The following is a 72,089-nucleotide window of genomic DNA, read 5'->3' as shown; positions in this document are numbered from 1 at the left end:
ATTAACCATTCTGTGGAAGGTGACTCAGCCACTGTGAAAGGTAATTGGTCCAATTTTTCAATGTGCAACATGGTTTAATTTGCATCTTCGTGTGCCATAACCATCTGTCTTTCTGTAAGATTGTATACTGAGAACAGAGTCGTGCTACTGATGTAACGCCAGGGCACATGGCCAGAACGCAATGGTTGTAGGTTACAACTTAATAATATAATGGACCGCAATTGCGAGTGTCCATGCTGTAGAATAGACAAATCCTGTTCCATGATGTCTATTGCAGAAGACACAATGTTGCCTAGTGAATAAATTCTAGATGATAGTGTGGTCATACCATTGTCGACCACAGCCAAGGCCTTTTCAAGGATAACCCTGCCTATTTCACGTATTCTCTCAGCAGCCTCCTGTTGAGAGATTTTACATAGCTCATTGTAAATAGCATACACGAAGCACTTCTGATGTGACTTCTGGGGACCTAATAAAAAATCCCTAAGAATCATGAATTGTAAGAACCATTGTGTAGTATGGCATCTATTGTATCCTCATTGTGTAGTGTATAGTTATGCCAACCCTCAAAGTGTGTAAGCGAGGAAATCCAAGGTGTTTTCAAGTCCTTGATTTTGGCTAGCCGAAGATAGGAAATCTGTTGCACTGTCTCATTCAGGAAAATCATTTGATGTGGTATGAGGCATGCTCTAAATAAGTCTTCACTTCCCTGAACATGCCATTCTTTAGTCTCCCAGACAGATTTAGTGTCTATATTGTCTTTCCAAAAGTCGAAACCATGTACAGACAGCTGGGCAATAAAGGAAGCAGAGTATATCAGCTTAGTGCTAGTGAGCATATTTTTCTTTGCAGGTGTACATGCAAGCTTATAGTAATAAGAGGTCGGCTCTGAAGTGTTAAAGCCAGAATTTTTTTTATTTTTTTTTATTTAATTTATATGGCGCAACAGCTACCCAATAAGGGTTTCACGGCGCCTAGACACGAAAACTGAAAAGGGAAGTAATTATTGATTAAAAAGCCAAGTCTTCAGTGAACAACGAAAGTGGGGATACAAAGGTTCCCTACGTATGGCAAGAGGAGTTGAGTTCCAAAGAGAGGGCCCCAAGACAGAAAAGGATCTACCTCCCATTCTAGAGAGTCTGAACCTAGGAATGTGAAATTTTTCAAGTAAGGCAGAGCGAAGATGACGAGTTGGAACATAAGGACAGACAAGAGTCTGTAAATAGTCCGGTGCTAAGCCCCATTTGATTTTAAACATAAAGGTCAGAGCTTTGAACTCGATCCGCTTTTCGATTCGAAGCCAATTCAGGTCACGGAGATGATGGGAGATAGAAGAACATTTAGGAACCCCACACAGGAGTCGGGCAGCAGAGTTTTGTACAAGTTGCAGCCTACGGGACACCGCCTTATTTGCACCCAAAAACAGAACGTTACCGTAGTCCAGCCGTGAAGCAATAAGAGCATGGACTACGGTTTTTTGGGTGTCTTTGGGCAGCATCCAGATAATTTTGCGCAACCATTTCAAGATGGTAAAGCAGGTGCCTGCAACTTTGATTGCTTGATGATGCATTTTCAAGGAGTCATCAATATAGAAGCCCAGGTTACGGACATGGTCGACAAGACGAGGAAGAGTACCCAACTCGTTTGGCCAGTGACAAGAGCCCCAAAGATCCTTCTGCTTGCCTAGAATAAGGACCTCAGTTTTATTTGCATTTAGCTTTAGATAGTTGTTGTTCATCCAGACAGCGATTTGGCGTAGGCCCAACTGGAGAGCAGAGAAGGAAGAAAAAGAGTCTGATTTAGAAAGCGAGAAAATGATTTGAGAGTCGTCAGCGTATGTAAAAAGAGACAGTCCTGCGTTAACAGCAATGTCAGCAAGAGGCCTGACATACAGATTAAAGAGCAAGGGGCTCAAAATGGAGCCCTGAGGAACTCCAAAAGGTGAAGGAAAGACGTTGGAACTGTCCGACGCAGAAAAGACTTGAAAAGTGCGGTCAGTAAGGAAGGTGGATAGCCAGTCCAAAGCAGAACCGCAAATGCCAAAAGATTTCAGAGTGATAATCAGGATGGGGTGAGAGATGGTATCGAAAGCCGCGCTCAGATCTAATAGTATGAGCGCGACTGTATCACCAGAATCCAATAGATAGCGCAGCCTTTCTGTGACGCCTAGGAGTGTGATCTCAGTCGAGAAACCAGCACGAAAACCAGACTGTGAAGAGTGGAGTATTTTATTGGTATCCACAAACTTGGCGAGGTGATTATGGATATGTCTTTCCAAAAACTTAGAAAAGACAGGTAAGAGAGAGATAGGTCGAAAATTAGACAGAACTTTGGGATCAGCAGCAGGCTTTTTTAACAGAGGGACAACCATGGAATGCTTCCAGACCGGCGGAACAGTAGATGATTGCAAGGAAGAATTGAGAACTTCCATAATAACCTGAAGATGGATGGGATCCAGTTGTTTAATAATGGAAATAGGTAAAGGGTCATTTGGAGAACCAGATTTTATTGTACCAAGAATAGAAACAAAAGACTCCAGTTCCAAAAGATGACAAAAGGCCAATTGGGAGAGGACATTTGAATGTTCCTGAAAAGTGTTAGCCAGAATTGAGGGTGACATCAAGCAAGCAAAAATAAGCAAACGTCTTTGCAAATCTTTCGGCGGTGTTGCGAAATGTTCCCATTGATGGTAAGTGAAAACATTACTTAGGATACTTGCTTTGTGCAAAAAATGGTGACCATAGTGTTGGTAACAAAACTTGGTGTCAAAATTTGATGGACCATCATTCGATTCATCTTTTGAAAATGCAGCGGATTGTTCTAAATGAGACAGCATAGTATGCACAGTGCCAATGTCCCAATCATCAAAGAGAGTACTAGAGGTGATGATATCACTAAGAGAAAGTTTGAGTAAATGAGGTCTTTTTAAAAGTTCAGTAGGACCATACACTTCATAGGAAACTCTGTCCAAAACTATTTCTTCAGGAACTGGAACTGCTGTAATGTTCACTGAGGCCAGGTCCCTCTTTTCATGGTGTGATGATGCGTGCAGTTTCAGGACGAAGTACACATGTTGTACTGCAGAGTGTTCTGAGAAGTATTGTCCATTTGGGAGCAAGAAGAAGACACTCACTGTACCAATACAAAGGACTAGGAACAGTAGACCAATTGTAATCTTGAGCTGTAGCCAGGAAAAAACAAAGTAGGTCTTTTTCAGCCAAAGTTTGTTTGTGGGGAACAGGCACTGGCGGTAACGCTGGTTCACTTGGATCCAATGAGAAATTGTCAAAATCGATAAAGTAGCCAGACGCCGTTGGATGTATCTTTGGCAGCTCAGCAGGTTTTGTGGAACTGGCAGATGCCTCTGTTTAAGATATATTCACATAGACCTCAGTATTAGGCCGAATTGAGATCTGTTTGTCATTTGTAGTTTGATGTTGTTCAGTTTCAACAGGTACAAGTTGTAATCCATTGCTGGCAACTCCCTCACTTTGCAGAGTGGAGTCTTCAACAGTTATTAATCTTTCCATCTGAACTTCCAGTATGGTAGCGAGAGGAGATGGGTGGCTACCTAGGAGCCAACGCGGCCTACTGTTGAGTATCGGCCACATAGTGTGCTTTTATCAGATCAATTGAGACGAATCTCTTGTCTTTGCAGCCGGCAAGGGGCAGAAGAAGTACTGTTATTGCTCCGTCGACAGTCAGGACAGGTTCAGGCACGCTGTAAGATGGCCCAAATTCTTTTGTGTCTTTTCTCTGACCAGGTCCCCAATCTACAGGACCCAAGTAGGTGTTGACGGAACAGCTTTCATTTGTCCAGTGGCGGTGCATTTTACTTGGATGCAGTTTTGTAATCCCTGGAATTCATTGAGGTCCTGTAAAACAGCCAAACAATAATTGATGTCAAATTGTTTTTCATTTGCCACTGTGCTGCCACAGTAGAGGTCTGGTGCCCACATTCTTATCCCGAACAGGACTTCATATGAAATATGGCCCCCCAGAGATTTTCTTGGCATGATGTTGAGTGCGCTCTGGACCCCATATAGGTGATTGACCCAACTGCCACTGAGCCTAATACTCTAGCTGATAAGGATTGCTTTAAGTCTTGGTTCTTCCTCTCCACAATCAAATTTCCCTCTGGATGATACGGGGAGGAGTACTGCAATGCTACACCCAAACTTCCCATGGCTTCTATGTAAGCCCGTGAGCTAAACGCAGGGTCACGGTCATAATGTAATGTGCCTGTTGCGTATGTCCCCATGAAGACTCGCAAATCCTTTATAACAGTTTAGGCATCTGCCGAGCGTTGAGGCCAAGCCCACAGGAATCTAGAGCATGAATCCACTTTTGCAAAGATGTAGTTGTAAGACCCGCAAAATTATAAGGGGCCGCAGTGGTCCTAATAGACACATTCAAGGGGTCTGCCTGATATCAGTAGTGGTGTTTGAGGTAAATGTGCTACGGTGGAACCTTTCATCTGCTGACAGATGTCTCACTTGAAGACAAAGCCCTTTGTTTATTTATCAAGGCCTGGCCACCAATAACGCTGCTATAGTAGTGAAACAGTTGCAGTGATACCTGCGAGTGCTGAACCCAGACCCTTGTCTGCAGCTAGAATTAATCCTAATCTGCGATATGTGTTTGGCATTACTCTATCCCCCACTCTTGGAATTTGAGCATGCAGAATGTTTTGCGCATCCAACTTGTAGGAGTACTGTAGGACTTGGCCTTTTTTGCTAAAGTTCCCTAAACTTTTTGCTTTCCCCCTAGATCATTTTCCTGATATAGAGATGCCAATTTGGATGCTTTGGGTAATTTGCCACTGCTGATCAGTGTCAAAGTACCAGTGTTCTCTATGTAAAATGTAATGGTGATTGGTTGGCCATGATTGGTATGTTTGCCTTACTAGTAAAAGTCCCTAGTGATGTGCACTGTGTGTGCAAGGGCTAGTAATGCAAAGGCGCACAGAGAAGAGAACTCAGGCCTGCAGAGTAGGGCCTGCACACAGAATGCTTAGTTAGCATGTTGTCCTGACAAGTGCAACCACTTGTCAGGCCTGACTTTCCCTTTCACATACACATTGGCCACCCCTGTGGTAGGTCCCAGGTAAGCCCTGGGCAGGGTGCAGTGTAGGTAAAAGGCAGAACATATACTTGTTCTGTGCTATGTTCTGACAGTGAAAAACTTTTCATTTCATTTTTCACTGCTGAAAGGCCGTCCTGCCCCAAGGACAGTATGGGGGAGGCTGGGTGTTGTGTTTGTTATCCTAGTTTCCTGTCAGTTTATAATGGAAAGGTGAAGTCTAGTATGTATGAACTCACCGTGTCATAACACATCTTTCTGTGAAGGTGGTTTTGTCACTGTGTGTTCATAAACCACTCTTTTAGAAAGTGGCTGAGTTTTGGGCTTTACGCATTTCTGTGTGTCTCTGTGAAATGTGGATTGACTGTCTGGATCTTTGTGGTGAGATGAGCTGGGAGAGGTCTTGACCCAAGGAGGGGTTGAGATGGCACCAGGCTGCCCTGCATCTGAAGAGTAGGGGGAGGAGACGCCCGGGAGGTGAAAAGGCCTGGGCTGGTGCTATAAACCAATTGACCCATCTCCTGCTGAGTGATTAAGGATCCAGAACCCCAGTATCAAAGGGAGAGAGGTGACACTGGGAGGGAGACACCCAGAACTGATTTAGGGAGGGGTGAGGGACCCCTGAGCACATCGAACTTAAAAGACATTAAGGGGTATAACTGGGAGAGTTGAAAGCCCTGAACGCTGAAATGAAACAGATATGGATTGAGATTGTAAAGGCTTGGACCCATTCTGTGGTCAAGAGGAACCTCTGCTAAAGAAGGAGCAACTGAAGAGACTGCTGTGGAAAGACCAATCCTTGCTTCGTGATCTGGGGCTGGTCTGCAGTTTGCTGTTTTAACTAAGGGAGAGGCTGTTGGGACTGTGCTTGGAGGCGCTGGGTCCCCCTGCTTGAAGAAGACTGTGCTTTGTGCTGTGTCTTGTAATCCCAAGGGCCCGAGGTGAGATGGATCCCTGTTTGGAAATACAGGATCATAAAAGTTTCTGGAGAAGCCCCAAGCAATGCGGAGTGCGCGTGATTTTGCAGCTTGAGACCCTCAGAAGTTGTGCCTTGTGATCGTGGGCACGCAGGATTAAACTAAGTCTCAGATGTGCTGGTTGAGTGTTGTGGTGCAGGCCAAGGTGTTGGTGAGGACCGCCTGGTCGTTGTGTGCATGTGGAGATGAGGTGAGGCTCGGACGTGCAGTGTGCGTGTCGTGATGCAGCAGCCCGGGTGTTGGTGAAGAGCACCTGGGCCTCGTGTGCACCGAAAGGAAGAAACGAGACTCAGACGCGCTGGGTGCGTGTTGTGGTACAGCCAGGGCATTGGTGAGTACATACAGTGGTCTGCATAATATCAGACAGTTTTACATTTTGAATAAGTGCACAAGTGAAGAATAAAATAGGTGATTGTGCTACTTATCTCAATTTTATATTCACAGGGTTTGTCTTTAAAGAAATTTTGGGCAGTAAAGTGGCGGGACACTACCTCTGACGAAAGTGAGGAGTGGCAAGAAAAAGAGTGATGGAATCCCTGCCTCCACTTATATGAAAATCCTTGAAAAAAGGAGCCCTATATGAACAGGTCGTGATATTTATATTGCGTTGGTGAAGAGAGCCTGGGCATCGTGTGCACCAAAGGAAGAAGTGAGTCTTGGACGTGCTGGGTGCGTGTCATGGTGCAGGCAAGGCGTTGGTGATGAGCGCCAGGGCCTCGTGTGCACCAAAAGAAGAAGTGAGACTCAGATGCGCCGAGTGTGTGTCATGGTGTAGCCAGGGCATTGGTGAAGAGCACCTGGACATCGTGTGCACCAGGAGAAGAGGAGAGACTCAGACGCGCAAGGTGCGTGTCGAGGTGCAAGCGGGGCATTGGTGAAGAGCGCTGGATCGTCGTGAGCACCAGAGAAGAGGCGAGTCTTGGATGCGCGGGGTGCGTGTCGAAGTGCAACCTGAGGCGCTGGTGAAGAGTGCCTGGGTAGGGTGTACACCCAATTGAAGTAAAGTCTCCACAGTGCTGAGGGTGGCTCTCGGTATTGACTGAGACCGCCGGAAGGAGGGTCAAGTCATTCGGCCCTCGGAGTAAGCCAGCAGCGGCCCGGACTGGCAGCCCCAGAGGAGCCGAGTCGCCGGCCCGAGCCTGCTGCAACCTGTGACGGAGTTCTGGATCGGGGCCCAAGTCGCTGACATCGGGGAGAAGAGTGGAGTGGCACCCCCTCGGGTAACGTGGATCAATACCTGGGGTGGGGTGCGGGCACGGAGGGACACACTCGCGGCCTCCCGCTTCAGTCACCTTGCCAAGCCGTTGTTTCGGCTCGGATCCCGGCCCATTCTGACCCAAGGAGGGGCAGTGCTGGGGCCGGAGTGGGAAGCAGCACTTTTGTGTCATCAATTGATCCACAACAGGGGCACTGTTAACGGAGCATCTAAAACTGTCGCATTACACTTTGTATTATTGCTGCTAATGAACTATCGAACTGTCGTATGACGCCTGACCTCATTTGTGCCGGATGAACTACATGCTTGGTGCGCTACGCACTGCATTATTTTTCCCTTGCATACTACCTGATTGTAACGTGGCGCATTGCATTATTTCTTCAGTGCACAGTATCTGATCATAATGTGGCGCAGGGTATTATTTCTTCATTGCACCGTACAGGATTGCAGCGTGATGCATTGCTTTGTTTCTTCCTGGTACAGGGCATGCTGGTGGTGATGTGCATTGCATTATTCCTTCAATTGCGAAGTACATGACTGTGGCGCTACGTAGGGCATTGTTTCTCTGTTGCATAGTATAAGAGAATATAGTTACGCATTGCAGTATTTGTTTCCTTTTGCAACGTGTGTGATTCTAGCAATACGACTTGCCTAACCTTTTGGAAACGGTTAGAAGTGAGCTTAACTGTTGGTTAGAAGCAGTGGTTGGGATTAGAACCTACCAACCCACCGGAAAGAATACTACCCATTCTTATAAGTTGACTTTGTATTGTGTGGTCATATCGCATAATTGCTTATATAAAGATTATACTCATTTTATCAAAACTCGTGTGGAGTCTATTTGTGGTGACATCATGAGGTTAATGTGAGCGTGGATGCACATACTGAACACTCGTGCCTTGTAGATAAGCCTGGCTGCTCATGCCAAGCTACTAAGGGGGTGAGCAGTGCTATCTCAGACGGTGTCCTTACTTAGACTAACTTTGAAGCGAGGGGTCGTGGACGCCCGCCTCCAGCATTTGGTGGCGGTGGTAAGCGATAAGGACCCCCACTTCCAACAAGTACTTTAGTTGAAAACCTTTTTGACAAGGCTGAGCAGTTGCACGTACCATTTACTGCTATCATTACTTGCCCATGTATCCTCGTGCTTGAACTGGTGATTTCAGCAACAGCAACAGATCTCACTGTCGCCTTGGCAGCTTCATCAGCCAATAAATTCACTTTAACATACACGTCAACATGCCGATGACTCAATGTGTGAATTACATGAACCCGTGGCAAGCATTTTTATCAGCTTTGCCACCTGTTCCAAAAGAAGCTTGTGCTTTATTGTGCAACCTTTGGAATCTCTATACCCATTCTGGCCCCAATAGTGAAGATATTCATTGTATGGCTGGACACAATAAAATGAATCACACACAATGAGTATGGGGAATTCCCGATCCATATTTTGTAGTGCCAGTATCAAGGCTTTTAGTTCTCCCAGCTGTGTTGTGCATCCCAGAGACTGCGTCTGTGTATTTCTAGGACGGAAATTGCAGTTCTGCAGATGTCCCTTCACAATTGCACATGCTGCACTGTATTGCTATTTACTTCCTACGGCAGGCTGGGCAGACCCGTCAGTATAAATGATGTATTCATATTGGTCGAGAGGCAGGATTTCATTTGGGAGAGGATATTCTTGTTTGTACTGAAAAATGCTTGTGTCTTCAATGTATGATCATATCTGTAATCTACATATGTTGCAGTGAGAGAGTTAGACCATTGTATCCACCACGGATGCAGTGCTTTGACGTTTGGAACGCTTGCTTTGGTAACAGCCTCTAAGGTTGGTAGTGGAGTCACGACAATTATTCATTTCCCCTGTGCTAGTGCTCTTTCTCTCACTAGAGCAGTTTGTACTCCTGTCAGTATCTTTTCCATGGATGCAAAACGCATTCCAGCATTTGTGTACAAATGTGATTTGTATGCTATGGGTACTATTTTGCATTCATTGAAAGTGATGTAAGCGCACCCTGATTGATTCACGACTACACAGATCACCAAATTAGTGATATTTATACGTGTGTGTAAGTGTTTGGAAGCTATCATGTCAGCTTGTGTAGAAAGGAAAATTTCTGTGTGCTCCTGTGTCCAATGTTGGACTGAAAAATCAGGTCTGATTAGGTCGTAGAAAGGTTTAACCCTTTTAGCGTATTCCAAAATGCATGTTCTGCCAAAATTTAGGAATCCTGGAATGGATTGTAAACCTTTCAGAGTCTTTGGAAGTTGGAGCAGCCTCTCCGCTACAATCAGGTAGGATTGCTCCTTTCTTAACCAACAGCATCAGGATAGGAACTATGTGCTGGTGTTGTTATTTGCTGTTTTTGTTATTTTGCATTTTGAAAGAAAGTTGCATATCACGCTGAAGCGCTCTTTGAGCATTTACATATTTGGTGATTTTGGCACTGTTGTACATCGCGCTGAAGCGTTCTTTGATCATTTACATGTTTGGTGATTTTGGCATTTTTGTATATCGGGCTGAAGTGCTCTTTGGTCATTTTGATGTTTGGTGACTTTGGCAACTTGGCACATCGTGCTGAGGCGTTCTTTGGGCATTTACATATTGGTGACTCTGGCCTTTTGGGCACATCGCACTGAAGCGCTCTTGGGGGATTTGCATACCTGATGACTTTGGCATTGTGCCACATCGCACTGAAGCGCTCTTTGAACATTTGCATTTTTGGACTCAGTGCATTGCGCTGATGTGCTTCCTGGACATTTGCATATTTGAACTCTGATACATAGCGTTGAAGCTCTCCCTTGGGCATTTGAATATTAATCTGCCTCATTAGCATATGTAATGTGTTGTGTATTGCAAAAAGGTTGTTGGAAGTACCGCTGTGTTATTTAGCAGTGGTTAAAGCACATCGGAAACATTGGGGCTTAATACACATGGCGGTGGCGATCTGCCCGACATTTCCCTCCTCCTGCCACCCATTTCCCCCCACCATATTAGTATGGCGGTGGAGACCCCGGCGGACGGAAAGACCGTCCACCGGTTTTCTGCCAGTCGACCAGTCGACTGGGCGGAAAAGGGGCTGGATATGGTGGCGGTGTCTTCTAGACACCGCCATCCATATTAGAATGGGCAGCGGTGCAGGACTTTCCATAGCAGAGACCCTGCCATTGAAAGCCAGGCGGATTTTGCTCTTGGGGCCCATTGCGGGCCCCCTCGGTATTGGGGGGTGCATATGGGGGGTACACTCCTGTGCGTATCAATGTTCAAGTGACTCTGGAACGAGGTTGGAGAAAGCTGGTAAAATTATATCTTCTCCCTTATTTACCTTCTTCTTTTTAATTTGAGGTTTAGTTTTGGGTTTATATTCTTGTTTGACAACGTAGTCTGAAGTGTGACTTGTCCCCCCTTTGGCTTGTGCACTACCAATTCCAAGGGGTATTGGCACAGCCTGCATAGCCCATGACCTAGGGGAAGGTTCCTCCAGTGAGACCTATATTCCCAATATGGGTAGTGTTAGGAGCCTTGTTAGCAGAATGTTCTTTAGAGCTTGTCTTCCCAAGGCTGCTTTCAGATATGGCTGGCAACAGGTGGCTTCATATGATGTATTAAGCCCCTCTGCTACCAGAACGTTTACGATTTTAGGGTCCTCTCTAAGGGGCCGATTACGATGGCGGGCGGATCGCCCCTCCGGGCGGCCGGCCTGGTGGGGGCGATCCGCCCGCCATCCAGACAGCAAAGACCCCCCACCATATTATGTCCGCCGCTTTTCCGCTGGTCGACTCGTCGACCGGCGGAAAACGTGTTTCATATGGTGGCGGTGTCTGGAAGACACGGCAATCCATATTACGATGCAGGCTGAGAGCAGCCTTTCCATGGCTGCATTGCCGCCATGGAAAGGCTGGTGGTTCCTGCTGTTGGGGGCCCCCCAGGGTGTTGGGGGTTGGGGGTGCACATGGGGGGTACCTATGGTACTCCCCCTGCATTTGCATGTACAATGTGGCAGGCACCGCACTGTGCCTGTCATGTTGTGCATGTAAAAGCACGACATGTATATTTTACAGTGCGGCGGGTGCTGCTTGCAGCACCTCCCGCCGCAATGTAAAATATACGGGATGCACCCGCCAGTTTGGCGGGCGCATCACAATTCGTATGGAATGACCGCCGCACCTATGGCGGGCGGTATCTTTTACAGCTGCGATGGCCATCGTAATCAGCCCCAAAGTGCTGTGTTTTTATGGGTACCTCAGTTAAACACGCAGAGGCCAAGGTCCTTGACTAGCTGCTCTTTTTATCCTGAAATATCACACAAAAGGCATCTTTCATTGAGTCTGGATCTGCCCTGGCCATGTGATGGTGATATATGATTAAATTCTTTTTGCAACCAATATCCATTTTTAATAGGCTAAACTCTAGGCAGATCAATGTATGCCAGGTTGTTTTGGAAATGTTGAATATTTTCCTGTATGCAGCTGTATGACAGTGCTCTAACGGCTTAGTAAGCGTATGAGGAAAAATTAGGTGTCCATAGCTTACAGTGGGTAATAGTTTCACCCGCTTTACTCTTCGGATCCCTTCCACTGAATGACTTTGTAAGTTGTGATATAATTTAGATAATGCATACATGGTTTTGACTGCTTTCTCTACCGGCGCCTTGGCAAGCAAGAAGGATTTGCTGGTATCTGACAACCAAACGCTGAGGTAGTTATATTTGCAAGTTGTGCTTATCTTTAATTGGCCCAATTACCTTTCCAGCTAATGTTCCTTGGCTCTTTGGCCAAAGACCATGACTTGGTTTTTGCAGCGTTTGCATGTAATGCGCTCTTTGTATTGTATGAGTGGGGTATGACCAGGGCCCTTTTCACCCTCTTCATCTCTATTCATGCTTGATTGAATAGCACCAGGTCATCCACATACTGTATAATGGGTAATTTTATGTGGCCTAATTTAGGTGGGAAGATATTTCCTTTCAGTAGCTCCGCGCCTAAGTCTGCTATGTATAAATTTAACAAGGTGGGAGCAATGACACATCCCTGCATCAGTACTATGGGGGTCACCGTAATCACGCGGCCAAATCGTTATGATTGCCTGTCAGACCGCAGCACATCAGTAGAACAGTGGCGGTGCCTGGCAGGCACCGCCCGCCATATTACGATGCTGCATCCCTGCCAGTGTTTCCATGAAAGGCTGGCAGGGATGTACTTTGGGGGCCTGTTGTGGGCCCCCCTTTTCCCAGGGGACTTCTGTTTTGCACTAGGGGGCACCTATGCTACCCCCCCTACATTTCCCTGCACCAGGTAGCAGGCACCGCGTGGTGCCTGCCACAAAGTGCAAGGAAATGCAAACAGTGCATTTTGAACATTGCGGCGGGTGCTGCAGAAAGCAGTATCTGCCGCAATGTTAGATATACAGGATGTGACTGCTACGGTGGCGTTCACATCGTCATTTCATGTGTGGGATGGCCGCCATACAGGCAGCCGGTCCCAAGCCCTGCAACAATGGTGGAATCATAATGAGCCCCTATGTTTGTAAATATTTTTGCTGTGGCATGGGTTGGAGTTATTTTGGTCCAGACACATCCAGGAGTTGCCTTTGTAATCCCCACTTGGTAAGTTTGGTCCTGAGGCTGTTCCGATCAATTTCATCAAATGGGGCACTGCAATTGATTAAACAAGTGTAAATCAGGGACGAGGATCCTTCAAAGGCATTGGCTCCCAGGTAGGAAAGGGCAATCACATTGTCCATTGGGTTCACTGACAAAACATCGACACCCAAAACATCCCCATACCACAATATCAAGTCATAAATATAGATGTAAAAAATATTGACATCCTATATTTATAAAGGTAAGTAGAAAAATATAGAAAAAAACTATCGATGACATAACTATAGATGTAAAAAATATAATTTCTTATATATATATATATATATATATATATATATATATATATATCCAAGTCAAAAAGCACCCCATTTAGAAGAGCCAGCTTACAGGTAGACAATCTTCGTGTTTATTATGCAGGAAAAACAGCGCAGTGCAATGCCAACAAAGTCCAAATGAAATAATATGCCTGACGCGTTTCATGCTCCTCGAGCATTTCTTCAGAGGCTTCATTTAACACTGCAGGGAGCACCGGCTTCATTTAAATCGTTAACACCTGCCCCAGTGGGCGTTGGCTCACCCAGAGCCTGCTGGTATTAGTAGTGCCAAATAACGCTACAGTGAGCTGCTCCTGTGCAATGTCAGTATTAAAAAGATTAAACACCCCAGTGGGTCTGGAAACTGTCACAAAGCTTTTGCGCTGCATTTTTCAAACCTGCATCACGATCTTCCTGCCCTTGACGCTGCTAGCCAAATAACTGCAGCTCGGTCCACTTCCATTACCAGCAGGCTCTGGGTGAGCCAACGCCCACTGGGGCAGGTGTTAACGATTTAAATGAAGCCGGTGCTCCCTGCAGTGTTAAATGAAGCCTCTGAAGAAATGCTCGAGGAGCATGAAACGCGTCAGGCATATTATTTCATTTGGACTTTGTTGGCATTGCACTGCGCTGTTTTTCCTGCATAATAAACACAAAGATTGTCTACCTGTAAGCTGGCTCTTCTAAATGGGGTGCTTTTTGACTTGGATTATTTACGGCAGAATCCCGGTCGGGGAAGAGCCCTGCCACAGAGAAGTGGACCGAGCTGCAGTTATTTGGCTAGCAGCGTCAAGGGCAGGAAGATCGTGATGCAGGTTTGAAAAATGCAGCGCAAAAGCTTTGTGACAGTTTCCAGACCCACTGGGGTGTTTAATCTTTTTAATACTGACATTGCACAGGAGCAGCTCACTGTAGCGTTATTTGGCACTACTAATACCAGCAGGCTCTGGGTGAGCCAACGCCCACTGGGGCAGGTGTTAACGATTTAAATGAAGCCGGTGCTCCCTGCAGTGTTAAATGAAGCCTCTGAAGAAATGCTCGAGGAGCATGAAACGCGTCAGGCATATTATTTCATTTGGACTTTGTTGGCATTGCACTGCGCTGTTTTTCCTGCATAATAAACACGAAGATTGTCTACCTGTAAGCTGGCTCTTCTAAATTGGGTGCTTTTTTACTTGGATATATATATATATATATATATATATATATATATATATATATATAATAAAATAATAAATATTAAATACAGGGGTCGATTCCGATCCGGGTTGGACAGCTCTCCGAGAGCTGTTCGTAGCCTTACCATGCGACCGACACGTACCCGTAGCCGGACTGTCCTGTAGATGAAGTACGATGCGCATAACTGCCAAAAACCCGACCGACACGTAGGCTGTGATTCAAGCTCCATTCTCCGTCCGAGCCGTAACTCCTAACACCGAAACCGAGTCGCCCGGGAGCAGTATCCATAGCAGTTTACGCCCTGACAAGTACGATGCGTACTTCCTACGCGCCGGACAGGTCGCCACATACGGCACATCACAGCATCCGGAAAAGAAGCATATCAGCTACAATTCACGCCACAACCCAATCTACGGCTACGAGACGGACCAGCATGCAACGTGTACGAGACGGAGCAACAAACAGCGTGTACGAGAAGAACATATCATGAACCCCATCGCGTAGGTCATACCAGTACTCTGCATCTATGACCGGATCAGGAACAGACGCGGACGGCGCAGACGGTAAGTCAGACACCTATCACACAAACAAACGACACGTACCCAAAAAATGACACACACACACAGGGGATCCATATCCTGGCCACTAACAACAGGCCACCATAGGGGTTGTATGGCCAGCACCACTACCACTCCCACCCATAGGGCTTGAGTTGCCTATCACCCCTGCCACCCCCACTCATAGGGCTTATGTTGCCCATCACCCCTGCCACACCCACTCATAGGGGACCTGTTGCCCATCACCACTGCCACCCGCACTCATAGGGGACCTGTTGCCCATCACCCCTGCCACCCCCACCCGTGGGAGACCTTTTGCCCATCACCCCTGCCACCCCCACTCATAGGGGGCTTATGTTGCACATCAACCCTGGCACCCACACTCATAGGGGAACTGTTGCCCATCACCCCTGCCACCCCCACTCATAGGGCTTATGTTGCCCATCACCCCTGCCACCCCCACTCATAGGGGACCTGTTGCCCATCACCCCTGCCACCCCCACTCATAGGGGACCTGTTGCCCATCACCCCTGCCACCCCCACTCATAGGGCTTATGTTGCACATAACCCCTGTCACCCCCACTCATAGGGGACCTGTTGCCCATCACCCCTGCCACCCCCACTCATAGGGGACCTGTTGCCCATCACCCCTGCCACCCCCACTCACAGGGCTTATGTTGCCCGGCACTACTGCCACCCCCACCCATAGGATGGGTGATGCGCCACACATCCATCATACTCCAACATTAGGTCTGTCAGCAAAATACATCCCCCTAACATCATGACAACAGTGTGTAGTCTGTGACAAATGCCCACAACAGTGATTATGACTTTGAACATACAATGTAACTACCATCACATGTGTGACCAAAAACTGAGTGTGGCCTACACAAGGCAAGCATCACTAGCACTGTGTCAATGTAAAATAAATAACACCCCCTTACTGTGTAGAACAAAAGTTAAGTGTGGGGTTCCAAACTGCAGCAAATGTCGAGCATTGTGGTGATGGGGTCTAAACCCCCCCTCATCACAGTGACCAAAAGGTAAGTGTCATCATGGTCAAAGCTGCAAATGCCAAACAGCATGTATGATTCCTGGTCCCAACACATTAAACACTTTTGGGGCAAACTAGTGGTTGTGTCCCATACCCACAGAGTAGTGGTGAGGCTAATAGTGCTGTGAAAACAAAACCTACTCTCGGCCATGTGCAGACAAGCACCATACATGGGGGCTGACAATGCATACAGTGTACAATGACACAAGAGCAGAAGTGACCATCACAAAGCATACACACATCTCGAAAATAGACACACTAATCAAAACAACCTGTGTAGACTGTAGGTGTGAGGTCACAAACTCCCATTCCGTGCCAGCAATGGCACCAAACAACCAGGATGAATGTGCATACTGATGTGATATGACTCACACGGACAGCAGGGCAATCACAGAAACAGCATCCAGACAATGGCCCACAACAGCAATACCAATGCACTGATGCAGATGCACAAACACAAACAGGCAACCTCGCACTGCACATCTGACACAACACGTGTGTGTGTGTGTGTCTCAGTATCCCAGTATCCCCAGGCAACTACACAACACATGAGGGGGACTGAACCACAGTGACACGGATGTGGACACAGTGCCACACAAAAGTAACCCATCATTGGGACCCCCTTAGTGGGCAATCAGGCATTGTGAGATTAGAGGGAGCACAAAAGACACATGTGACACAAGCTGGAATGAACACAAACGAACACAGCAAGAGACTGACACACAACAGCACTACCCCCAGAACCAGACATTGGGTTGACACAAGCATGCATGACACCTCCACTGTGATGACAAAGGTAGATGTCTTACAAACTGTGGAAACCAGACATGTGTTGTGTGCCACAAATGTACATCACATCTACACAAACACAAATCACTCAGCATTACCCGTCATCCATGGACAAACAGGAGCTAGGGGCCCATCCATGCAAACATTTACATCAGTCCACCCTCAACACCCCACACCCTGAACTGCAACAATGTGCATCTGTGAAGCCCACATGGACAGGTGACATTGCACATGCACCCATCACAAACACAGGAATGTTGGGAGGAACTAAGGTGCACAGACGCATCACACAAGGACAGTTTACAACCCTGGTGAATGACAGACATACTGCACAGTATGCGGTAAATGGCCATGATGGCAAAGCTCACGTAACCTTCAGAATACCTCCCACAGTCCCAGGACAATGCAGAACCCAAGGAGAACCACAAGGCACACATGCTGACACCTGCAAACATTGCAGCCCTGAACCGGACAAGTGGGAGCAGTCACACACACATATACGTCTCAATCACTGAAAGGTATCACATAGGGACAACTACATGATATTGCGAACTAACAAGTGCCTTGGGGACCCCTGACTGTGTCCCATCTGCGTCTGACAACATCATCACAACTCAGAACTGAAAAATCCCAATGATGAAACACCAATTAACAGTAGTGTGTCATGCACCCACACATCTGGTAATCCATGGCAAAGTTGTGGGATGAACACAGTAGCACTCAGCAAGCATCAACAACAGGAACATATCAAGGGAACACTGCCTGTGTATGAAAAGGGATGTGGACACACACACATGCTCACACAGCAAACACCATGGGCCCAGGCTATGTCATGGAACAACACACTTACTTGAGGGGGCCCAGCTCCTGTGGAAGCCCAGCTGTGCCAAACATAGTCACAGCACGTCTCAGTCATGTCAGCAGAACACTTGGTCAGTCAGCCATCAGTTACCACACAATGAAGGCTCTGGTCATAACAGCCTGGGTACGTGAGTCTCCCCTAAGTCATCTGCACATACTCAACACATATGTACAGCAAGTTGCACAGAGGACCCAGTTGCTCCTATACCAATGATGCCCACACCTGTAGGTCCAGTGGTGATGTGCACAAAGTCAGGGAAATAGACAAATTGGACAATGGGAAGCACATCATATGTGCATGGGTGCAAGCCACAGATGTGACCATGCAAATTAAATGTACACAGAGATGTCCACAAATTGTTGATCATGACACACCCAGTTAGCTGCAAAGGATGACATGGATACCGACCAGAATAGGATACATATCTCATGGACCACATGGAGTACCTCACATCAACACCTCAGTATTCAACATTGGAAACCAAGCATTACGGTGCAAGGGCATGCTAAACATCATCAACCTAATGTACAGTTAAATCAAGTTCACAAGGATAAAGAAAAAAGCTTTATTCAGTATATGAAAATGTAAACGTCCATTCAAACAAAAGGCCAATGGCCAGTCCATTATCAAATGACAAGGAGTGAACTTGAGTGACAACTGTCACACGTTGCTTGCCTGCACTGGTAAGGACAGGGAACATCCCCTCGGAGGGGCATACATGGGGGCAGGCCAGGCACTGCAGGGACAGGATCAGGGCGCAGCAGAAGGAGGCAGTGAAGGAGTGGTGGATGCAGGAGTGTCACTTGCAACTGCAGTGAAGCTGACTGAAGTGGTGGGTACAGTCACAACTGTGGGGCACAAGTCAGATGGGGTGGGTGCCAGCACAACAGCAGTGGGCAGGTTAGATGGAGTGGATTGGGTCCCCACTAAATCCATGTGAGCGGAATGGGGTGCAGGTGAGATCGGCAGGACAGAGGGGGGGACATGGTCCCCACATAAGTGGCACTAACTGTCTGACCGGGAGTGGAGGAGCAAGTGGTACGGGGGAGGGCCTCAGCATTTTGGGGATGGTGTATCTGTGGGTGGGGAAACCCGGGGCAGGGTGTGGTGGGGGAACCACTGGAGTGGTGGCCTGGGGGATGGAGGACGGAGACTTCGCCTTGGAGCTGCATGGCGGCGGTGGGGTCTTGCTCTTCCGGCTCCAGGGGGACTTGTGGGTGGGGGCCTCAGTCTCACTGCGCCTGGGGGAGGGTGTCCGGGTGTGAGGGGCACTCCCCTCTGTGTGTGGGGACTTCCTCTTACCCTTGTAATCTGGATCTGCTGGGTCGGTAGGGAAGAGGCCAAGGTCATAGAGGGAGAGCTTCTGTGGAGATGGGGTTGCAGGTGAGGCAAGGGAAGGGGGCTGGGAGGGAGAGGTTTCAGAGGACTGCGGAGTGGTTGTGGATGACTGTGTGTGTGTCTGCAAACCATCCCCTGTGAATGTGGTATCAGTCCCCTGCGCTTGCTTGTGTGCATGTCTAGCCGTTGGTTTGGGTGTTTGTGTGCTGCCCATGTCTGTGGCTTTGTGAGAATGTGCAGGTGTGTGTGTGCTTGGGACAGGTAGGCTGCTAGGATTCGTGGGTGGTGGAGGGGTAGGAGGGGTGCGGGACTGTTGGAGGAGGGACACTACTGCCATGAGGGAGGAGGCCACGGACTGATTGGTCCTCTGTAGGGCAGAGATGCCCGATGAAATGCCCTCCATGAACGACACCAGTTGTGTCAACAGCCTGCTGTGTGCATGGAGGACACTCAGCATCGATGTCTGCCCTACATGGATCTGTCTAAGTAAGTCCACAGACTCTTCACTCAGGGCAGCAGGGGACACAGGGGCAGGGGGTGCGGAGCCTGGCACAAAGGAGACATGCTCCCGAACACGGGAGCCTCCACAGACCTCTGGGATGGGAGCCGATGGGAGGATGCTGATGGTGGGGGGTGCTGGCGGGGACAGCCTCACTAGCTGGGGTTTGGTGGCTGCTGACACCTGCCTCCACAACGGAGTCATCCTCAGAGCTGCTGTGGCCCTCGGCTAGGGTGGATGGTGCTGTTGACTCCTCGATGTGGCTCCAATCGCCCTCCGTGCCACTGGGTCCCCCGACTCCTCTCCTTCTGTCCCTGTCAGGCTCTGTGGCTCCTCCTGGTCCGTGGAGCTGTCCCCTCCTGTGGCCGTGGATGTATCTGGATAGGAATAGGAAGAAAGAGAACAACATCAGTCACCTGCACTGACTGCACACACCACAGTGAGTACATCACATCACAGGGCAAGCCCTGGCATCATCAGCCATGGCACACATATGCCTCCTTGACTTGCACCCATATGTCTGTTGCATGTTGGATGCTAATACCCCAGTGTCCCGACATGCACCACCCACACATTAGTTGGACATGCAAGTGAACATGTAGGAGTATGTCACTATACACACAGCACATCTCTTGCCACTGACTCAGTACAGGTGTCCGGATGAAGGGATGGGCAGAGACTCATTTCACATGCTTGTGATGCATGCCAGCAACACACACTGTCAATGCCACAATGGGGTGCATGGTGCACTCTTGAACACAATGCAGGATCACTCATAGCAAGTTAAATGCCATGGCACTGGCATGCCTGGAAAGTCAGTCAACACTGTCTCCTGTCACAGGGGCAGGGCATCCAGACAACAACAGTATGCACTGTGTCACAATCATAGCTCAGGGGTAAAGCGAATTCTGCAGATGACAAGTGCACTTGCCCATCCCCTGCAAACAACATATCCAGGACCCAGAAGACCCCACATCATGCAAATCAGACATATGAGTCTCTGCAAACACAACTCCCTGTGCATTAGCACATCACGGTCTGCTGTGCATGTAACCCAGCTGCCTGAAGTACACAGTTGCATACACCATTGTGCGCTGTCAGATGATCACATACCTATATGTCACACAGGTCTTGTCTCTCACAGTCACATCTCAGTTGTCCTGCTGACCCTTAAAATCATGGACACCCCAGTTGTACGTAACAGAAAGCCACACCATAATGACACAGAGGCAGACACCTGAAGGCACATGTCACTAAGCACAACCTGTAAGTTGATACACAAGAGTGGGATTACAGAGTGTTTCTAAATGCCCTTGAGGAGGCATGACTGGCCAGGTCTACGTGAAACAGTGTTTTGCCCTGGACAGTAGTCATGTGGCTAAGCAAGTGTGACATACTTTATATACATACTCCTGAGTCCCCTGCTGCATGGATTTGTTTGAAATACCCCAGCCACATGTGGCGAGTCAGACCAGCAATTGTAAAACATATCAAGGGCACACACAGATCACATGTCAGATCCCAGGCATTGGGTAAACAATTGAACCACCCATGAAACACACAATAGAGTCACGGGAACAGATGCTGTCCGGAAGCTGAAGCATAGCTGACTACAGGGACACAGTGCCCTAGTGACACAAGCAACAGATTGTAGGGGCCACAGCTGTGGAACAGATGAGGAGGGTGCATCACACAATTGAGGGACCTGAGTATTGGACTACAAGATCAACGTAATGTGGAAGTGTGACCAGGCCAAAAGACTGCAATTAGCATGGCACACATAGTACACAGATTAGGCATGGACTTACCCCCTCCTTGCTGCTGTCTGGCCTTCAGCTGTCTATCCAGGTCCGGGAAGACCCCACCGAACGAACTGCCCGGGCAATGGTCAGCCATATCTCCTGCTTCTGGTGGGATTCAACCTGTGAGGATGACAAAGTTAAAAGTACATTAACACACATGCCTCATATTTGTGCTGCACACATTTGGATATACATGTCATCATCACAAAGGAAAATGAGTTACACAGGTAGTGCAACCATGGGAAAGGACAAATAACCTGCATGTCTGACATGTTAACAATGCCTGGGAAGTTTTAGCTTGCACAAATGCACTTTAGCAGCAGAACACCTGTTCATTACATGTACCTACACACTTTGGGGGATGAAAGTCAGACAACATGCCTAATTAGGAAGGCAGTGGACTGCACACTCACCTGCTACCCTGGTTTCCCATACAGCTTGCTGTACTGTGGAAGGAGCCCGTCACCCTCAGTGAAGGCTGGGGCCCTCTCCAGAGTACGTGCCATAGCAGGAGCCAGAGGATGTAGAGACAGCAGCAGTGGTAGCAGGGATGTGGTCCAGTAGCATGTAGTGCAGGCAAGTGAGCTCCCTGGAGGCCAGCCAGCCTTATATTTGTGCTGCAGAGGCAGACTCTGTGCCATGTGTCCCCAGTGATAGGTCCAACACGGTTGCATTCTATGAATCTGGCCAATCCGTGGAAATGTACGACTCGTACACGTCTTTGGCATTGTTCAAATCTTCACCTTCATGAAACCCTAGGAATTGCAACATTGTTGTAGGCATCCAACAGAATTTCCAGCGCACAACTCGTACAATTTTTGAATCCGCATTCGTCTCCATGACAGTCCAGAGCCAATTGGTGCGCCTGGCTCGGTCAACTGACTGTACTATGCGTATTTTGAAAATACACATGCACCCGTCTCAATATGATTCAATGGCCAAGGCATACGCCTGTCTCGGACCAAGCCTGCCCGATGTGCATGCATGATAGTCACCCGCGTCGTACCTCATTGCAGTCAATGGCAAAGCATACGCACGGCTCGGTCATGAACCGTGCAGTGCGTACGCATTGTCACCCACGTCAGACCTCATTGCAGTAAATGGCAAAATGTACGCACGGCTCGGTCATGAACCGTGCAGTGCGTACGCATTGTCACCCGCGTCGGACCTCATTACAGTCAATGGCAAAGTGTACGCACGGCTCGGTCATGCATATGCATTGTCACCCACGTCGGACTTCATTGGTGTGACTATTTGACGGATTCAACACACAATTACTTGCCAGGGACACATGTGCACACCTACCACACTACAGCATTGGCCACACAGTGTCCCATGGCATGTAAGGCTGCATTCCCTGTGGGGGAGGGCAACATTTGGTTTATTGTGTGGCACTTTTGTTCAGCTACTCCCAGGCTGTGCACGTGTTCATGGGGGCAGAATCCTTTGTGTGTTGTGCACATTACCACTGTGATGTGCAAATGTACAGTAATGGGCATGAGTCACGGACACAGTTGCAGGTTGGATATGTTTAGGACATGTCACATAAACCCTAAGTTCTGGGGTGATGGCATGTACGTCACAGTGAGACCTGTAGCCACAATTCAGATGTGCACCCACAGTCTGTGTGCATTTTGTGTCTCAGATGTGGATGATCAAATGTGCCCAAGGGGAGACAGCTTCCACATCCATCTGGTATATGCAGCAACAGTGATGGTGTGTGTGTGTCTAAGAGACATACATGTAGGGCCTGCAGGGATAACAGTGGCCACTACCTGTGGGACTCACGCTTGCCTTGTGGTGTGTACGTGATATGCCATGTCCATGCCAGTGTCGATGTGGCAGTACAGGGACCCTGGGTATCTGCATGGCAAAGATCTGTGATGCCTGGGAGACATCAGGCCTCACTTGTCACTGTGGTGTGTGTTTGTAACGTCACAGCAGTACATAGGTCCGGTGACACAGCCCAATGATTGGCCATTGCACTACATGGGACTTATGTGGACATGTGGAATTGAGATGTGAAGTGATGGTCATGTAGGTGACATATGTGTCCATGCCCAACAGCACACACCTCAGTACATTGTGTAATGTCATGATGTATCATGTGATATTGAGCCTGGTCATGGCCACATGGGTGGATGAACCGACAATCTTCCTTTGTTCATCTCTATTCTGCAGGGTACCAGCTGTCCATCGACTGTTCCCAGACCTTCAAACCATGCAGGAACGCGACTGCATCTGACAGTACCGCTTCACCAGGCCACTGATTGAGGAGTTGGTGGAGCAGTTGGCGTCACATCTGCTACCTGGTCGGACATACCCTACAGCACTGATCCCAGAGGTGAAGGTGATGGCAGCGTTGCACTTCTTTGCTACTGGTACCTTCCAGTACACTGTGGCTACAGCAGGTGGGATGTCGCAAACTATGTTTAGTCGTGTGCTATGCGATGTCTTGGAGGGGATGTTGCATTTCCTTGACCTGTACATCAAGTTGCCTAGCCCAGCTGAACTCCCTGAAATAAAGGATGCCTTTAATACACTGGGGAGGATGCTGAACGTCATTGGATCTATTGATGGTACACATGTGGCCCTGATACCACCACAGGCACATGAGCAGGCATACCGGAACAGGAAACATTTCCACTCAATCAATGCTCTGGTGGTATGTCTTGCAGACATGTGTATCACACATGTGTTTGCACGGTTCCCTGGTTCTGCGCACAATACCTACATAATGAGGAGTAGTCGCATTCAACGCTGATGTCACAGATGCCAGATCAGCGTGCCTGGCTTGTCGGTGTGTACTGACTGTTTATCATTGTGTGTGTTTGGCAATGTTGTATTCCGCACTCCTACAAAACTCAGCTGCTTGTTCATTTTTTTGTGTGTAGGTGACTCCGGAAACTCCAACATGCCGTGGTTGCTGACACCCCTCAGGAACCCTTTGACACTAGCTGAGATGCGCTACAATGAGGCACATGGTCGGAGCAGGAGAGTGATTGAGCGGACATTCGGCCTCCTGAAAAGCCGCTTCCGCTGCCTGGACAAGACCGGAGGGGCCCTCCCATATGAGCCTGCAAAGGTGTGCAAAATTATCCTTGTATGCTGCATGCTACACAACATGGCAGTGCGGAAGAAGGTGCCTCTCATCCAGGATGACGATGACCAACCTCTGCCACTTGTGGAGGATCCCGGCCTGGGCCATGATGCCAGTGATGATGAGGATGAGGGTGACGTCCGCTCACAGCTCATCAACAACTTCTTCACCTGAATGTGAGTTTCCATGGTTGTTATGTCAATGTATGAAGTTAGCCTGGAATGTGTTGTGGCTGCTCTGTTGCTGTCTGAGTGTGTCTGTGTGCCACTTGACTGGATGCATGCAGTGATGTGTCCATTCAGGTGGTGTGCACTCCACAATAGGGTAGTACTGCTAACTTGTTTCTGTGTAGGTTTCTTGTGACATGTTTTGTGCATGAGTATTGCATTTCTCTCCTGTTCTGCTGTGCTTTTGACTGTGTCTTGTGTCTGTCCTTCACAGGGTAATTTGCCTGTTGTTTGGTCAACACTGACCCCCAACACCCAAAATCCGACACCAGTGTGGGAGTAGTAAATTGACATCAAGTGATGTGCCACATGTGGCCGTGTGTCCACCGTAACGTACAATTGCCTTGCAACTATTTTTGAATAAACATGTTGCTGATGTGTAATGAACCTGTGCTATGCTGTGTTAGGTGCGTTGTCTGTCTTCCCACATCTGAGTGACATTTGCTTACCTCACCTGTGAACTTGTTACCAATGACTGTGGATAGGTGTTGTGTTTGTGCATACCTATGTGTTTCAGGTCAACATCATTGTGTGGGATGAGTAACATGGCCATGGTGAGTATATGTTGTGTTGCCATAGTGGTGTGTCTCCCTCACATGTGTCACATCACCATGACTCACCTAACGTTGGTCACATTGTTGCAGTATTTGGCATGCACTGTGCTGTGTAGCAGATCGACATCTCCATGACACATGACAAGTTGGAATCACAACAGAGGCAAGTATGGTGTACTGGTGAGTTTATTTTCGAACATGTGTGAGGAAAGTGCACAGGATGGTGGGTGCTGTACATTGGGTTTGGAATCCAAAGTTCACTTTAAAGTTGGAAGTGCTGGTAGATGAAATGTCCAGAGTAAAGTCCACAGTCATCTGCTACATTGGACCAACATGAACCCTCCATATCATGTGGGCGAGTTGTGTGCGATTGAACAAGGTGAACGGGTTGCGCACAAAGAACATTGTCCAGAACAGGTTTAGAGGCCCTTGGGGATGTGCGGGGACATCTGCCTCCCACATGTCCTTCTTCGGAAGACCCCTCTTCTTTTTGCGGGGGGGGGATCCTCAGGTGCAGGCCTCTGCGGTGCAGGGGACTCTCCGCCAGAGTCTTCCTCCCTCCCTGTGGCACTGTGGCAGATGGTGTTGCAACAGATGTGGCCACACAGGGAGGTGTGGACAGGTTTGTGTTGATCTGGCGGGGGCATTGGAGTATGTCCCGATGCACCACAGTAAGGGCATCACACTTTGCCTCCATGTGGGCATGGTGGGCAGAATGCTCCTGTTGTATGTCCTTGAGAATCCCCACTACCTGGCCAAATCCTCCGGTGCTATCCTGGTACGCATCTATGATGCGTGCCAGTTGGGGGTCATCATGCAGTCCAGATCCCTCAGCAAGGCGCGCCCTCTGCCTCCCACCCCTCCCAGCACCCCTACCCACACGGGCAGGACCAGCAGCGGGACGCACAGGTGACACTGGGACCCCTTGGGTGGTGTTGCTGGTGGTGTTTGCTGTAGCTTCCGGGGGGTCCTGTGTCCCTCTGCTGTGGGTGTTCAGTGGCCTTGGTCTGTCCGTGTTGGAGGGGTGCCCTGTCAGTTTCCAGATGCTGGAGGCGTGGGTACAGGCGGTGCAGATGTTGATGTTGCTGGTGCTGCATGATGACTCACACCAGTGGGGCCAGGTTGGTCGTCGTCATCCGAAGAGGACAGAGACAGAGTCAAACCTGAGAGCTCAGTGTCCACCAGAGTGTGGGACTGGAAATCCTCTTCATTTGGTGCTGGGTCCCCAGCACCACCTGTGTTTAGAAGAGACACACAATGTAAGTTATGTTTCTATAGGCATCAATGGTTCACAAACATGACATATTCTACTGTACGAACGGATGCCTGCTTGTACACTGCTTTTTTCCGGCTTGTCACGGACAGAGTTTGATATTGTTGTTGCACATTGCCCAGCCATGAAGAAACATTTCAATGTGCATGTCGAAGTGTGTGCATGCCCAGCTCATGGATAGATTTGACTGTACATGACCATTGCTACTCAAGGGCCATCACGTGTCATCCCTGTACACATGTGAGCTTTAACAAGGACATACGTGCTTTTCCACTGGGGATATGTTGTACTATTGGGACATGTGTGGTAGCAGATATTGCTAGTCTTTGTGTGCCACATTGGTGTATTGGTACAACATGGTCACAGTCCGGTATGCCTGTGATCTCTTTGGAGGAAGTGTTTTCTTCCAGTGTTCCTAGTTCCCATCTCATTTCATACAAGTGATGATGTCACCATCGTAAATGATTCTAGTGCTGAGTTTTGTACATGCATATGTGATTTGACTTATCAATGTTCCACATGTTGACATGGATTGGGCAAGGTAGCACTCTGGCTTTTCAATGTTCATGAAAGTGAGGGCCGTTGGTGTGTGTGTTGCAGTTTGGCTGCTGTGAGTAGCATGTCTCCTCCAATGCTGTCCATGTTTGACCTTGTGTCTACAGTGTCTTTGTCAGTGAGTGGCGTGTTGTGTGAAGGATGCCTATGTTTCAGCACGATGTAGGGGTGGAATGCAGCACACAACAGCACCGAGTGTGAATGTGACCATGCTATGGAGTCGGCTATATTGGTGTGTCCATTCCATTCACTGTCAGATGTCCCCTGTCAATGATGAATATGTGAATTCCTGTGTGTTTTGCACAGTGTACCATATATATGGCTCTCCACATTGGTCATCTGTAAGACACACCTCCCCTGCACGGCCAGGGGGCACCCCTGGACACTGCATCCCCAGACAATGATTTAGAACATATGGTTGCAATGGCTGTGTGTGCAATCGGGTTTTGTTTGGTCAGTGCATATGTGTGATTGTTAGCCACATCATTTCTCAGGACCAGTGTCAGACAACTTGTCAGTCCCTTCCCACTCCCTCTGAGGCGAGCATGGTTCAGTGTGAGCTTGCTGGGCCATGTGGGTGAGTGTGGATTGTCTGTGACTGCAACTCCCATCGTGGTCTTGGCTACACCCCCATCCCAGCATGCCTATACTTCCTCCCTCTTGACTCTGCTTCCCTATGAGGTGGTGTGACAGCTATGGCAAGATGGCTGACTGTGAAGTCCTGGTGTTTGTTGTTGCCCAGTTCCCAGCAGGGCCTTTTGCTCCCCACAACAGAGCCCAGTGCCAGACATCATGTCAGTCCCTTCCCACTCCCTGTGAGGCGAGCAGGGTTCAGTGTGAGCTTGCTGGGCCATGTGGGTGGGTGTGGATTGTCTGTGACTGCAACTCCCATCATGGTCTTGGCTACGACCCCCTTCCCAGCATGCCCATACTTCCTCCCTTTTGACTCTGCTTCCCTGTGAAGGGGTGTGACAGCAATGGCAAGATGGCTGACTGTGAAGTCCTGGTGTTTGTTGTTGCCCAGTTCCCAGCAGGGCCTTGTGCTCCCCACAACAGAGCCCAGTGTCAGTCTTTTTGTCAGTCCCTTTCCACTCCCTGTGAGGCGAGCATGGTTCAGTGTGAGCTTGCTGGGCCATGTGGGTGGGTGTGGATTGTCTGTGACTACAACTCCCATCATGCTCTTGGATACACCCCCCTTCCCAGCATGCCCATACTTCCTCCCTCTTGACTCTGCTTCCCTGTGAGGGGGTGTGACAGCAATGGCAAGATGGCTGACTGTGAAGTCCTGGTGTTTATTTGGCTACAAGTCCAAAGAGCCCCTGTGCTTTACACAGCAGCACCCAGTACAGGGTATCTTTTGCTGATATTTCACTGAGGTGTGGGTCAATGCATTCTACCCGGTGAGTTGTGTGGAGTTTGTGTTGAGGGGGTGTATCTGTCTCCACATGCTGGTAAGTATGGTCAGAGCTGTCAGACCTCCTTCCCACCCGGCCAGACACCCCACCATGAAACATGCTTCCATTAGAGGGCATGCAGGTTGTCTTTCAGGATGTCAGTCAGTGGTGTCCTGCTTCTGATTTGCACACAACCCCTACCCGGGCCTTGCACTCCCCACAGCAGGACCCAGTGTCAGACATCTTGTCAGTCATTTTCCACTCCCTGTGATGTGGGCATGGTTCAGAGAGGTCTTGATGTGCCAATCAGAAGGGGGAGCATTATCTTTGACTACAACCCCCATCATGCTTTTCGATACACTCACTTCACCTGCATCCCCACTATTCCTTCCTGTCAGTCAGCTGCACTGTGAGGTAGTGTGTTTGTGATGGCAAACTGTCTGGCAGTGTTTATTTAGCTTTGTGCCACTGCCTTGCTCTATTTGATTGTAGGTTGGTACATGTCATGACACATTTCCAAGTCACTATGAGATGGCAGGTATTGTGTTTGTCTGACTAGCATACACATCTTGGGATGATTATCTATTGGTTACTGTGGGTTTGCTTGCGGTGCATAGTTTCACTGTCCCCTTGCCACACAATATTGGGTATGTTGTCTGTGTACTCACTAGGCTCTGGTATGTCTGTTAGACCATGGACGCTCTCTGGTGGTAGGATGTCCCGCACCTTCTCCTCCCAGGTCCTGAAGTAGACTGGTTTAACAAGAGGGCCACAGCCGGTGCACTGACTCAGGGCGTGATATTTTTCAATTAGTTTCTTGACCCTCCTGCGCACCTCATACCACCTGTTCTGGATATTGTCCTTTGTGTGCCTTGCTGGTGCTTGTGCATTCACCTTGTCCACAATCCCCGCCCACATCTTTGTTTTCTGTGACATGGGGGTCCTTTGGACCAATGTACCAAACACGTGTGGCTCTACTCTCATGATCTCATCTACCAGCACTTCTAACTCACTATCTGTGAACTTTGGATTCTTCTTTGGGGGCATGGTGATGGGTGGTGGTGGTGAGTGATGTGTGTGTGAGGGTGAGAGTGAGGGTGGGTTAGTGTTGGTTTTGCTAGCTGTATGTGTGAGTGCTTTTGATGAGGTGCTGATGGTGTGTGAGTTGTGATGGGTGAGTTGTGAGTGTGTCTGTGTTTGCTGTGTGATGGTGTTTGCTGCTGGCTGTGTCTCCTATTTGCAAGGGCTCATGGTAGTGATTGCAGTCCTTTATATGGTTGGAGTTGTGGGTGTGTCTTTGTCCCAGGTTTTTTTTATTTTATATTTATTGGCTTCGTCATTGCTTGTTTGGTCCTTTTTTTGTCTTTTTTCCTTTGGGTTTTGTAGGCATGAAGGAGACGTTCTTCTGACGAAAACGGACGCTGATGTTCACTCGTGCGGGCTTCTTCGCCTCGTTCATGCTGACTATCTTCTGTGTTTCATACGCGTCGGTCGCGGACATCTCTTTTACTTGTGGGCCCGGTTTTCTGTGTGTGTCCGTCGTGTGGCTTGGTCTCCATTCGAGTCGGTCTGGTTTTACACGCATTGCATCGTACTGCACGGGTCGGACATCGCGGGTACGTGTCGGTCAGGTTCATTCCGGGTTTGTGTTGGTCGGTGAAACTCGCGCCGGTTTTCCGGCCGGATCACTATTTTCCCTATGGCTCGGTCGTACGGCTTGTATTCCGTACGTGTCAGTTGTAATTCACATACGTTGCATCGTACTGCACGGGTCGTACGGCGCTGGTCTGTGTCGGCGGTCTCCGGTCCGGGTCCATGTCGGACGGTACGATTTGCGGCCGGAATCGGCCCCTAAAAATTAAACTTAATAAAAATAGATTTAATATAAATTTTAACAAAAATAACAAACAAGCTTAAATTAAAAAGTTAAACATACATATATAATTATTATCATATATATTTACTTTAAAACAATTAATAAACTATTAATTTAAATGTATTTTATCATTTTAAAAATAAATAAAAATGTGACAAATAAATATATATATATATTCACTGAAAAAACCATAGGTTTCAGGGGCGTTATAGTTAGCTGGACTTTTCACTCGTACAAAACCATTGAAATTCCCCCATTATAGTTAGTTCAGCTAACTATAACTCGCGCGCCCGCAATGCACTGCTGATGACGTCACATATTACATCACTCATGACATGGTCAGTGACATCACTGATGACATCACTGATGACATCTCAAATGACATCACTGATGACATCATCCAGTGAATGTGTTTTTCTGAAAATTACATATGTTTTATATATGTATATCTCAAGGTCGATGGAAGAATAAATGGGTATATAAGTGTCTAAACGGATGATTTTTTGGGGGGAAAAATTGATTGTATAACTGACTTATTAAGTGTATCTTAGTGAATACATGGCTTAGTGAGTAATGTTTAAATATGTAAATATCTGTATCAGTCTCTCACTTTGTGTATAAGTGGCTGCATGGGTTGGTGAGTAGCTACATGAGTGTCTACATAGGTTGTTAGTTGGTTTTTTGAGTATCAGTATGAGTGTCTGAGTGTCTGTATGGTTCGTTGGGGGGTATTACGTAGTGCATAGGTACACGAATGAGTGACTCACTGTTTGTATGTGTTGCAGACAGCATGTGTGCAGGACTGTATGGGTGGATGAGTGTGTGCATGGGTGTGTTAGTGAGTGAATGACTGTCTCAATAGTGTCTTTATGAGTAACTACATATGTTTTAAACTAGTATATGTGACTATTTGTGTATATAAGTGAGTATATGTGAGAGTGAGAGATTGAAAGAGTTCCTGTATGAATAAATATGTGTTTCTATAAGTGATTGTTTAAAAGACTTAGTATGTGTAAGTTTCTGTAGAAGTAAGTGTGGTGGTGTGTGAATAACTGTATATGCAAGTAAATGGATGTTTGATTCTTTATTAGCATGAGTGACTATGTGTGTGAGTAACTCTATGGATGAGTGGCGCTGTGTAACAGGATGTATAGGTGTATGAGTACATATGATGAGTGAGTACATGTATGAGGGACTGTATAGGACTGTTGGTGAATGAGTGGATGTGTATGTGGATCTTAGAATTACTGAATAGGTTGTTGTAACTGAAATTGGTATGTCCATTGTTTTGAAAATTTCAGTTTCTATATTTGAATGTGTGTATCAAAGGTTATATTAGGGGGAGAGGAGGTCTGCCACTCTATCACAAGGATGATGTCATCAGTGATGTCATTTAAGATGTCATCAGTGATGTCATGAGTGATGTCACTGACCATGTCATGAGTGATGTAATATGTGACGTCATCAGCAGTGCATTGCGGGCGCGCGAGTTATAGTTAGCTGAACTAACTATAACGGGGAAATTTCAATGGTTTTGTACGAGTGACAATTCCAGCTAACTATAACGCCCCTGAAACCTATGGTTTTTTCAGTGAATTTCTAAGGTTTTTTAAATGCTAATTCCTAACTATAACGTGCCTGAAACCTATTGTTTTTTCAGTGAATTTCAAAGGTTTTTTAAATGCTAATTTCTAACTATGTCTACAGAGATAGGACATGTGAAGAAAGAAGAAAAAACGCACAGAAAGAAAAAAAAGAAATGCAGAAAGAAGCAACAGAAGTCCTAAGAGACGAAGAAAAGTGCAGGAAGAAGAATAACGTGCAGAAAGAACAAACAGAAGAGCAGAAAGAAGTCTTGTTGCAAAATCATCCTGTACCCTCAACTTTTTCAGACGGATACTGGTGGTAACTGAGTCTGACTAACCAGTCCTAGAGCCAGTGCTATGTTAAAAGACACTCAGAATACAGTGAAAACACCTACATACACTAGGGAACACTATGCGTTGGGGTCCCCCTGTGATCAGCATGACCTCCTCTGTAAGCCCCTAGTATATAATAGGGCAGGGGATTAAAACTACCTCTTAAAACGTGCCACAGGGCGTGTTTGCACACGTCACCTCAGGCCCCGTCCCCTCACTTCCCCACTGTGTAAAAACGCCCTGTGGCCGTTTCAAGTTGGGTGATTAAGTCCCCTTGAATACTGAGGGTCCCTAGGGTCCAACTAGACCACTATTAACCTCCAGTAAGCGCCACAGAGCTGCGTTGCAGAGAGATGTAAAAAGGGGCATGGCCTAGATCACCTCTCTGCAACGCAGCGCAGTGGCGCTTACTGGAAGCACCTGGTGGGCTAGTTGGCCCCCAGGGTCCCTCAGGATTGAAGGGGAATTATTTCTCCAACTTAAAACGCGCCAGAGGGCTTGTTTGCACACGTTAACTCAGGCCCCATCCCCTCCCTTCACCACTGTGTAAACACGCCCTGTGGCTGTTTTTAGTTGGAAGATTAGGTTCATTTGAATTCTGAGGGTCCCTAGGGTCCAACTAGCCCACTAGGTACCTCCAGAAAGCGCCACAGAGCAGCATTGCAGAGAGGTGTAAAAAGTGGCATGGCCTGGACCACCTCTCTGCAACGCAGCTCAGTGGCGCTTACTAGAAGCACCTGGTGGGCTAGTTAGCCCCCAGGGGCCCTCAGGATTGAAGGGGAATTATTTCCCCAACTTAAAACGCGCCATAGGGCGTGTTTGCACACGTCACCTCAGGCCCCGTCCCCTCCCTTCCCCACTGTGTAAACACGCCCTGTGGCCGTTTTTTATGTTGGGAGATTAAGTCCTCTTGAATCCTGAGGATCCCTAGGGGCAAAACAGCCCACTAGGTACGTCCAGTAAGCACCATTGCAGAGAGGTGTAAAAAGGGGCACGGCCTGCACCACCTCTCTGCAACGCAGAGCAGTGGCGCTTACTGGAAGCAACTGGTGGGCTAGTTGGCCCCCAGGGTCCCTCAGGATTGAAAGGGAATTATTTCCCCAATTTAAAACGCGCCACAGGGTGTGTTTGCACACGTCACCTCATGCCCCGTCCCCTCCCTTCACCACTGTGTAAACGCGCCCTTCTAAGTTGAGAGATTAAGTCCCCTTGAATCCTAAGGGTCCCTAGGGTCAAACTAGCCCACTAGGTACCTCCAGTAAGCGCCACAGAGCTGCGTTGCATAGAGGTGTAAAAAGGGGCGTGGCCTCAGAACACCTGTCTGCAACGCAGCTCCCTGGCACATACTGGCGATACCTGTTGGGCTAGTTGGCCCTCAGGGACCCTCAGTATTGAAGGGGAATTAATTCCCCAACTTACAACTGGCCAGGGGGCGCATTTGCAGAGTGCTGCAAGGAGGGGGCATTGCCTTCGGCGCGATGCCGGTCTTTTATTTTTTTTATTTTTTTAAGAAGGAGGGCTGTGTGGCCACCCCTTCTTTTTCTAATTTACTGGCCCTGGGGACCCCATCCCCCAGGGCCTGCACCCTAATTTTTTTTGTTGAAAAAAATAAATTTGGCCCTGCCAAGGCCATAATCGGCCCCAGGGACCCCAACCCCCTGGCATGGCCTTTTTTAAAAACAAATTCTTTAGGAGGGAGCTGCGTTGCCCCCCTCCTCAGGCCACTTATGGCCCGGGGACCCCATGCCCCGGGGCCGGCTTTTGTTTTTTATTATTTAAAAAAAAAATATATTTATACAAACACCTAGGACATGCTGGACAAACCATATGTACCTATCACCATGACGATTTGCGTGATATTCATTAAAAGACGACTATGCATAGAATGAATCCACATGGAATGTATTTACACCGCTAATGAAGCTCTGACGTGTCTGACGCCCTACCTTGCCTAATCCCGGCGCCGCCGCCAGTGGGTACTCTCCAAGTAGACACCCTTGTCATTTATTTATACAAACATGGGTAGCTATTGACGGGCACATTTAATATACACGCACACCAAGCTATTCAAAGGGGATTCGACAAAAATTCGACCAAACTATGCAAGAAACCCCCCTCACGGTTAATAAAACACACATCCACCGCCGGATGTGTAATACTTTTTATTTTACTCTCTGGAAAGGAGACGAACCTCACTTGAGAGTCACAGCGTGCTCCTGGCTGAGCCCAATGCTGTGTTACACCCACCAGTGCCCGCCGAGTGCCTCACTCCTCTGTGTTGTATTCCACCAGCTAGTGCGTATGCTATGACTATCTCTAGCCCATGTGCACTGTAACACCACCCCGTGAATATGTCATGCCACACTTGCCTTCGCACGGGTTATATTGCCCCATCTAACGTGCCTGCCTCAATGCCTATGTTATAACGCACAGCGCTATGCCATACATATTACAATCTGGGATCCATATCTTTGTCACAGTGCATATGCAACGTTACACTCCCCAGCACATATTTTATATTACAACTTTAGAGACTAGCTAGGTTACACAACACTGCCCTGTGCATGTTACTCTCCAAGGCGCATATCGCATAGCACGCGCTAGTGCCTGTGCTATCTCGCGCTCTCCAATGAATCTGTCATTGCGCACAATGTATTGCATATTATATTTCACGCCCCGGTCCATCTTATATCACACTTTTTGGTGCATAGTTTATACCATATACTATATCTAGTTTTAATTTTCAATCATGCTCTCAGGACTATGTTCTATATAACACTGCGTCCACCTACCCTTTCTGCGGGCATTACATTTTGCGATGGGGCGTGGAGGGTCAGGGGGTGTTTCTGCCAAGTGAGCCCGGAGTCGCAGTCACAAACGTCCTCTTCTTCCTGAATAAAAGTGAGATTATGCTGCATACTTGTTCATATTTTAAGTAGTTCGCACAGACACACATTTTAAAAACAATAAAGATCCTCATACCCACCTTCTCTGAACAGTTAGCTTGCTGCCCCATCCACCTCCTCCCTATCCTCTGTTGTCTGAATCCATGGACTAGCTTCCTCCCTCCTGCCATGCATGGTCTGATGTGCTGCCACTGCCCTCCATTTAGCATGATGTACAAGTCCACTCCTCCTGCCCTCCATTGCCCAATTCTATGGCCCATTATTGACCTCCTGCTTAGCCTCTCTGCTTAGCTTGCTGCCCCTATTCTCCTTCCCCCTGCCCTCTGATGTCTTTGTGCATGCCCCTGCTCCATCCTTTTTACCCACCATGCTCCATGGACCTGCCACTCCCATCTACTCTGAGTGTTCTGTTGAGCTGCCACTCCCCTCCCACCTGCCTAGCATTGTCAGATGGCTGTAACCTGTCCCTGCCACCTCCACACTGCCTGTCCACATACCATGCCCCTATCCCCTTCCTCCTGTCCTCCATGGTCCATTTTACTGCCACACCATTCTGCCCTCCCTGGTCTGTTGTGCTGCAACTGCTCCTCCTGCCTGCCCCGCGCGGTCTGTTGTGAGGCTCCTTCCCCTGAACTCTCTTGTCTGTGCCCAGGTCCTGACCCTCCCTTCTATCCTCCATGGTCCTTTGTGCATGCCCCGCACCCTCCTTCTTGCCCATCATAGCCATTGTGCTGCCACTAACCCTCCTGCTTGCCATGCATGGTCTTCTGTGCTGCCATGGTCCCTCCCACCTTCCCTGTGTGGTCAGCTAGCTGACCCTGACCCCCTCCCACCTTCCCTCCATGGTCTGTGTGTATGCCATCATAGTCTCATTGTTGCTCTCCATGGTGTGTCTTGTTTCGAGTGCCCATCCTGCCTGACCTCCATGATCATCTTGCTGCTCCTGCCCTGCTCCCTTGCACCCAGCCCTCTGTTTCCATGTGCAGACCGCTATTCCCTCCCTCCTGGCTTGTCTGTTCCATTGTAATGCCCCTGATCCGTCCCTCCTGACCTTTGTGGTCTGTTATGCTGCAGCTTTCTCTCCTGTCTGTCCATTATGGTCAGGTAGCTAACATTGCCTCTTTCCCCTCTGTTCTCTGTTGTACATGTGCATGGTCCTGTCCCCTCCCTATTGCTTTCTATGGATTGTTGTGCTGTACTCCCGTCCCGCATGCGCTGTGTGGTGTATTGTGCTGCTGCAAACCCTGATGCCTGCCCTGTAGGGTCAGTTTGGTGCACCTCTCCATGTCCCTCCTGTCCTCTGTTATCCGAGTCCATGTCCCTACCCCAATTCCTCCTGCCTACCATGATCCAATGTACCATACTTGCAACCATTTTGAACTTGGTAAGAGGGAGATTTTGAAAAAAAACTGGGGTATTGAAAAAGAGGAGATTGTAGACAGGAGACAGATCAAATAAAGCCCATTTGAGCTTAAAAACATTGGACGTTTCCTGGCTGAAACGGGTCTGTTGGCATGTATGGTTGTACTACCACTGCCTCTTCCTTCTACCCACAATGGTCTATTATATTGCCACAGCCTCTCTTGCCAGTCCTGTATTGTTGGTTTGTTGCCCCTGCCCCCCTTTCCACTGCCCTCCATAGTCTGTTGTGCTGCCACTGCCTACCCAGTGTGGTCAAATTGTTGCATCTGCACTCTCCTACCTGCCTTCAATTTTCAGAGTCCGTGCCCCTGGCCTCTGCCTCTCAACAGTATCCCAATGAACAACTAGATTGCTAACATTCTGGGCCCGATTCACAGAACTAACTTAAGACAAAATCCTAAACTTACTACCATGTTCGTATTCACAGAAGGCACTTACTCATTTTGGTATTCACAGAAGTTAGGAGTCCTAACTTTAGGACTCCTAAATGCCTTCTGTGAATACCGAAAGTCTTAAAATTAGGATTTTTCTCACTTTAGGAGTCCTAAAGTTAGTACTCCTAACTTTACTACTACTAAACAGAGAAAAATACTAATTTTAAGACTTTCGGTATTCACAGAAGGCATTTAGGAGTCCTAAAGTTAGGACTCCTAACTTCTGTGAATACCGAAAGGAGTAAGTGCCTTCTGTGAATACCAAAATGAGTAAGTGCCTTCTGTGAATACCAAAATGGTAGTAAGTTTAGGATTTTGTCTTAAGTTAGTTCTGTGAATCGGGCCCTCTATATTTATTACAAAAGTGTGGAACGCCTGACGTCATCTTGATGTAATCAAAACTGTAATACCTAGAGTATTTCCTTTAGAAATTACATATACGAGAGGGTCTTATTTGCATCAAAATTATGGTTAGTGCTCTAAAAAACTAAAATGAGGACATATTTTCTGAGTTTTCAAATAGTGACAAAGAACTTTTAAATTATTTGTAATCTTTATGTTTTTTTATCCAGTTGACCACTTGATTAAATGTTGCACCTAGGGGAGAGGATGTGGTGTTACTTCCAGAGCTGCAGACTTTGCAACTGGGGAACCAGGTTGGAGTTTCTGCTTCAGCTCAACATTCTGTGATTCTGGTCAAATCACTTAATCTCCCCATGTCTACAACCAAAATAAATTTGATCTTGTGTGATGTAACCAATGCTCATGTAAAGCACTCCAATACCTAACAAGTCTGCACTATATAAAACTGCAAATACACAAAAAATAAGTGTTTTGTACACTTCTGTCATTGGGCTACATGTGGGCTACATCTGGGTGATATTTGGGCTACATTTGGGCTCTTTTGTCTCTGGTGGCCATCTTGGGAGATTTATTTGTTATGAAGTTTCCTAATTTCCACATTTACTGCAGTCTCCTCAGTGGGAATACTTTCAGTTTTTTATTTTGATTCCATCAAAAAGGCATTCAGATGTGTCACACATTTGCCATAAATTCTGAATGTTAGCACTTTAGTTGCTCATTAGATCACTGTAGTAAAACTACTGCTCACCAGGGAAGTCTGCTGCTGGTATTCAAAGTGCATGTTTCAGTCTGCATGTCAGAATTTTTTTATGAAATAGAAGAGGATTTGAGAAGTCAAAATGTGCCCTAATTTTTCTTTCTGCAGAACTAATCATAATTTCTATGGCAAAATGAACCCCCTCATTTTGTTCCTTTGTAAATTAAATGTTTTAAGTGTTGCCACTTTATTCCAATCAAGATGGCTTCCGGTGTGCCATACTTTTGTTATAAGTAAGACTGTGAGCGCTCTAGTTGTTCGTTAGAACACTCTGGGACATTCTGTCCTTGGGCTATACTTGGGCTACATCTGGGTGATATTTGGGCTACATTTGGGCTCTTTTGTCTCTGGTGGCCATCTTGGGAGATTTATTTATTATGAAGTTTCCTAATTTCCTGCAGTCTCCTCAGTAGGAAATACTTTCAGTTTTTTACTTTGGTTCCATCAAGAAGGCATTCAGATGTGTCACACATTTGCCATAAATTCTGAATGTTAGCACTATAGTTGCTCATTAGATCACTTTAGCAAAGCTACTGCTCACCAGGGAGGTCTGCTGCTGGTATTCAAAGTGCATGTTTCAATCTGCATGTCAGAATTTTTTTATGAAATAGAAGAGGATTTGAGAAGTCAAAATGTGCCCTAATTTTTCTTTCTGCAGCACTAATCATAATTTCTATGGCAAAATGAACCCCCTCATTTAGTTCCTTTGTAAATAAATGTTTTAAGTGTTACCACTTTATTCCAATCAAGATGGCTTCAGGTGTGCCATACTTTTGTCATAAGTAAGACTTTTAGCGCTCTAGTTGTTCGTTAGAACACTCTGGGACATTCTGTCATTGGGCTAGACTTGGGCTACATATGGGTGATATTTGGGCTACATTTGGGCTCTTTTATCTCTGGTGGCCATTTTGGTAGACTTATTTGTTATGATGTTTCCTAATTTCCTCATTTACTACAGTCTCCTCAGTAGGAGATACTTTCAGTTTTTTACTTTGATTTCATCAAGAAAGCATTCAGATGTGTCACACATTTGCCATAAATTCAGAATGTTAGCACTCTAGTTGCTTATTAGATCACTGTAGTAAAGCTACTGCTCACCAGGGAAGTCTGCTGCTGGTATTGAAAGTGCATGTTTCAGTCTGCATGTCAGAGTTTTTTAATGAAATAGAAGAGGATTTGAGAAGTCACTCAAAATGTGCCCTAATTATTCTCTCTGCAGCACTAATCATACTTTCTATGGCAAAATGAACCCCCTCATTTTGTTCCTTTTTAAATTAAATGTTTTAAGAGTTACCACTTTATTCCAACCAAGATGGCTTCAGGTGTGCCATACGTTTGTCATAAGTAGGACTGTTAGCGCTCTAGTTGTTCTTTAGAACACTCTGGGAAGCTGCAGTAGAACACAAAGGAATCAACTGACAGTCTCTGCCCTTGTTGGGTGTACATGTTTTACTGAGAATGTCAGACTTTATTCTCACATGACTGAGAAAGATAATGTGAATTTACAGAAAATATGCTCCCAGTTTAGCTTATAGATCACCTTCCAAACCTCTGTGGGAAAAGCATGAGAAAATAGTTTGCTCTCAAACATGATTCATGATATCACAGCAGAAGGCTTTTTCACATGGTAAAATCACCTTACAACACACCACAATTCCTAAAATGAGTATGGTACCATCAACAAATGATTTATAATGTAACTAAAGTCTTAAAACCTTCTATTAACTGCAATGCTTTTTAATGAGGTACTATCATGTATATTGGTCCCAAGATGGCTGCCAACACTTCTTGGATGAAGTGCTGACAGCCAATCAGATCTGACAATGAGATGTGTGTTTAGGCTCCGCCCAGATATATATGTGATTTTACTTTTGATTTTCTCAGTAACTACTGAACGGATTTACACCATTTAAGCAAAAGGCACGAGTCTGAACTGAGGACTACCTCTTTGCCAAATTTGGTGTAATTCCATTCAGCACTTTGGGCTGTAGCTGCGTCAACAGGTCCTATGGGAAAATGCATGGGGAAAACGTGTTTTGGGACCCCCCTTTTTTCTCAGCCCCCGCTTGATGAATCACTGTGAAAATTTCAGGATAGGAGCGGACCGGAGCTGGCCAAAAGTCTGGAAAATTTTGCGAAGGTTTATCAATCGACGCCAACGTTATTCGAAACAGAATGTTGCGGATTTCCTATGGAAAATAAGTCCTAACTATAACTACCTACTGGCGACTGCCAGTAGGTAATATATATATATATAGGCGTCATGTGATCAAGTCCCCCAGGAGGGATGAAACGCGTAATGGCCGTCTTGTTTGTCTGAATCATTGAATAAAATTCGGATATTCAACAAGAATCCCATGGTCTGTGCTCCCTTCTACTCAGCTGGTTTGATTTGAGTAAGGAGAGTGTTTGCCGATATATATATATATATATATATATATATATATATATATATATATATATATATATATATATATATATATATATATATATATATATATATATATATATTCACTTAAAAAACCATAGGTTTCACACATGTTATAGTTAGGTGGACATTTCACTCGTAAAAAACCAATGAAATTCCCCTGTTATAGTTAGTTCATATAACTATAACTCGCGCGACCGCCACTCTATCACAAGGATGATGTCATCAGTGATGTCATGAGTGATGCCACTGACCATGTCATGAGTGATGTAACGTCATGAGCAGAGGAGTGCGGTCGCGTGAGTTATAGTTGCCTGCACTAACTATAACGGGGGAATTTCAATGGTTTTTTATGAGTGAAATGTCCACCTAACTATAACATGTGTGAAACCTATGGTTTTTTAAGTGAATTTGCAAGGTTTTTTAAATGCTAATTCCTAACTATAACGTGTGTGAAACCTATGGTTTTTTAAGTGAATATATATATATATATATTCAGTGAAAAAACCATAGGTTTCACACATGTTATAGTTAGCTGGACATTTTACTCGTAAAAAACCAATGAAATTGCCCCGTTATAGTTAGTTCAGCTAACTATAACTCGCGCGCCCGCAATGCACTGCTGATGACGTCACATATTACATCACTCATGACATGGTCAGTGACATCACTCATGACATCACTGATGACATCTCAAATGACATCACTGATGACATCACTAATGATATCATCCTTGTGATAGAGTGGCAGACCTCCTCTCACCCTAATATAACCTTTGATACACACATTCATAAATAGAGACTAAACTTTTCAAAACAATGGACATACCAATACCAGTTACAACAACCTCTTCAGTAATTCTAAGATCCACATACACATCCACTCATTCACCAACAGTCCTATACAGTCACTCATACATGTACTCACTCATCATATGTACTCATACACCTATACATCCTGTTACACAATGCCACTCATCCGTAGAGTTACTCACACACATAGTCACTCATGCTAATAAAGAATCAAACATCCATTTACTTGCATATACAGTTATACACACACCACCACACTGATGACATCTCAAATGACATCACTGATGACATCACTGATGACATCATCCAGTGAATGTGTGTTTTTCTGAAAATTAAATATGTTTTATATATGTATATCTCAAGGTCGATGGAAGAATAAATGGGTATATAAGTGTCTAAATGGATGATTTGTTTTTGAAAAATTGATTGTGTAACTGACTGATTAAGTGTATCTCTCACTTTGTGTATAAGTGGCTGCATGGGTTGGTGAGTAGCTACATGGGTGTCTATATAGGTTATTAGTTGTTTTTTTGAGTATCAGTCTGAGTGTCTGTATGGTACGGTGGGGGGTATTACGTAGTGCATAGATGCGTGAATGAGTGACTCACTGTTTGTATGTGTTGAAGACAGTATGTGTGCAGGACTGTATGGGTGGATGAGTGTGTGTATGGGTGTGTTAGTGAGTGAATGACTGTCTCAATAGTGTCTTCAGGAGTAACTACATATGTTTTAAACTAGTATATGTGACTATTGGTGTATATATGTGAGTATATGTGAGAGGGAGAGATTGAAAGAGTTCCTGTATGAATAAGTATGTGTTTCTGTAAGTGATTGTTTAAAAGACTAAGTATGTGTAAGTTTCCGTAGAAGTAAGTATGGTGGTGTGTGTATTACTGTATATGCAAGTAAATGTATGTTTTATTCTTTATTAGCATGAGTGACTATGTGTGTGAGTAACTCTATGGATGAGTGGCATTGTGTAACAGGATGTATAGATGTATGAGTACATATGATGAGTGAGTACATGTATGAGTGACTGTATAGGACTGTTGGTGAATGAGTGGATGTGTATGTGGATCTTAGAATTACTGAAGAGGTTGTTGTAACTGGTATTGGTATGTCCATTTTTTTGAAATTTTTAGTCTCTATTTTTGAATGTGTGTATCAAAGCTTATATTAAGGTGAGAGGAGGTCTGCCACTCTATCACAAGGATGATGTCATCAGTGATGTCATCAGTGATGTCATTTGAGATGTCACTGACCATGTCATGAGTGATGTAATATGTGACGTCATCAGCAGTGCATTGCGGGCGCGCGAGTTATAGTTAGCTGAACTAACTATAACGGGGCAATTTCATTGGTTTTTTACGAGTAAAATGTCCAGCTAACTATAACATGTGTGAAACCTATGGTTTTTTCACTGAATTTCTAAGGTTTTTTAAATGCTAATTCCTAACTATAACGTGTGTGAAACCCATGGTTTTTTCAGTGAATTTCTAAGGTTTTTTAAATGCTAATTCCTAACTATAACGTGTGTGAAACCCATGGTTTTTTCAGTGAATTTGCAAGGTTTTTTAAATGCTAATTCCTAACTATAACGTGTGTGAAACCCATGGTTTTTTCAGTGAATTTGCAAGGTTTTTTAAATGCTATTTTTTTTTTTTATTCTTCATTTTTTTCAAACATATTTTTAATTTAATTTTCTTATCTTTTATAAAGACTATGCTTAAATTTTTAAAATCCTTAAATATTTTTTTTATATATATTTTTTAAAATAAACATGTAAAATTTATTTCCAGATTTTTTTTTTTTTTTTTTTTTATAGTACGCGTACCGTAAGCTCACGGTAAGCGTACGGTTTACGCAACGTCCGTAATCTATCTATGCTGCTTGCGTATAGTTACGTACTTTGCGTAGCCGCGCGTACTGCGCGTGGGACGCGTGCGCGCTTACGCAACACGCGCACGTTACGCGGAAGTGCCGGGGAGTGACTGTTATGCGCATGCGCGCAAGCGCGTGTCTTTTTTACGCGCACGCGTACTTTTTGCCGTAAGCGCACCGTAAGCGTACCGTAAGCGTACGGTAGGTCATGTGATCATGAAACACAACTTTTGATTGGTGGAAACTACTTTCAGTTCTAGAACTCTCCTACACCACACCCATTCCCCTCATTTCTGCTTGTGATCCCTTGGAAGAAGGAGCTGGTTTGTCTTTGGGATACGATGGCAGAACAGCAGAGCCCTTCTGAGAGTGAGGCTAGCACCAGCAGCACTGTCTTGAGGCAGAGAGCGAGGAAAGTAAAGCCTTCTTATGTTTGGGATTATTTTACTTTTCCAGAAGGCCAGCAAAAGGTGAATGCACCCTTAGTTACTTGCAGGCTGTGTCAGCGTGTACTTTCTAGAGGTAATCCTGACAGGAAGTATTCCTTTGGGAATCATACCATGATCAGACACCTCAAGGATGTACACAAAAGGACACATGGTCATCTTTTTGGAGGTAACTCTTCAGAAAGACGAGCCAGTATATCCACAGCAGCTCAGCCTGGACCATCACCTGCAGGGCAGACTCCTTCTTCTGCAGGTCAGGTGAGCCCTTCATCTGTGGGGGGAGAATCTCCTTTTGCTGGCCCTCTGGAAATTAACCCTCGGTTTGCGAGGGTTGAAGTACGGTGCGCCACTTGTCACGATCTAATTACTTATAGGGAGACCAGTGTTTCCCTGGTGAACAGTAAAATAGATCAGCACACTTGTCGTACCGTCTAATATTCCCAATCTTTCTTTCCTCTGTCCCTGCATGAACACAACGGTTCTTTTAAGAGCCAACCTTATCTTTCATCTTTTTTTTACTTATGTTTTTAAAAACTTTTTTTTTTTTTTTTTTACCGTACGCGTACGGTAAGCGTACCTTTTTTTTTATTTTTAAAAAAAAACACTAAAAATCATTTATCACATTAGAAGGTCCTTGAGAGACTACAATTATTATTATTGACTTACCATACTCACTCAAAAAAATATTTATTCATTTGTTTTTTTAAAAAATAGTTTTTAAAATGGTTGTAGTTTTCGAAAATTTTCTATATCTATCTGGAAAAAAAGAAAAAAGTATTAATATTTTTTAAACATTTTATAATACAGTACACATATTTACATTTTTTACCAAAAAATCTTTTTGCCTTATTTTTGCTGTTTGTTGTTCTTCCACCAAAAATTCGCTCCCCCTTTCCATCTACTGCAACTGTGAAATCACCAGAGCAAGACGCAATAAATCTCTGCCTATAATTCTTCTATGCACACAGAGTCATGTTTTCACATTAGTGCCAAAACGAAATTTCTTTGCCAATTTGAAAGCACACTTACTGCTCTTTTTTTTTCGGGCCAAGTGAAAATCTCTTTTTACAATTTGAAATCACTTTTACAGACTGACACATTCTGAAACCTTTTTTTTAAATTTATTTAAATGCACATGTCCAAGCTGTTTTTTTTTCAGACCACCACCGTGTGTATTCTCTGTGACTGCCTACACTCCAGCAGGGGCAACCAGCTTTAGTGATGCTGAATGTATTTGCATTACAGACTTAAACCTGAAAACCCCACTCGCTTCTAATTACTGTGCATGACTATACATGGCAAGCACATGGGTGTGTGCTAAGCCTCTGCTTCTTCCACCAAAAATTCGCTCCCCCTTTCCATCTACTGCAACTGTGAAATCACCAGAGCAAGACGCAATAAATCTCTGCCTATAATTCTTCTATGCACACAGAGTCATGTTTTCACATTAGTGCCAAAACGAAATTTCTTTGCCAATTTGAAAGCACACTTACTGCTCTTTTTTTTTCGGGCCAAGTGAAAATCTCTTTTTACAATTTGAAATCACTTTTACAGACTGACACATTCTGAAACCTTTTTTTAAAATTTATTTAAATGCACATGTCCAAGCTGTTTTTTTTCCAGACCACCACCGTGTGTATTCTCTGTGACTGCCTACACTCCAGCAGGGGCAACCAGCCTTAGTGATGCTGAATGTATTTGCATTACAGACTTAAACCTGAAAACCCCACTCGCTTCTAATTACTGTGCATGACTATACATGGCAAGCACATGGGTGTGTGCTAAGCCTCTGCTTCTTCCCCCAAAAATTCGCTCCCCCTTTCCATCTACTGCAACTGTGAAATCACCAGAGCAAGACGCAATAAATCTCTGCCTATAATTCTTCTATGCACACAGAGTCATGTTTTCACATTAGTGCCAAAACGAAATTTCTTTGCCAATTTGAAAGCACAATTACTGCTCTTTTTTTTTCGGGCCAAGTGAAAATCTCTTTTTACAATTTGAAATCACTTTTACAGACTGACACATTCTGAAACCTTTTTTTTAAATTTATTTAAATGCACATTTCCAAGCTGTTTTTTTTTCAGACCACCACCGTGTGTATTCTCTGTGACTGCCTACACTCCAGCAGGGGCAACCAGCCTTAGTGATGCTGAATGTATTTGCATTACAGACTTAAACCTGAAAACCCCACTGGCTTGTAAATACTGTGCATGACTATACACGGCAAGGACATGGGTGTGTGCTAAGCCTCTGCTTCTTCCCCCAAAAATTCGCTCCTCTTTTCCATCTACTGCAACTGTGAAATCACCAGAGCAAGACGCAATAAATCTCTGCCTATAATTCTTCTATGCACACAGAGTCATGTTTTCACATTAGTGCCAAAACGAAATTTCTTTGCCAATTTGAATAGCACACTTACTGCTCTTTTTTTTTCGGGCCAAGTGAAAATCTCTTTTTACAATTTGAAATCACTTTTACAGACTGACACATTCTGAAACCTTTTTTTAAATTTTATTTAAATGCACATTTCCAAGCTGTTTTTTTTTCAGACCACCACCGTGTGTATTCTCTGTGACTGCCTACACTCCAGCAGGGGCAACCAGCCTTAGTGATGCTGAATGTATTTGCATTACAGACTTAAACCTGAAAACCCCACTGGCTTGTAAATACTGTGCATGACTATACACGGCAAAGACATGGGTGTGTGCTAAGCCTCTGCTTCTTCCCCCAAAAATTCGCTCCCCCTTTCCATCTACTGCAACTGTGAAATCACCAGAGCAAGACGCAATAAATCTCTGCCTATAATTCTTCTATGCACACAGAGTCATGTTTTCACATTAGTGCCAAAACGAAATTTCTTTGCCAATTTGAAAGCACACTTACTGCTCTTTTTTTTTCGGGCCAAGTGAAAATCTCTTTTTACAATTTGAAATCACTTTTACAGACTGACACATTCTGAAACCTTTTTTTTAAATTTATTTAAATGCACATTTTCAAGCTGTTTTTTTTTCAGACCACCACCGTGTGTATTCTCTGTGACTGCCTACACTCCAGCAGGGGCAACCAGCTTTAGTGATGCTGAATGTATTTGCATTACAGACTTAAACCTGAAAACCCCACTCGCTTCTAATTACTGTGCATGACTATACATGGCAAGCACATGGGTGTGTGCTAAGCCTCTGCTTCTTCCACCAAAAATTCGCTCCCCCTTTCCATCTACTGCAACTGTGAAATCACCAGAGCAAGACGCAATAAATCTCTGCCTATAATTCTTCTATGCACACAGAGTCATGTTTTCACATTAGTGCCAAAACGAAATTTCTTTGCCAATTTGAAAGCACACTTACTGCTCTTTTTTTTTCGGGCCAAGTGAAAATCTCTTTTTACAATTTGAAATCACTTTTACAGACTGACACATTCTGAAACCTTTTTTTTAAATTTATTTAAATGCACATGTCCAAGCTGTTTTTTTTTCAGACCACCACCGTGTGTATTCTCTGTGACTGCCTACACTCCAGCAGGGGCAACCAGCCTTAGTGATGCTGAATGTATTTGCATTACAGACTTAAACCTGAAAACCCCACTCGCTTCTAATTACTGTGCATGACTATACATGGCAAGCACATGGGTGTGTGCTAAGCCTCTGCTTCTTCCCCCAAAAATTCGCTCCCCCTTTCCATCTACTGCAACTGTGAAATCACCAGAGCAAGACGCAATAAATCTCTGCCTATAATTCTTCCATGCACACAGAGTCATGTTTTCACATTAGTGCCAAAACGAAATTTCTTTGCCAATTTGAAAGCACACTTACTGCTCTTTTTTTTTCGGGCCAAGTGAAAATCTCTTTTTACAATTTGAAATCACTTTTACAGACTGACACATTCTTAAACCTTTTTTTTAATTTTATTTAAATGCACATGTCCAAGCTGTTTTTTTTTTCAGACCACCACCGTGTGTATTCTCTGTGACTGCCTACACTCCAGCAGGGGCAACCAGCCTTAGTGATGCTGAATGTATTTGCATTACAGACTTAAACCTGAAAACCCCACTCGCTTCTAATTACTGTGCATGACTATACATGGCAAGCACATGGGTGTGTGCTAAGCCTCTGCTTCTTCCCTCAAAAATTCGCTCCTCTTTTCCATCTACTGCAACTGTGAAATCACCAGAGCAAGACGCAATAAATCTCTGCCTATAATTCTTCTATGCACACAGAGTCATGTTTTCACATTAGTGCCAAAACGAAATTTCTTTGCCAATTTGAAAGCACACTTACTGCTCTTTTTTTTTCGGGCCAAGTGAAAATCACTTTTACAGACTGACACATTATGAAACCACCATGTGTAACTACAACAAAAACAATTCCCATTTCTATTATTCATTTCTTAAGTTACCACATACATCCCCTCTCAAACTGTAAACTCACCTTTATAATTAGTTAGTTGTGAAAGAAATGTGACACTCAAACAGCAGAATATCAGAGCCAGGATCTCTGTTGTGTTCACCTCTCTCCTCTCAGCAGAACCAGATAATGGCAAACTTTCCCTCTATTTTTCCACACATATACATGTAAGTTTCAAATCTCAGTGCTTCCCCCTTTTTTTCAAATGTAATGACACATTTCTATTGGTTGAAAACCAACCCTTTTCCAAAAGTACCCTGCCCCCAACTTGACTTCTGCCTAGTACCCTTCCCCCAACTTGACTTCTGCCTGCTACCATAGCAACAGCTCATGGAACACTGCTGTGTGCAGTTAGGTCAGAAGTTCGACACACAATGTTTCAATTCCACAGAGCAAGAGTGCTTGACTTTTCAAACCTAACAGCAAATCCATAGTACTGTTCTTTGGTTACACATTTTTTTGTACCAATACAAAACATGCTTGTATTAATTTTCACATACAGCCTAGTCTTTTTTCTAGAATGGTATGAAACAGCCAATCAGTTCTTTTTGTTTTGTAAAAAATATGTATGCCTCCATTTCCAAACTGTCTTTCTTTTCATATTGCCATTCTACTGAAAGACACCTCCTGAGTGCATCCAGTTCTCCTTTGAAGATGTTCACAGTGTGGATTGTAGGGCACAGCTATGTCTTCTGGAGTGAAAAGTTTGCAGAGAAAACAGATATGGTGAGAGACCTTGCTTTGCCAAATGTAGACATTAAATGGATTGGTCAGAGAGGGTTAAAGTGGCACCAATTGATGCCATTGGTGAAATCCTTCATTCAAATCCAACACCCTGACCTCATAATAGTGCACTGTGGTGGCAATGACCTAGGCACTTTGACTGGGGTAGGTCTGGAAATGCTTATGAAGGACACCTTTGCACAACTGTTTACACTTTTCCCTAAAACTGCCTTTGTGTTTTCCAACATATGCCAAAGGCAAAAATGGAACTGGTCCAATCATTTCTGTCCACAGATTGACAAAGCAAGAAAGCACGTCAACAAATCTGTTTCTGCTTTCCTCCGTGACTATGGTATGGGTGCCATTTACCACAACAACTTGCGTTACGACATGCAAGACATTTATAGAGGAGATGGTGTGCACTTCAATGATGAAGGGAACAGAGTCTTCCTCTTGAACCTTAGACTCTGCATCGGTACTTACTTTTAGGTACCACTAAAAAAATGACTCCATAAACACAACAGCTCTTTTTAGAGCTCCCTAATTTCTAAACTCTTAAATCTGCTTTTCATTTATTTATTTTTATTTTTTTTACCGTACGCTTACCGTAAGCTTACCGTACGCGTACCCCGTGATTTTTTTTAAAATCAATAAATGTTTTCTTTGTACTTTTCTGTCCTTCTTTGACCCCCTTACAATTGTTAGGGGGTCTGTAACTCTCCTCATTGCCCCCTTTCCTTGTTTTCACTCTTTTTTTTCAGAGTGAAATACACAAAATGGCGGCCGCCGCTTCCTGGTTTCGGCCGATTCGAATGTTTACTAAGATCTAAGAGCCAATCAGAATCGCGCTCGCGCACGCCACCGTACGCTTACCGTAAGCGTACGGTAAGCGTACCGTAAGCTGGCTCAGATATATATATTGATTTAAAGGCTATTTTCTCAGAATCTACTGAACAGATTTACACCAAACCTACAAAAGGCACTTCCTTGACCTAGGGACTACCTCTCTGCCAAATTTTGAGTAATTCTGTTCAGCCGTTCAGGCTGTAGCTCGTTCTAAAGGTCCTATGGAAAAATGCATGGGAAAAACGCGTTTTGGGACCCCCCTTTTATCTCAGCCCCCGCTTGACGGATCCCCCCGAGACTTTCAGGGTAGGAGCGGAGCGTAGCGCCCCACCTATTTTGAGAAATTCGTGAGGATTCGTCGACCGGCGCCAAAGTTATTCAAAATAGAATGTTGAGGTTTTCCTATGGAAACGTGGTCCTAACTATAACTACCTACTGGCGACCGCCAGTAGGTAATATATATATATATATATATATATATATATATATATATAACCTACTGGCGGTCGCCAGTAGGTAGTTATAGTTAGGACCCTGTTTCCATAGGAAATCCGCAACATTCTATTTTGAATAACTTTGGCGCCGGTCGACGAATCCTCGCGAATATTTCAAAATAGGTGGGGCGCTACGCTCCGCTCCTACCCTGAAAGTCTCGGGGGGATTCGTCAAGCGGGGGCTGAGATAAAAGGGGGTCCCAAAACGCGTTTTTCCCATGCATTTTTCCATAGGACCTTTAGACACAGCTACAGCCCGAACGGCTGAACAGAGTTCCTTGAAATTTGGCAGAGAGGTAGTCTACAGGTCAAGGAAGTGCCTTTTGTAGGTTTGGTGTAAATCTGTTCAGTAGATTCTGAGAAAATAGCCTTTAAATCAATATATATATCTGAGCCAGCTTACGGTGCGCTTACGGTGCGCTTACCGTACGCGTACGGTGACGTGCGCGAGCGCGATTCTGATTGGCTGTTAGATCTTAGTAAACATTCGAATCGGTCGAAACCAGGAAGCGGCGGCCGCCATTTTCTCTCTCGCACTCAGAGTGTAGATTAAAAAACAAAGGACAAAAACATGTAAAGGGGCTGTTTAGACAGCTCCTAAGCACCTAGCCATGTTGAGGGAGTCCCCAAAGATCCCCCAAGGCCAAAAACGGAATTTAAATTTTTTCGATAATTTCGCCGATTACGCTTACCGTAAGCGTACGGTAAAAATTATTTCAAAAAAAAATATTCCACACTCTCCCCACCCCATGTGCACATGGTGCCTGAAGGGCACCATTTGTGCATGGCATATTACAGTTATGAAAAATTAAAATATTACCTTTCACAACGAAGCGCATCATATGTCCTCCATGTGCGCATGGTGCGCGAAGCGCATCGTGCGTACATGGCCCATCTAGCGTAACGTGGGCACGCGGTGCGCGTAGCGCACCGCGTGCCCACCGTGCGTGCACGGCACTAACTGCGTAAAGTGGGCGCGCGGTGCTCACTGCGCGCCAGCTTTACAGTATTTACAGTATTAGCACGGTGCTCACTGTGCACGCACGGTGCGCGAAGCGCACCGTGCGCGCACGGAACGAACTGCGTTAAGTGGGCACGCACGCCACAAATGATTTATAATGTAACTAAAGTCTTAAAACCTTCTATTAACTGCAATGCTTTTTAATGAGGTACTATCATGTATATTGGTCCCAAGATGGCTGCCAACACTTCTTGGATGAAGTGCTGACAGCCAATCAGATCTGACAATGAGATGTGTGGTTAGGCTCCGCCCAGATATATATGTGATTTTACTTTTGATTTTCTCAGTAACTACTGAACGGATTTACACCATTTAAGCAAAAGGCACAAGTCTGAACTGAGGACTACCTCTTTGCCAAATTTGGTGTAATTCCATTCAGCACTTTGGGCTGTAGCTGCGTCAACAGGTCCTATGGGAAAATGCATGGGGAAAACGTGTTTTGGGACCCCCCTTTTTTCTCGGCCCCCGCTTGATGAATCACTGTGAAAATTTCAGGATAGGAGCGGACCGGAGCTGGCCAAAAGTCTGGAAAATTTTGCGAAGGTTTATCAATCGACGCCAACGTTATTCGAAATAGAATGTTGCGGATTTCCTTTGGAAAATAAGTCCTAACTATAACTACCTACTGGCGACTGCCAGTAGGTAATATATATATATAGGCGTCATGTGATCAAGTCCCCCAGGAGGGATGAAACGCGTAATGGCCGTCTTGTTTGTCTGAATCATTGAATAAAATTCGGATATTCAACAAGAATCCCATGGTCTGTGCTCCCTTCTACTCAGCTGGTTTGATTTGAGTGAGGAGAGTGTTTGCCGATATATATATATATATATATATATATATATATATATATATATATATATATATATATATATATATATTACCTACTGGCGGTCGCCAGTAGGTAGTTATAGTTAGGACCCCGTTTCCATAGGAAATCCGCAACATTCTATTTTGAATAACTTTGGCGCCGGTCGACGAATCCTCGTAAATTTTTCAAAATAGGTGGGGCGCTACGCTCCGCTCCTACCCTGAAAGTCTCGGGGGGATTCTTCAAGCGGGGGCTGAGATAAAAGGGGGGTCCCAAAACGCGTTTTTCCCATGCATTTTTCCATAGGACCTTTAGACAGGGCTACAGCCCGAACGGCTGAACAGAATTACTAGAAATTTGGCAGAGAGGTAGTCCTCAGGTCAAGGAAGTGCCTTTTGTAGGTTTGGTGTAAATCTGTTCAGTAGATTCTGAGAAAATAGCCTTTAAATCAATATATATATCTGAGCCAGCTTACGGTGCGCTTACGGTACGCTTACCGTACGCGTACGGTGGCGTGCGCGAGCGCGATTCTGATTGGCTCTTAGATCTTAGTAAACATTCGAATCGGCCGAAACCAGGAAGCGGCGGCCGCCATTTTCTCTCTCGCACCGAGAGTTAGGTTTTAAAATAAAGCCAAAAAACATGTAAAGGGGCTGTTTAGACAGCTCCCACACACATAGCCATGTTGAGGGAGTCCCCAAAGATCCCCCAAGGCCAAAAATGTAATTTTTATTTTTTCGCTAATTTCGCCGATTACGCTTACCGTACGCGTACTGTAAAAAAATATTTAAAAAAAAAAACTATCCACACTCTCCCCACCCCGTGTGCAATTGGTTGCCGAAGGCCACCAATTGTGCATGGCTTATTAGAGGTGTGATAAACTCTAATATTTAAAAAAAAAATAATAAAAGAAAAAATTATCCACACTCTCTCCACCCCGTGTGCAAATGGTGCCCGAAGGGCACCATTTGTGCATGGCTTATAAAAATTACGAAAAATTAAAATATTACCTTTCAAAACGAAGTGCATCATATGTCCTCCATGTGCGCACGGTGCGCGAAGCGCATCGTGCGTACATGGCCCATCTAGCGTAACGTGGGCATAGCGCACCGTGTGCCCACCGTGCGTGCACAGCACTAACTGCGTAAAGTGGGCGCGCGGTGCGCGAAGCGCACCGCGTGCTTACTGTGCGCGCACAGAACGAACTGCGTTAAGTGGGCGCGCACGCCACAAATGGCGTAAAGTAACTTAGCATTTAAAAAAACGTACAAATTCACTGAAAAAACCATAGGTTTCACACACGTTATAGTTAGGAATTAGCATTTAAAAAACCTTGCAAATTCACTGAAAAAAACATAGGTTTCACACATGTTATAGTTAGCTGGACATTTTACTGATAAAAAAACCAATGAAATTCCCCCGTTATAGTTACTGTAGGCAACTATAACTCACGCGACCGTAATCCTCTGCTGATGACATATGTGTCTTTATGAAAAAAAAATATTTGTAATATATGTATAGCTAAAATTTAATGGAAGAAGACATGGGCAAATAAGTGTCTAAATACAGTATTAGCATCAGCAGAGGATTGCGGTCGCGTGAGTTATAGTTGCCTACAGTAACTATAACGGGGGAATTTCATTGGTTTTTTTATCAGTAAAATGTCCAGCTAACTATAACATGTGTGAAACCTATGGTTGTTTCAGTGAATTTGCAAGGTTTTTTAAATGCTAATTCCTAACTATAACGTGTGTGAAACCTATGGTTTTTCAGTGAATTTGTACGGTTTTTTAAATGCTAAGTTACTTTACGCCATTTGTGGCGTGCGCGCCCACTTAACGCAGTTCGTTCCGTGCGCGCACAGTAAGCACGCGGTGCGCTTCGTGCACCGCGCGCCCACTTTACGCAGTTAGTGCCGTGCACGCACGGTGGGCACACGGTGCGCTACGCGCACCGCGTGCCCACGTTACGCTAGATGGGCCATGTACGCACGATGCGCTTCGCGCACCGTGTGCACATGGAGGACATATGATGCACTTCGTTTTGAAAGGTAATATTTTAATTTTTCGTAATTTTTATAAGCCATGCACAAATGGTGCACTTCGGGCATCAGTTGCACACGGGGTGGAGAGAGTGTGGATAATTTTTTCTTTTATTATTTTGTTTTAAAATATTAGAGTTTATCACACCTCTAATAAGCCATGCACAGTTGGTGGCCTTCGGCCACCAATTGCACACGGGGTGGGGAGAGTGTGGATAGTTTTTTTTTTTTAATAATTTTTTACCGTACGCGTACGGTAAGCGTAATCGGCGAAATTAGCGAAAAAATAAAAATTACATTTTTGGCCTTGGGGGATCTTTGGGGACTCCCTCAACATGGCTATGTGTGTGGGAGCTGTCTAAACAGCCCCTTTACATGTTTTTTGGCTTTATTTTGAAACCTAACTCTCGGTGCGAGAGAGAAAATGGCGGCCGCCGCTTCCTGGTTTCGGCCGATTCGAATGTTTACTAAGATCTAAGAGCCAATCAGAATCGCGCTCGCGCACGCCACCTTACGCGTACGGTAAGCGTACCGTAAGCGCACCGTAAGCTGGCTCAGATATACATATTGATTTAAAGGATATTTTCTCAGAATCTACTGAACAGATTTACACCAAACCTACAAAAGGCACTTCCTTGACCTGAGGACTACCTCTCTGCCAAATTTCTAGTAATTCTGTTCAGCCGTTCGGGCTGTAGCCCTGTCTAAAGGTCCTATGGAAAAATGCATGGGAAAAACGCGTTTTGGGACCCCCCTTTTATCTCAGCCCCCGCTTGAGGAATCCCCCCCAAGACTTTCAGGGTAGGAGCGGAGCGTAGCGCCCCACCTATTTTGAAACATTCGCGAGGATTCGTCGACCGGCGCCAAAGTTATTCAAAATAGAATGTTGCGGATTTCCTATGGAAACGTGGTCCTAACTATAACTACCTACTGGCGACCGCCAGTAGGTAATATATATATATGTATATATATATATATATATATAATCCAGAAAGATGCTGTCGACGGGGACCCCCAACCCTGCAGGGCGGTCTTAGAAAATACGGGAGACAGAGATTCCCGCAAAAAACATCCAAAGAAGAAATGCGCCAAGACCCTGTTCCTGGACAGAAGTGCTTTATTTCAATTGGCACAGGTAATCACGTGACAGAGGCACCTGACACGTTTCAGCACTTGTCTTTATCAAAGGTGTGTCCTCTTTAAGTGCAGTATCCCAGTTTGTACTTGATCATACGCCCCTTCGTTGGCCACACTCAAACTCCCAAGATGCAGTTCGTGAGCCAGCATACTCTGTGTGTGATCTTCATTATGTTTTGCATTTACTGCCTTAAAGTCTCGATGTAACCAGGTAAGTATGGCACGACAGTGGAGAGAGACTGGTGCACTTCCATTAGCAAGTTATTGCCACACAATCTCGAATCAGTGCTGGGTCCAGGACCTGCTGAACAAGGCATCTGCCTTGCTCCACTCCCTTTCTCCCCCCGTCGACAGCATCTTTCTTGATGATTAAAGTTGGGGGGGCATGACCCGCTCGCCCCGTCACAAGCCTAAGGAATGCCAGCGGTTATTGTGAGGAAGGGCGAGAAAGGGAGCAGAGCGAGGCAGATGCCCTGAACATAATGTGATAAGTGGAATGAGTTAGTGAATGGCGAAGACAATACAGCTAAGGAAGAAAAGCCATCACCTCTGCTGTCAACTGGGCCATCAATGTTCGTCCATCTCTCCGGAGCTCCACCGTTGGGGAGATGCAAATTTCCCCTCTATACTTGTTCCATCTTCCCCATTTTTTATCCCATTTCCTGGTGCAACCCCGACTCTTAAACACAGACTTCTCTGCAATCATTGCGGTGTCCATATCTTTTTCCCAGTCGACTAGGAGCGGGACCGCCTCCACCCCCCATTTTTGCGCGATATTTCATTTCGCAATGACAAAGCCCATCGAGTCCCAAGTCGGTTCGGCTTGGGATAGGTCAGTCGCCCCCTAAATATTAATCAGGCATAGTTGGGGAGATAGCTCAATGGACTTGTCACTCGCCCTTGCGACAGGCGGGCAATCTTTCCCTAGTATCCCTGAAATCGGGGGCATTCCATAGAATGTGATAATAGGTACCCACTTGATTGCAGTGGGTCAGGGCGTCTACCTATTTTGAACGATAATGTGGCATCAAAGTAGACCTGGTGAAGTATCTTGAGCTGGAGGAGTTGCATGCGCATGGGAATAGCAACTTCACGAGGGGAGACCAGTGCGTCCCGCCACATGTCCACCTTCATCTCTCCCAAATCCCTTTCCCAGCCCACTCGTAATTTGTGCATCGGGTCTACAGGGTTGTTAACTAGTTTCTTATATGTGAGTGAGATGGCTTTGCGCTCCATAGGATGCAACAACAACAGGTCCTCCAAGGGGGAAGAGGCAGGGATGGGGCCCTCCTTCGGCAGAGCCGAGGATACAGCATGCCTGATCTGCAAGTATCGAAATGCCTCAGATTGAACCAATTGGTATTTCGCCTGAAGTTCTGTGAATGTGGCCAGCCTCCCCTTCGTCCAGATATCTCCGATCGCAGAGATCCCAATTGTATCCCATTTGTCAAACCCCGAGCATGTACTAAGGTGACCAAGAATATCGGGTTCCCATAGGGGAGTCACTTTCGTCAAACGATTATGCCATCCCAACTTTCTGGTGATGCTATGCCAAGTCTCGATCATCCGTGCCATGGGTCCGGTTAAGTTGAGTTTGTGATGATTAGTATATAATGCTCTATTGTAACCGCCCCGTCCCATTAACCAGTGGTCTGTTCAGAAATTAGGGTCATCATGAGGACCAAAAACCCACCTGTTAATTGCGATCAACTGGGATGCTCAATAATAAAGTCGTAAATCCGGTAAACCGATGCCCCCATCATACCATTCCCATGGTAAGCTTGTTCATCGCAATTCGTGGCATACGATCCTCCCACAACAAGCCCTGTAATGCACTATCTATTTGGAAAAAATAAGAATCTGGAACCGGGTTCGAGGTATTTTGCAAGGCATAAAAAAACGCGGAAGTGAGAGCATTTTAAATAAGGACGCCCACCCCAGGAGAGTCAGAGGGAGAGAACACCAATGGAGGGCGTCCGACCTAAAGCGCTGAAGCAGGCCGAGCAGGTTTTTTTCAAAGAAGAGGTCGACCTCTGGGGTGACAAAGATGCCTAGATATTGAAAACCCGGAGGGGCCACCCCAATCTCGAAGCACCGGGGACTCGCCGGGGGAGCACCCCATAATGCATACATCTGGTATTTGGACCAGTTTATACGATATCCAGAGTGGGCACCTAAGATGTGGAAAATATGGAGCACCCGTCGCAGTGAGCGTGCGGGGGAAGCCAGATACAAGAGAATATCATCTGCATAGAGTGAGATCCGGTCCTCATGAGTTGCGTTCACTTAAGCCTACATATCCCTGGGTCACCCTGAACCCACACCGCAAGAGGTTCTAGTACTAAAGCGAAGAGTAGTGGGGACAATGGACACCCCTGTCTCATGCCCCGATGAAGAGTAAAAGTGGCGCAGTGATGATTATTGACAACGACATGTGCCGTGGGTTGGGTATACAAGAGTCGGATCCAGCATATCCATTTGGGCCCGAACCCCATGCGGGCCAAAATGGCAAAGATAAAATCCCACCAGATGTTATCGAATACCATATAGGATCGCGTCTTCTTCTAAAGTGGGAATCCTGCCAAGAACCCCATGCACCCGTCGCAGATTTCGAGCCGTGTTTCTCCCCGGCATGAATATTGACTGATCCAGATGGACCAGGTCAGTTACATAAGGAAGGAGTCAATTTGCCAGGAGTTTAGCCAGGATCTTGTCCTCGACCGTCAGGAGGGAGATGGGGCGATATGATGCACAGTCCTCGACAGGCTTATTCAGTTTGTGAATGACCACAATGGCTGCGGTTCGGATATATGCAGGGAGGAGGCCCGACTCGAAACATTCAGTGTATAGATTCAACAGATGTGGCGTGAGGAGTGAAGACATGGGTTTCAAAAGCTCGATGGGGAGCCCATTGGGACCCATGGGCTTACCTGATCGGACATTCTGTATAGCCTCTGAACTTCCTCTACCGTAATGTCTGCCTCTAGGGTATCCTTATCCTGTGGGGAGATGGTAGGAATGTCAATAGTGACTAGGAGGTCAGCCGAGAGTGGGGCCTGAGTTGTAGGTGAGCTAGTATAGACCTCCTCATAATGGGCCGCAAAGGTGTCGACTATCAGTTGAGGGTAGGTGAGAAGTGTTCCCACTGGGTCAGCTATAGCATGTACCCATCTGGCAGCTTGTTCTCTCCATTCACGCCAATCCAAAAGCTTGCCTGTGCGCTTGCCCTGTTCATAAATCCTATGGCGGGAAGTCAGAGAGCTCGCCATGGCACCCTCAAAGAGGAGCTGTCTATAATCCTGTCTCTTGATTCGCGAGGCTGTGTTGGGATGCGGGGTCAAGATCTCGTGCCAGAACAGAAATGTCCACCTCTAATTCAATCGCCCTCCTAGACCATTCCCCCTGTGCCCCACCACTAATGACAATGCCCTGCCCTTTAAACTGCCCCAAAAGCTCCCCACAGTGTCACTGCCGAATCTACAGAGCCCACATTCTCAGCAAAGTAATATTCTGTGTCCTTACGGAGAGTCTCTTTAATATGCAGAATCTTGAGTGTCCAGGGCTGTATAGTAAGGGAACATGGGCGACCCATATGGCGGAAATCCAGGGTCGCCAGTACAAGAGAGTGGTCGGAAATCCCACGGGCCAGACAACTGGATCCCGTGAAAACATGAACATCTCGGGCATATGTGAACATGTAATCAATCCACGATTAGCTACCGTGTGCTCCTGACTGGAACGTAAAGCGTGTGTGTAGCCAGTTGAACCACCTCCTAATATCTACAACACACAGGGCCTTCGCAAACTCCAACAATTGTGAGCCTCTAGGCAGGTCCCCCGGGGCGGGAAATGGTCCAAAGAACCATTCATCGTCAGATTAAAGTCCCCTCCCAATATTAACACCCCCAACGGCAGTTCCAGCAGTAGGATGCCCACGTCTTGCTGCGTCTGGTGCTGCAGTCCGGGGGGGGCGTAGACAGAAACAACATTGATGACTCAGCCCTCCCAGGAGCCTGTCACTGCAGCATATCTGCCCTGAGGATCGGTCCAGGTGGCATGGATGATATAGGGACAGCCCCTCCGGAGCCAAATCAGCTGTCCGGACTATGGGAATGCACTGCTGGTGGCACTCAATGAAGATCTGCTTTCCAAGCTCCAGATTCTTCAGAATACTGCTGCCTGACTCATTCTCAATCTCCCATCCAGATCACCCTCTGCTTCCAACCTTAAAACCCTCCATTGGCTTCCGGTCCAGCAGAGAGGCCACTTTAACATTCTGTGTCTCACACACAGGACCCTGTATGATAGTGGACCAAGATACCTAGCTAAGAAACTTCAATGGTATAAGCTCGGTAGACCCCTAAGGTCTAGCACCAAATGCCACCTTGTCCTGCCACGTATCCGAACATCTCGAAATGACGGTCGATCATTCTCTTATTGGCCCCTAAGCTTTGGAATAAGCTACCATCGCATCTCCTATCCATAGTTGATCATAGATGCTTTCGTAGAGAATTAAAGACCTGGCTCTTTCCCCAGTAAACTGGTTTTACATTGCCTTTTTGATGAAGTTTTGCTCAGCGCCATGAGACCTCCCCAGTGATATGTGCGCTTAATAAGAACATTTGACATTGACATTGACAAATCCCCACCCCTCTAGAACCTGAGGTGAAGCCGGAGTGAACCATGAGGCTATAGCCTTTCCTATTCAGGGCCCTACAAGAGTTCCCCACCAGATGCGTTTCCTGTAGCAACACAAGATCAAGCCCAACCCACTTAATGTACTGCAACACAACGCCCCTCTTGATTTTGTCCCCCAAACCATTAACGTTCCACGTGGTCGCATTCAGCGTAACACCTTGGGTCATCACGTCAAGTCAATAAGAATCAAGTAGTCCCAGATTATCAATCGTGGCCGAAGACAACCAAAGTGGATGTCACTTCTGCCATGAGCAATTGCACTGCTTGTGAGATTGGAGAGATCAGCATTGGAATGTACCAGTACCCAGCATGAAAAAAACATACTAAACAAACCCCCCATGCTTTCAACAGAACCCCCCCTCCTCCCTGCCTCCCTGCTGAATGGGTCTGGAACCACCCGCCCCCCAACTTGCAGAGTGCCTGTCGCCAACCCTCAACAACTTCAGGGACGTGTACAACCCCACTCCGTAGAACATTAGTCAGCAGAACACATCACCGTCCCCGGCCCCAACTCCCCGAGAATATCACATACCTCAACCAGATTTGACATATAGAGGATAAACGATTACAGAGACCGGAGTACCTCAACCCCGGTAAACATCAAAGCAATCCGACCCCACCCAAAAGGACATCCAACAACCCCTGGACCCGGAGAAGTTCGCAGTCAGAAAGTCAAACAGTGGCCCCAGCAGGACGTTATAAACAAAGACACCAACCAAGAGGCCTCAGAGAGGTCAGTCTTACGTGATCACCCCATAGGGCTTTGGGAACTTGCTTCAGAAAGAGGCGGGGATCGAGGCCGCTGGCGCCACTCCGTAAGTTCCCCGCCATTTGGCGGTGGCTTGTGCAGTGTCTTGCCGAACGTGTGCCAACCGTCGAGCCAGTCCCAGGCGGCCTCAGGGCTGGTGAAGAACCACAGTTTGCCATCCGACTCAATTCTAAGTTTTGTTGGAAATAACATTGCATATTTAATCCCTTGCTCCCTGAGAGTCCGGTTCACCTCCAAGAAGCTTCGGCGCTGTTTCTGGACTCTCAGGGTGAAGTCCAGAAAGAAAAATACTTTGCTGTTTTCAACAGTCAGTGGGGGTGCCACCCTGGCTGTTTGTAGGATCAGGCCACTGTCACGATAGTTGAACACTCGGGCAAGAAGTGGGCGGGGGAGGCTCCAGTCTTGGGCCTACCCCCGGCACACTATGAGCACGCTCAATGGAGAAGCATTTGGAGATGCTCCTTGGCTGTAGACGCTGGAGGATTAGTTCCTCAACATAGAGATCAGGAGTCGGCCACTCTGCCCGTTCTGGAATGCCAAGAATTCGGATGTTGTTGCACCGCATCCTACCTTCATACTCATCCAGTTGAACTGCCATCGCCTCATGAGAGGAACGCAGCTGAGTCACCTGCTTCTTGAGGAGGGCGGTATCGGTTACCAGCTCCGTTGTGGTGGTCTCGATGGTATTCACTCGATTAGCCATTTTGCGCATATCTTCCCTTATGAGGGTCACTTCCAGTGCAACCGTGTCAATCCTGCCCTCGAGAGATGTCCACACCCCGGTGATAGCTGCCAGGAGGTCTTTATTAGTGGGCTCCAGATCGTTTCCATGTGGCGCTGCTGTGCCCGCTTTGTCCTCATGGCTCTTCTGCCATGCAAACTTCTCCAGTTTGGCTTGTGTTGCATTCCGCCCACTGCGGCCTGACGCCATGCTGGGTCCACCGGGCCGGGAACTATATAGGGCAAGGAAGTAGGAGTTACTCACTGCCGCCTGCCGTGGGGATCCCCATGCAGCCTGTCGGCTTTGACCCGAGCCTCCATCGCCCCTCAAAGGTTTAAGCACCAGCAAAATGCCCCCGGCTCCACACGGGTACAGGGCAATGAGCCACGGGCCGTTAGATGCAATGGGGGGGGACGCTGATGCTTCGCTCGCCCCACCAAGCCAGTGACGCTCTGCCCGGTAGACCCAAGGAATCCACAGGTGTCTCAGGTGTGAGGCAGCTCACTGGCCCCCAGTGAGCCACGCAGTTTCTACCCTGCTCACACTAGGAATTAACTTCAGGGCACACGCAGATATGCAAGCGTGGATCTGCTCCACGAAGGTGTCCACAGAGTACTGATGGGCCAAAGTAAAGCCGATGTGATCAGTTGGCCACTAGCCCCGATACACGTCAAGATCAAGATGGCTCAGGAAGCCTCCGGGCCCCCAGCAGTGCTAGCGCGACCTCACCATAGACAGACAATATTTATTAACTGTTTTCCCCATTGGCACCTCTGCATGTTGGATGGGCGTGTCGGTGTCAGTCGCGCAGAGAGTAGCGGCCTCTTGGCCCGTCTAGGATACGGCAGTGTTGGCCGGGCAGCAGAGAGGCAATGCGGGCAGATTTTCCCCCTCTCGCGGCATCCGCGAGCAGCTGCGGAACACCGGAGGAGAGGCCAGGCACCCACTTCACGGTCTCGGGTGCCGGGCAATGCACACAGCGCTTCAGACAGCGTCGCGGACCAGGGCGCATCCACGGCCTTGCGTAGTACCTTCTATTCGCCCGGCCGCATCTCTTCTCAGCCCAGCCGCCTCCAGTGAAGCTGGCGTTTGGAGCATCCGCCGGCAATCCTTCCCGATGGGCCCCAATGTCATAGCGTCACTCAAGCAGTACCACCGGCAGCCAGGGAATCCCTCAGGGTGCGAGTCGGGCAAGGGCAGATGGTGAAAAAACAGATTTATCTGGAGTGGCACGACGGAGCTCAGCTACGGTGCAGCCATTCCCGTCGACAGCTGGCCACGCCCCAACAGCTCCTTTTTTAAAAGCTGAGGGGAGCCAGGCCCAACCAAACTTATCAATACAGCATGTGTTTGTATGTGCTGTTGGAACTCCAGTGGGGATGCTGTCTCCTGTGCCCCTTGTCAGCTGATCTGTGAACTTTTTTTCCCAACACTGTGATGTTGTTTGCTTTGTTCCTCTAAGGATGCTGCTTGCTGCCTTATTTTGCTCTGCGGCATGCTGCCTTTCTGATAGAATGTGGGGATATATTTCCACCACTAGCTTGTTGATGAGGATGCCTCATTCCTTAAATTAGTTGGTTTCTGCAATTATATTTTTGGCATCAGCCATGTCGGATCACTTTGTCAGTGCGGACCCTCTATGGATAATCCAGGACTAGTTCTTAAATTTCACTGATATCAGGTGCGCCGATGTAAGATAAGAAAGTGAAGGTATATTTTTTAGATCATGTAAAATGTTGGACCTATTTAGAATGTCCCCAGGCCCTCTAATCTTAAATTCAGGGGTGCAAATCAGAGAAACTGATTTAGGTTTCAGCTGACGTTCATCTTTGTCTTTGTAAGCATTGAAGCGTGGATTTTTTTCTGTACTGGCATGGGTCCTTGGGTGGTGTGATCTAGAGTCCTGTTCGGCCTGAAGTTTCTCCACAAACCTGGTTAAATTGATCCATTGCATATCTTTTTGGGCTGCTGATGCTGCCTCCCTGATTGGTGCGGAGGTTTGTTGTTGAGTAATGTGGGGGTTGCACAACGTCCATCGTGCCGTGCTGGGTGTGTCGAAGGGGGTGGAGCACTTCCGATTGGGTCTTTTGGTTTCTGGTTCAAACAAATTGTTATACTGGTGATTGTTTGATTGATGAACCATTGCCTCTATTAAGATTACCCGCTTTCTTGCAATTTTGCAGAACTTGCCACATGTGGGCCATCTATCTTTAAGTTGGATGTGCAGGTGGGCGCATTTGGTCCATATTACCGTATGAGCCATGCCTGATCTTGTGTAGTAGCCTTTGGGCTTGTCTCCGGTGTTCATAGTTGATGAGATCTCTATGACCTCTAAGACCTCTGTCTCTCCCATGGGCATGCTTAGGTTGTGAAGATTTGTTATGCAGTTGCTTTTTACCCCCCTGTCTCTGTCAGCTCCACCATCTCTCTGCAATTATTAACTATTCTGGGGTGAGGCTACGCTATCTGAATTGTGGGGTGGCTCCTCTTGTTGCTTTGGCCTTTCTGGCTCTAGTTGCAGCGTAGTTGCCCCGTAGTTTCCACATGCCTGCCCTTATCCTTGTGAAATACCTGTGTATGGATTTTTGTTTGTGGCCAAGCTGCATGCTTGGGCCGTTGTGCCCTTGGAGAGTTCAATGCCTACTTTCCCCTCTTCAGCCTCAGACAGTCCTCTCACTGAGATGCCACGGGACTCATACTCGGGCTTGTGTTGGTCAAGCATGTCTCTATGCACCCTTTGTTGCCTCAACCCGCCTGCTACGATTTCAATTACGGTTTCCATTGCCATCTGCCTTACTATGGGCCTTGCTCTGGATTTTGGTTCTACTTTTCTCATTGCGCTTCTCAGTGCTCCGCTTGACTTGGTAATGTACCTGCGAGTCTCAAATACCCCAAGGGGGAGTTTTCAGCTGGTGCAAAAGGATGAGAGCTGCTGTCGTATCTTGCGTGTCCAGTTTAAGAGCCTCATTTGAGCCGCTGAGTGCATAGGTAAATCTACGGATGATTTGGTTAACATGGGGGTCACTTCGTCAGGGGATGCAACAGCACTGTACTATCTTTGTATTTTTACGTTGGTAAGCGTGAATCACAATGGTGCGGTTTTGAATGCGAGAGGGTGGAGCTCACCCACGCAGAAGCCGAGCCTTGACAGGCCGCATCTGCAGCCCGGGAGTCGACCACGCAACAGGTCCTGGCATGTTGCCCCTTTATTGCCCCATTGCTGCCACTGCTACTGCCACATCCACTTCTGTTGCCTCTCCTCCACTTGTCTCTGGGATCACTCACAGCCTGATTACCCCTGCTGCTGCTATCACAAGTAGAAAAGTAAGCAGGAAAAACAATTGACAAGTAAAACAACTGGCAAGTCCAGGTCAATGAAAGGGGCTTTATATGATAATTGGCCCTACCAGGCCTTTCAAGTTGTGGGGCCATGTTAAGGTAAGTACCCTGCCTAAAAAGTGCCTGTAAACTGCCCCTGGGAGGTAAACAACGGTAAACACTTTCTAAAAGTGGCATTTTCAAAAACACCTTTACTAAAAGATGTGTTATTAAATTCTGAGCTCCGGGATACCTAAATTCAATTTCTACATATTTTACCAATAGAAAGTTACACATGTAAAATGTTACAAGGCAGCTCCAATGATCATCTTTGGGAAAGACTGCATTTCAATAGTGAAAAATGAAATGCACAGTATTTCACTATCAGAACATGTAACACACACTACTACCTGTCCTACCTTTCATACACACTGAACCCTGTCCATGATGCTACCTTGGGCCTACCTTAGGGGTGACTTACATGTAGGACAAGGGAAGGTTAGGGCCTGGCAAGAGGTGCACTAGCCAGGTCGAATTTGCAGTAAAAACTGCACACAGACACTGTAGTGCCAGGTCTGCTACACCTTAGAAAGGCTACTCATGTGAGTGGCACAACCAGTGCTGCTGGCCCATTAGTAGCATATGATTTACAGGCCCTGGGCACACACAGTGCTCTGGACTGGGGACTTACAAGTAAATCAAATATACCACTCGAGGAATACCAATCATAACACAATTTACAGTAGAAGCACTTGCACTTTAGCACTGAATAGCAGTTAAAAAGTGTGCAGAGACACTACTCCAGCATGCCGTCAAAAACAGAGGTTAGAAAGCAAAAAGACAGGAGAAACACGCCAAAAGATACCAGGTCTAACATATAGTTTCATAGATTTCCAGCAGAGCAGATTCTATAGAATGCAGAGGTCTAAAACCAGATTGAAAAGAGTGGAGTGGAGAAAGTTGTGCTTTTGCAGGTATTCAACAAGTTGAACATTGATAAGCTTTTCTATAATTTTAGCTGGTGCTAGGAGCAAGGAAATGGGCCTAAAGTTAGACAAGGTTTCAGGATCTGCATTGACTTTCTTCAACAGCGCTTTTAATAAGACCAACTTCCAATTATCTGGCACCCACGCCAATGGTAAGGACTAATTTAAAATATAGTTAAGAGCTGGGTTGGTAACCTCAATTGCTTTCCTGAGAATTGAAGTGGGACAAGGATCAATAGGAGAGCCTGATTTACAAAGCATTTTAGTGTGTTTAGATTGCACCAATTTAATAGGCCTAAGCTGTAAGAAGGATCCCTTGGTAGAAAAAGCTTCTCAAGCCAAAATATTTTTGGTGCCCCAGGCATAAAACCTGCCTGGATATCTCTAATTTCGTGCTCAAAGAAATCTGTCAGCTTGTCGTAAAGATCATGAGAGAAGTCAGTTGTATTTGCTTTAGGGCTAAGAAAGCCTTTGGATATTTGAAAGATCGGCCGAGGATCCACTAAAAATCCAGTGTTCATTTTATTGCCAGCCTACATACAGATAATTAGTGATTGCAGCAAAAAAAATGCATATTACACTCCTAAAGAATTTCTGTTAGTACCTTGTTGTCATGGCCTGAATGGAAGAAATATTTTGATGACTGATGACAGTAATAACTTCAGAAAGAAAAATACCCCTATACTTGTATGGTTTAGGGCCTGAAGGCCTGAGGGTTTATAATCAGATACAAAAACAGGAGAGAGGGGCTGACCACACTGATGTGTTTGCTAATGCTATAAATGATTTGGATTAACATTTTTCTCCTTCAGTGAGAGTGACTGTTACATAGTACTATTTTGTATAGTGCAGGCAGAATATGAGTAAAACGATTAATGACTACTTAACCACCCTAACAAATTTGGCTATTAACTCCAGATCTAGCACATTGTATGATGAGTTAATTGATGATCAGGTAGATATGCATACTAAAAAACAAGGCATTCAAGAACAAATGTTTGCTCAGTGGCGAGTCTCCTTCAATGTATAATGTTGCCTTTGTTTGAAAAAGTTGAATTGTCTGAAAGGTGTGCCAAAGCCGCTTTCTATCAGTGCCACAAACATCTTGAAACTTCTAGCAAGATTTCTGACAGAAATTATAATAAAGAAAGGGTGAAGAGTGAGAAATAGCAATAACAGGCAAATAGGATTAATATCACAATTTACATTTGAGGAAACACACAAGTGTCGTTCTCGCAGTGTAAAGTGCATTATTAATGGGTGGTGACCACTCAACTTCTATTGAGCATGACTCATAGACTTCTACTAGTATCATGAAAAAAATAGTTTTGAATGAGAAAGGATCAAAATCCAACAAACCTTTATGTTAGCTAACCTGGGCAGAGTATTGCTTCAGGTGATGGCTGACTCAGGGTCACCCTATACAGCTTTTCCCAAGAAAGTTTGGAAAGAAACATTTGTTCACAAAATTGGTGGTCATCTGAATCCTTCTGATATTAATCCTGACAGTTGCATTGCGGAAGGCATACAAATTCTAGGCTATATATCGCTCATTTTAACATGTAGAGGTAGGAACTTATTGTGAAAATTATATGTTGCTAAGAAGGCACCATATGTGTTATGACAGAAGGATCAGAGAGCTTTGCACATTATTCTTGAGCCTAATAAGGTCCTAGTCACATGTAATGGTTAAACTAAGAAAAATTGGCCTTTAGAGAAATGTCCTAGTGTTTATGAGAGGAAGAATGGATTTTTGCACACAATAGTGTTGAAGTCAGATGCTAGACCACGAACTCACAATGTAAGAAACAATCATTTTATTATCAGAGATGAGGTTAAATAGGAACATAAAATCATTGAAACTATTGGGCCAGCTGAGTATACCTCTCTGTTGGTGGTGGCATGCCATGCCAATAGAAGGATCAGACAATGTGCCTAACTAAAGTTTCTTAGTTACTATATTGTTGCTGACCAGTTGACTTTACCAAGGATTCATGAGATGCTCACAATTAGAGGAATGTGATGTGGTTTTCACCATCATATCTATACTCAGTTTCTCACCAGATTGCACTACACCCTGAAAGTCACTCCTTAACAGTGTTTATAACACCATTTGGCTACTATCAATTCTGTTGGATGTCTTTTGGATTGAAATTGACGGATACACTTTTCCATGATTTTATCGTGTGGCGATAAGCCGGGGAGACGGGAGATGATTCCAAGATGCTATCTTTGTATTTGGGAAAGGCAAAAATGAGTGTGACTTACATTTATGCAAAGTCATGGGAATTTTGAGAAAACATTCTCACTGCTGACATCAGTAAGGGCATTTTTGCTGAACAAAAGGCCACTAATTTAGGGCATGAAATTAGCTCAAATGGGTGCTATTGAAAACAAGTCTAAATTTGTTTGGTCTAAGGTGTGTCAAGATGTCTTTAAATGAGGTGTAACAGTGATATGCAAAGCTCCCAATTTGCAACGATACAGTCCCAAATATGACAGGCCTCATTTACAAGAAATCCGTGCTGGTCACAAAAAGTGACACACCAGCAGTATATGGGGCTTGTAAATAAGCCCTGACATGTTTGTGAGGATAGCGCAAAAACCAAAGGAAAGGATGGACGGAGTGTTGAACATTGCAAGCACTCACCCCCAGTCAACTGATCTGTGTTTAATCCATCACCGTTCTTTAGCCCACTCTGCCACCCCAGTTCAGACATGGCCATATGCAAATCAGTCTGAACCTGTGCCTCATGGGAACAGTCCAGCCCGAACTGCCAAGCCATGTCTTCCCTGGACCGGAAACAAGTTTCCTAGGACCGGTTTCTGACATTTCAGCCGTCTTCAGCCAGGCTTGCTTGAATCCAGTGGCAAAGTGAGCAAGGGACTTACGTCTGAGCATACCCTGCCAACTTATGGCGAACAAAGCAAAAACCAAAGGAAATGATGGACGGATTGTTGAACATTGCAAGCACTCACCCCCAGTCAACTGATCTGGGTTTAATCCATCACCGTTCTTTAGCCCACTCTGCCACCTGCAAGCCTGGCTGAAGACGGCTGAAATGCCAGAAACCGGTCCTAGGAAGCTTGTTTCCGGTCCAGGGAAGACATGGCTTGGCAGTTCGGGCTGGACTGTTCCCATGAGGCACAGGGTCAGACTGATTTGCGTATGGCCATGTCTGAACTGGGGTTCCCATGAGGCACAGGGTCAGACTGATTTGCATATGGCCATGTCTGAACTGGGGTGGCAGAGTGGGCTAAAGAACGGTGATGGATTAAACCCAGATCAGGGGGTGAGTGCTTGCAATGTTCAACACTCCATCCATCATTTCCTTTGGTTTTTGCTATGTTTGTGAGGATGCCAGTGTGAAAGGTCTTGGGGCTAGGCTTACCCGGGTAGATGAGGAAGTGGTCATACTCAAAGTATGTCATTCACTTTCTCCTATCAAGGAGAGATACTAGGTAATTGAAAAATAAACTTTGGTTTGAGTTTGGGGTTAAAGTCTTTCGCAAATATATATAGGGAAAAAGGTTTGCACTTAGGAAGGACCACAAACTCGGATGAAACTATTGTTCACTGATGACCTTACTAAAGCTTCTCCCAGGATAGTATGATAATCCAAGACTACTTATATGATGTGGCGTATGTCCCTGAGATGAAAAATTAACGGAAAACATTTTCAGCAGAATGTTAATTCCAATAGTATAAGTTGTAAAGGATGTTTGGAATGATTTTAGTATTGCTTGTTGATCTGATGTGCTGGTTTATAGATTAGCTATTGTAGAACAGGAGTGGCATGAAGCACCAAAACAATGTTGTTTTGCAAGAGATAAAGAGGTAAGTTCAAGTTGGTTGGAAAAACAAGAGTGGATTGGATTGCAAGCTCAGAGGGTTTTGAGAAATTGACAATGAGTTAAGTATGAATGGACACTTCCCTTTGAGAGGAAACAGAGTAACTCCATTAACTAAATTGAGAAGCAAAATACTTGACTTATGCCATGAAGGCCTTAAAAGGGGGGTTAAGGATTTGTACTGGTGGCCTGGCATTGACATGGATATGGAACGAGTATTGAGAAATTCTGTATAATGTGAAAATGCTGACAAGTTCAAGAAAACATATAGACCACCTCTATCATTTGGGGGCATATTCTATATTTGAAGTGTGAGAAATCTGGTTTTTGGTTAGGGGAGGTGTGACCCCTTCTCAAGAAACAGCCACAATCCTTGTCAGAGTAAACCACAAAAAGTCACAAATTCTTTTTTTTTTTTTTTTTTTGGAAAGAAACCTTTATTGGACTTCAATGAGTTACAAACATGGGCCTACAACCCTTTGGGCCGGCCGCTAGGTAGCATGAAACGTATCATTCACTGTTATATGGATTGGTCAATCCGGGGAGCCCGTCAGTCCATCATCTCACCCAATGAAGGCAGAAGCAACAATTGAATGACAATATGAAATACGGTTTCAGTTTCCAATTTAAAATAAGAAACATTACACACAAACAAGGCAATAGACATTGTAAATAGCAGGACGCGCTCCCCGGGGTAGGGAACCAATGGTCAGCGGCAGAGAAGGGAGGGGGGCACGGGAGCAGAGGAAAAAGCAAACTGTAACACACTCGTGACTTAACAGACGAGGAATGCTCGGCTAGAGGGACGAAGAGGCATCTAGCACAACAGCCAGTGGAGGGGCACAGATGTCTCCGCGATAGGCGTTCCACGGACCCCACACCCCTGTCCATTTCCGCGGCTTGCCTCTCGCTACATACACCGTCTTTTCTCTAAACATGCACCAATCCATATTCTCCTTCCACACCGAGACCGTGGGCAGCCTCTGGGAACCCCATAATTGGGCAATGCTACGTTTGGCCACCATATTTCCCAAAGTCGCCCACCACGTCTGTGCCACATTATAATCGTTTGGCTCCCACACATTCAGCAGGCATCTCCTAGCCTCTGGAAGCAGCGCAACGTGAGTGACCTCCTCCATTACCGCATGCACCCGACGCCAAAAGAGCGCCACCTCAGGGCATTCCCATACAATGTGAAGGAAAGTACCCAGCGAACCACAGCCACGCTTACACATCCCATCCACGGAGAAACCCATGCGCATCAGGTGGGGACCAGTGACATACACTCTATGGAGTATCTTTAGTTGTACGAACCGAAGGCGGGCCGGAATTGCCACCTCCCACGGGGAGGCTATTGCCGAGACCCAGTCCTCGTCATCTAATTCCAAACCGTCAGCCACTCAGATCTCCCTCAAGCGGGTCAACAGATCCGCCCGATCGTTGATAAGCTTTTTATAGATCAAGGAGATTGTGCTGTCAGGCACGTAGCCATCGAGCACCCTATCCTCCAGCGGGGAATTTTCCGGGATAGCGGTGGCATCAGGGAAAACCGAGCGCAACGCATGACGGACCTGGGCATATCGGAAATACTCCCTGTCGTTTAGCTTATATTCCGCCTTCAGCATTTCAAACGTTTTAAACTCCCCTTTCACCCAGAGGTCAGTCACCTTACATATGCCAATCATATCCCATTTCTCAAACCCTTTGGTTTTCCACAAACAGCCCAGCCTATCCGAAGCATACAGTGGAGTCGCTCGAGTCAGGCGGTCCTTCCAACCCATCGCAGCATTAGCAGCATGCCACACACGTACCGCTATCTTTGTTGGGCCTGTCAACTGCACACCAGGCGACTTCGAATAGAATGCTCTATTATAGTCCCCCCCAGGCAATAGCATTTTATCCATCTCGAACGCCGGGTTCAGGGTAGGGGTGGGCGGAATTTGCGGAATTAACCTTCGCAAATTATCGCGAAAATGTTTAAAATTATCGCAAACAAGCAGAAATATCGCGAAGATGCGGAAGTTTTTTTCCGGCATGTTCGCGAGATTTTCTGCATGGTTGCGGGTCGCCAACTTACCCATGTGGTTGCTTGCGGGCGCGGCCCTCTTGTTTTGAGTTGTTCTCGCGGTGCATGATCGCGAGAAGAAAGACGTGATCGCGCGACGCATGACGTCACTGCGGGCGCGAACTGTCGCGAGACAGCGCAAATGGCTAAAAACAATACAACATCTCATGGAGATCGCGACCGGATCAAGAAAACTTGTCGGCGAACGCAGGGATTCAGGTAAGGCGATCGCGCGCGCGCGAGAATGTATTATTTTACAGCGCGAGCAAGAAACAAATTATCGCCAAGCTGCGGAAACCGGAATTTTTGACATTTTCGCGCTCTCCGCGGAACGCGAAAATGTCAAATTATCGCAATTTCCGCGAACGGAGCGAAATTTTTGCCCAGGCCTAGTTCAGGGCCGGCCCGTACATCCCGTGGTTCACCGCCGCCAATTGGTACGCCCAATAATATCGCTTGATATCGGGGAGTGCAATACCTGCATCATACCAAGGGAGTGTCAATTTTGTGAGAGCGATTCGGGATCGCCCATCCCAAAACAACTGCCTCTGCAGACTCTCAACCTCACGGAAATAGCGGGCC

This window comes from Triturus cristatus, chromosome 5_1, assembly GCF_964204655.1.
Source record: "Triturus cristatus chromosome 5_1, aTriCri1.1, whole genome shotgun sequence".
In the NCBI taxonomy this organism is placed as follows: Eukaryota; Metazoa; Chordata; class Amphibia; order Caudata; family Salamandridae; genus Triturus; species Triturus cristatus.
Note: the sequence above shows the minus strand (reverse complement) of the source record.